At 38.4% G+C, this 72089-nt stretch overlaps 1 pseudogene across 1 annotated transcript; it reads right to left on the reverse strand.

Annotated features, from left to right (window-relative positions):
• Positions 1-5433: 5433 nt before the first annotated feature.
• Positions 5434-39348, reverse strand: LOC306652161 (SERTA domain-containing protein 3-like; annotated as a pseudogene). Its single transcript has 2 exons — positions 39250-39348; positions 5434-6566 (listed from the first exon to the last, which is right to left on the reverse strand). The product of its transcript is annotated as an SERTA domain-containing protein 3-like (transcript).
• Positions 39349-72089: the final 32741 nt, after the last annotated feature.

Genomic DNA, 72089 nt, shown 5'->3' on the forward strand with positions numbered 1-72089 from the left:
TATAACTGAGTAATAGCCAGCTGGGTATAAATACCACATTTTCTTTATCCATTCATCTGTTGAAAGGCTCCTAGGCTGGTTCCATATCTTAGTTATTATGAACTGAGCTGCTATAAACATTGATAAGGTTGAGTCACTGTGGTATGCTGATTTTAAGTCCTGTGGATATATACCAAGGAGTGAAATAACTGGGTCAAATAGTGGTTCCATTGCACATTTTCTGAGGACTCTCCATACTGTTTTCTAGAGTGGTTACTCTAATTTGCAGTCCCACCAGTGATGTATGAGAATCTTTCTCCCCACATCCTCACCAACATTTATTGTTGCTTGTATTCTTGAGTGTTGCCATTCTGACTGGAGATGAAATCTCACTGTATTCTCAGTTTGCATTTCTCCAATTGCTAAAGATGTCACACAGTTTTTTTCATTTATTTGTTGACCATTTATATTTCTATTTTTGTGAATGGTCTGTTTAGTTCCTTTGCCTATTTATTGCTTGGGCAATTGCATTTTTGGTGTTAATTTTTGAGTTCTTTATATCCTAGAAATTAATGCTATAGCTGTGGGGTAGGTGGCAAAGATTTTGTCCCATTCTGTAGGCTCTCTTGATTGTATCCTTTGCTGTAAAGAAGTTTTTAGTTTGTTATAATTCCATTTATTGATTTTTCATTGTGTTTCTTGTGCATTAGAAGTCTTCCTGTGAAAGTTGGTTTGTAAACCCACATGATTTAGTGTTGGGCCTACATTTTCTTATACTAGATTCAGGGTCACTGTTCTAATGCATAGGTCTTTTATCAACTTTGAGTTGAGTTTTGTATAGGATGAGAGATAGGGCCCCAATTTCATTCCGCTACATGTGGATTTCCAGTTCCCCAGCACCATTTGTTGAAGAGGCTATCTTTACTCCTATGTACATTTATGATGCCTTTGTCTAGTGTGAGATAACCAAATTTATGTGACTTTGTCTCTGTGTTTTCTATTCTGTTCCATTGATCTTCATGTCTACTTTTTTAAAAGCAAATAACATGCTGTTTTTGCTACTATACCTCTGCAGTATAAGTTAACTTCTGGTATTATGATGCTTTCTGCTTCACTTTTCTCACTAAGGATTGCTTTGGCTATTCTGGGCATCTTTTTTTTTTTCCAAATGAATTTCATGTCTGCTTTTTCTGTTTCTATAAAGAATATTGTTGGAGGAGAGGTGAGGCTAAGCATCATGGCAGAAGTGTGTGGCAGAGGGAAGCAGTTCACGTATGATCAGAGGCACAGAGACTCCACTCTCTACATAAAAAATGGATACCCCATAGTCATGCCCCCAGTGAACTACTTCCTCCAGGTACCACTTAGTTAAACCCATCAGGGATTAATGCATTGATTATGTTAAAGTTATAACCCAATCTTTTCTCCTCCAAACCTTCTTGCATTGTTTCCCATATGAGCGTTTTGGGGACACCATATGTAAACCATAACAATGGAATAATTTGAGGAGGATTGGTGTTAGTTCTTCTTTGAAAGTCTGGTAGAACTAGGCTGAGAATCCATCTGGTCCTGAGTTTTTCTTTGTTGGTAGTTTTCTGAAGGTGTCTTTAAACTCATTGCCTGAAATTGATCTGTTTAAATTTTCTGTGTCCCCCAGTTAAATTTGTAGGTCATATGTATCTAGAAATTTGTCTATGTCTTTAAAATGTTCTGTTTCATTGAGTATAAGTTTTCAAAATAGTTTCTGATTATCATCTGTACTTCAGTAGTCTGTCATGATATTTACTTTTTCATTGCAAATTTTAGTAATTTGAGTTTTCTCTTTCTCTTTATTAGCTTGGCTAAAGGTTTATCAATTTTATTTATTTTTCAAAGAAACACCAGTTTGATATGGTGAATTTTTTAAAAAAAATTTTGTCCATTTCAATTTTATTTATTTCAACTCTGATTTTAATTATTTCCTTTCTTCTACTGCTTTTGGTGTTGATTTGTTATTCTTTTTCTAATGCTTTGAGATGTAATGTCAGGTTATTTATTTGGTGACTTTCTTTTCTTTCAATGAATGGTCTCAATACTATGAACTTTTCTCTTAGAACCATCTTCATTGTGCCCCAGAGATTTTGTTATGTTTTATTTCATCATCAATTCTGAAGCTTAATTTTGCTGGGTATAGTTTTCTTGGTTGCCATCCATTTTCTTTCAGAGGTTGATACATATTATTACAAGACCTCCTAGTTTTAAGGGTTTGGGTTGAAAAATCAGCTGAGATCAGAATTGGTCTCCCTCCACATATGACCTGTCATTTCCCTCTAGCAGTCTTAAAAATTTTATCCTTACTTTGTATGTTGGATATTTTCATAATAAATGTGCCTTAGTGAAGGTTTGTTATAATTTTGTATATTTGGAGTCCTGTAAACCTCCTGTGTTTGATTTTTCATTTTTAATCTTTGGAAAATTTTCTAATATTATTTCATTGAAAAGATTGTGCAGGATTTCTGTCTCCTTATTGAAGTGATTTTTCACTTCTTGGATTTTCTCTCTGAATTCACTTCTTAACAATGAACTTTCTAAATTCCTTCTCTGACCTTTCTTCCACTATGATATCATTTTACTCTGTTAATGAGGTAATTTGGTTTGTTTGGGATGATTTGTTCCTTTACTTTTTCATAATCTTTTTAAGTCTATTCCTTTATCTATGTGAATCTGAGGTGGCAGAGCTTCTAACCTATGAATTTAGAGTGTCCCTGGAAATTTTCTATTTTTTTCTTGAGGTATGTATTACACACAAGAGTAGTAGTCAGTGGCTGTCCAAGTCCTCCTTCTCCTTGTGGAGCTAGTGGAGTAGCCCATTGTCAGCTTCCCTTCTTGTTAGTATGAGGTGGGGCAGGTTGGATGTTGTTGTCTTCTCTATTCACAGTAAGGGGTTGCTCTCAAGTTCTGTGAGAGGAATTCCCAGAGGTAAAGATCCTACAGACAGTGCTTGGGTCCAGCTTTGTTCAATGATGTTTGTTCTGAAGCTTTTATATCAGCACACTCTGAAATCCGGCTGCTTCTGATCTACACGAGGAGTCCAGACCCCTGGAGTCTTCCCTGGGTTCTGCTTCTGCAGCAGAGAAGTCAGTCTTTCACCCTGCTGGGCTCACGTACAAAAGGATTGAAGTGAATGTTCACTCCTCTGACCCAAACAATTCCTGGTCCTCCCCAGCTGGTTCTGTGAACCATCAGACTCAAAGGGTAAAAGGCACCCAGGATCTCTAGGGTATGATGTCCTGAATTCCCCTGGATACCACACTCTTCATGCTTAAATTTCACCTGGTTTTCTAGTCACACTTGGGTCATTTGGTGAGCCTCTGCCAGGTCACATTTTAGGAATGAGCTGGAATTACACAGGTCTGGGCACCAGGGTGTTGATGCACACTCTGGCTTCCATAGTACAGCTGGAAATAATAGTGGCTGTCTTGGCTGTGTGGGTTACCAAGAGAAGTACAGTGTTTTTCCCACACAAGAATATATTGTGGCTCACTCACTGAATCACTTTGAGAATGTCTTTGATCACTGATTTCTCCATTTCAAGACACTCCACAGTACCACCTGAAAAGTGGGTTTTCTTAGTCTCCCTGTCCAATTTGCCTGTGATGGATCTGCATGAGGAATTGCTGGCACCAGCAGGGGATTTTTCCTTTTTTTTTATTCTATCCAATTTTCTGAGTGCCTATGTGTTCTGAGAGTGTAGTATTAAATTGCAGTAAGGTTTATTTTGTTATCTACCACAATGAAAAGTTGTTTGTTTGTTTTCCTGGTCCACATCACAGAGCAATTTGGAAAGTATACTTCTCTGCTCTGCCATCTCAAATATAGTAAATTATGGTGAGGTAGTAGATATAATTATTTACACATTGGTGATTAAAACCTAAATATACAACTTAAAACTATTTTTTGCAATCAATATGTATTAATACCCTACAACATTTTTTATATTGATCTGATAACCTCTAATTATTTGCTCCAACAAAATATCTAAGGTTTGGTATATTATAAAGTAAGAGATTTATTTATCTCACATTTTGGAGGCTGAAGATACAAGATAGGACAGCTCCCTTTTTTCAGCCTTTGGGAGGGCCTTCATGCATTACAGTATGGCCGATGACATAATGTTGGAAGTATGTGGGAAAGAAAGGTAGAGAGCAAATGATGAGAAAAGAAGTTGGAAAGATTCAGGGGTGAAGCTCACTTTTTTAAATAAAAATCTTCTTACAGGAACTAACTAGTTTTCTGTGAAAACTACATAAATTCCTTCAGAAGGCAGGGCACCTACTAACATCCATGTCTTAAAAGTCCCATCACCCCTCAAAACTGCCATACTAATGGTGCAGCACATGAACTTTTGGAAACACACTAAAATTACATACCACTAAAGCAACCCAATTTTAGGAATTTATGCTCAAAATTCAAGACTGAATTTTAGATGGAGAGATACTTTTTGTCATGGCACTTTTAAGAGTAAAGCTAATTTCTGCTTAAATATACCTTGAGTGTGATTTTTTGCTTGAACACACACACACCCCTAAACTAGAAAATGTATGTTAATGATTCTTCTCCATATTATGTGATACTGTAAAAATAGTTTGATTGATAAGTCACTTAAAATAGAAGAGTTAAGAAGATTCCAATTATGCCAACACCCCACATGAACAAAGGAAAATGAAAACTTTTGTATTTCCAATTATGGGATACAAATACATATTTTCTTATGGTTTTCACAACTGTCCTAGTAAAACTTTCCTCTGAATTGAAAATGCAATATTTTGATCCACATATACAGTTTAAAGATAAAGTACATTTATTTTAAACAGGTACTAACATGGAGTGTGAAAGGAACAAGGCTTTAGCCATTTCTCCCCTGATTCTGCCCCCTCCCCACACACTACTTTTTAATCTAGATTATTTACTTTATCATTAGTCATTGGTTCAATCAGCCTGTGGGCTTCCACTACTTAAGGGTAGTTCCTCTGCTATGAGTGCTCTTTCTCTTTCTCTCACCCTTAGGGGCAGACATTCTGCTCATCATCACATTAACAATTATGTGCAAATATTTTAAAAAATTCTAATAATTACATAATATTTGTTTTTGCATTTTTATTAAGCATAAAAATCTGTCATTTCATGGATATGCTTACAGCATTTATACTTAAGAAAAATATTAATAGAATTATATTTAACTCTATTACTTTGCTAGGTTTTTGTTTTTTTATCTATTCTAGTTTTTCTCCTTTTCTGCCTGATTTTGAATTAATGAAACATTGTCCATGATTTAATTTTTCCTCCTCTAAATTTTTTCCTTTCAAAATACTTTTATTTAAAATAAAAAATTACAAAAAAAAAAAAAAAAAAAACCCACCACAAACCCTGCCTTTCTTTTAAATCCCATGGCACAGAGCAGTTTGGTTTCCACCCTATTGCATGTGGTCCAGCCTGGTTCTGAATCAGGAGGCTGCTGGGGCTGGGGTCCTGCCAAGGAAGTGGGGTTCTGCCTGGGGGAAGGAGACCAGCCCCTCCCGCTCCCTCAAGGGGCAGATCCTGGGTTTCTAGAGCCACCAGCAGTACACCGCCACTGTCGCCAGGCCCTGCTGTATCTTCCCTGAGGCCCCAGTGGTCACAAGGGGAGCGGGAACTGGAGGAAAAGGCAGAAGAAACATGTGAGCCAGAGGTCAGACTCCCAGAAACAAGAGTCTCGTTAAGGCATTTGGAACAGGTAAATTAATGAAGACCTACCTTCACAGAAGGCTGGGGTAATCAGACACACACACATGCAAGTTTGTAGAACACTGACATGGGAGGAAAGGAGCTCAGTCACTCTCTGGAGCCCCCACCAACACACACAAGAGTTGCATCCAGGGATCCAGCCCACTGAGGCTGCTGTGAGGAAGGGTTCTGCCTCCACCGTAGTTTTAGGACCCCAGAATGATTTCCATGATGTGATCTAGTCCATTCCATTCCCAGGACCCTGGGGCACACAGGTTGTGAGGAGGTTCTGTGGGGGCCAGCACAGGCTCCTTTTCCACTGTAAATGTGTCAATGTCCAGAAAGAAGTCATCTAGGCCAGAGTCCCGTAGGTACTGGGAGCTCAGAGCTTCTAAGAAGACTGGCTTAGGTTGCGGTAGCACTTCATTCTGGAGGCCCCGGGGAGCCACCAGATTCTGAGCACCTTTCATCTCATCCATGGATGTCTCGAGCTCCCTGAGGATAAAGCCAATGGTGGTGGACAGGGAGAAATCTTCTTCGCCCAGGAAGAGGGGCTCGAGGGGCAGGGCAGGTGCTGGAGCCAGGTGAATGGCAGCCTGGAGTTACTGTAAGGTGTTGTGGATGAGGACATGCCTGCAGAGACTGGGTTCCCGGGGGGCCCAGGCTGCGCTGGACTTTGTCTAGGGAGATGCGGAACAGAGCTTGCTGGCAGCTCCACAGGCTTGCTGGACTCCAGTCCCACTTCTCATCCTCTTCTCCTCTTCCAAATATGAGTGTTTCCTCTTCAGACCTCCTACTGTGATGCCCTCGGCTGCCAGGTTCGCAGCGACCACCTCCTGGAAAGCCTACCGAGTTGCCCGCTAAATTTTTATGTGATGTCCCAAGCTAACAATATAAAGTTTTAGTTTCTAATCATACACCTTCAAAATTATTATACTATTTTATGTAAAATGTAAAAACTTTAGTTTTACTTAGTTTTTACTAAAGATTAATTATCTTATAAGCAAATTAAAATGAGGAAATAGGTACTTTAAAATTTGTGTGAACCTATTCAGTTCTTTATGTAGATCTAAGTTTATATCCAATAGTTTTTCCTTCTGACTAAAGAAATTCCCTTAACATTCCATTTAGTTCAGCTCTTCAGGAATAGATATTCTGTTTTAGGGAATATTATTTCACCTTCATTTTGAAAGACAGTTATACTGAATATAGGGTTGTTGGTTTTTTTTTTTTTATTTTGCTTTTTAAAGTTTGTTTTTAATACTACAAAAATGCTACTGTGTCTTTTATTTTGCATATTTTCTAACTAGAGTTGTGCTCTGTTCTTGGTATTTCTGTGTAGAGTGTGTCTTCTTCCTCCAGCTCTCTTCAAATATTTCCCTTCATCTCTGCCTTGTTACTCATTGAATAATATGCATATGAGAATTTTCTCTCCTAGGAGAATTTTCTTCCCTTTGGGTTCTCTGAAATTCTGAGATTGGTGATTTCATTTTTCTTCCTTTTTTTTTTAATCCTCAACCATTTTGCTTCTGTACCTTCTCTCCTCTGATATTCTCAATGGAAGAACATATTTTGTATTGTCTACCACTTCTGACTTCTTTTAAGCTAATTTTTCTTTCTGTGCTTACATTTAGGTTAAGTTTCCTTGTTCTGTTTTCAAGTTCACTTACATTTTTTTCTTAACTTGAATCTAAAAATAAAGTTATAAAAAAGAATTCATCTCTAATGCTGTATTTTGTTTCTAACATTTCCATTAGATTATTTTTGGAACTTTCATTTATTGCTGAACTTTTAAATTATCATTTTTAGTGGTTTTCCAATCTTTAGCTAGATGTTTTTGATAAATTAGTCATCAATTTAAAATTGTTTTCCCTGAAAGTGATCTTTAAATCTGATAGTTCTGTTTTGTCTGTTAACAGGGGATGTTTCCTCCTTCCCTTTCCCACTCCTTCCTCTGTTCCTTTATTCCTTTCTCCCTTCTTCTGTCCCTACCTCCCTCCCTCCCTTCCTCCTTTCTTTGCCTTCCTTCCAGATGCCATGTGTATAGGAAAATGATGTCTATAGTGTTTTGCATGAGGAAATGAGCATACCTGGCTTCTGTTAAAACAGTAGTAAATGTGTGTGTGTGTGTGTGTGTGTGTGTGTGTGTGTGCATGTGTGTACTCCTGTCTATCTTTGTCTCACTAAAGGCTTCATATTTTCTAGCTATACCTTGCAATTATAGTGAGGGTTGGAGAGTTCAGAGGGGTTTTCTCAACCTGTATATTCTTTGTTTTTTGTCTTCCCAATGTGAAGGAAGGAATCTCTATTATCTTGTCCTGAATCCAATAGTAGACTGTTGTGACTTTATGACCATATTTTCCCCTTTGGAATAGACTATTTTTAGAGCAGTTTTAAATTTCAAGAAAGGTTAGAAAGCATTAAGAATTGGATACATGTCTCTCTTTCACTCTCTCTCATGCACAACACATACATAGTTTCCCCTATTATTATGATTACTGTAAAACATCTGTTGAAACTGATGAAAGAATAATGGCACTTAATGCACTCTTTTGTGGTACTTTCTTGGATTTTGACAAATGTGATAAGAAACCCATCATGATAGTGTCAAGAGGCATTACATAGCCTAGTAATCCATAGGTTCTTCCTATCTCCCTTCCTTCTGTCTCCCTTCTCAAAATTCTGGCAACCATTGATATTTTTACTGTCTGCATAGTTTTGCCTTCTTTAGAATGTCACATTATTTGTAATAATACAGTATAGAGCCTTTCCATATTTGGTTCTTTGAGAAATAGTCATTAAGGATTTCTCTTCATAACTTTTGATGGCTTGATAGTTCATGTTTTTATGACCATTAATAATCCCTTGAATGGCTATACCAGTTTGCTCATCCATTCATCTGTTGAGATCTATCTTTATTGCTCATACAGATTTCAATTCAAAAACTCCTCCATCCTGAGCCTCCAGCCATTAATGAATCACATTTTGACAGTCCTCAGGGGTACTATCCCCAGTTGGTTCCTATTCCTAATCTTCTGTCCTGGGAAACATGCCTCTCTCTATTCACCTGCCCTATTCCCCTCCGCAGCCCCCTCCCCCATTCAGGACCATGATTTGTCCTGTGACCTCTTATTTCTGATAAGAGATAAAAAGAGTTGGTGATTTTTAGTTGGCTTAGCTTTTGTTTTTAAGTCTGTTGGTGTTTTATTGGAAGATGGGAGATTTTTTGTTATCCTGGCCCATCCACAGATTTCATAATTCCCTGTAATTATGAATTCTCATCTTTAATTCTCCTTAAAGATGAGACTCATTTCTTTCTCTCTTCCAAAGGGCAAACAAACTGCCAGGTTTTTGGTCATTTGGGGAGACAGTTTCCTGCTTCAACATTTCTGATGATGCTAAACCCATAAAAGCAGTTGATCTTTTGTCACAGAATTTCTTGTTCCTTTGTATGTTTAAAGTGATTTTTCTTTCATCTCCCAGAAACTATGGATATATATTTGCATCTTTAGCATGACAAAATTTTCTGTGTCTCCTCTTAAGGCTTAAGTTGTTTGCTGTATAGAGGAGAAGAGCAGGGGAGGATGGGCTTCATGCCTTTCTGACAAGGTTGGTTAATCGTTACAGGAGACTTTCTCTGGATCACAGATCTGCTTTCTAATGTTCTCGTGAGTACCCACCAAAGGATCAGAGGAAGAGACTGAGTGAGGGTGAATTCTTTTTGTGTTCCAAGGATTTCCTATCATGTTAGCAAAGAGAAAGACAACAGCAATTTACTAAAATGTAACTGCTTTCTTTCTACCTAAACATAGGGCATCCACTCTTTTCTCCCATGCTTTGTCTCAGGTTTTCTACTCTGTAATCCTGCCTCTCCATAAACTTCAGGTCTCTCGGTTGGCCTGCAGTCTAGCTTCTCATGGTTTCAAAATATGTTGTGATTTTGCAGCATACCCAGCTTTGTGTTTTTGTTCTTGTGGTTGTTATCATCGGCATCATACAGACTTTCTTTCTACCTTCCTAGACAGAAGTAGAATCCAGGCTATATTTTAGAGTCTAATTTGAGTTTTAATTATGGGAGCCTCACCCAGTAGTGTGCTCAGTAATGTCTCTGGTTTATTTATTCTGACAATATAAAGTGAAAATGCTTTATACTTTTTACCTGTATGTAAAAAAAAAAGATATAATGTGACCTACAGAAATAACTACAGTAAGTTATGGGACTAAAAACAGAAAGAAATTCATAAATTCAGAAAGAAAGGATAATGAGGTGAAGAATATCATAAGGTCTTGTATAATTGTTATAGATGGAAGAGCAAATAATGTATCCTCAAGAGAAGAACAAATCATTTACTCAGGAAAAGAACACAGAGGTTTGGAGGGAAATTTCTCCCTTGAGTCATCATAAAAGAAGAAAATTGGAGTACAGTATACAACACCCGAAACATCATCCCAATAATAAATATAAGCTTTAGGTGTTTATAGGTTTCTTATATGTTTCTCTATGGAAATTGAGGCCATAATGCCAAAATTAGTAAAAGTAGCATACAAAGGAAACACAAAAGTACCCCTCAAATACAAATAAGTATTTCTCTTTCTTGATCTTTGAATAAGATAAAAGATATAGATAATAATGGAGTAGAGGTTGTATGGACCATATGTCCTTCAAGTAGTGCTCTAAGACTCTATAAATATTGGTTTCCAAACTGAAATATTGGTTAATGTTGGAAATAAATATGTATTATTACATATATATGTATACATATATATATGTATACACACACACACATATAGTCTCATATATATCAAAAACCCAGAAGAGAATGTAGTGTTTTATAATAACCACTAGAAGAAATATTAAAATATGCTTTGGTGAATTAAAGCACTTTAAAGAATTAGGAACTGTGAATATATGATCAATCCCATTTTGCATTATTGGGATGATGATAAAGTATATGTGTAGTGTACAGGACTCCTTGCAACACTGAAAATGAGAGTTGAAGATCTGTGAACTTTTACACTGGTATTGTGAAAACTATAGGCCACACTGTCTGAAAACTTTTTATTATCTGCAAATTTATTGATTCTTACTGGTCTTCAAATATGGGTAATTGTAACCAAGTCCCTTTTGTAATTTTAGTAATATAGCTTTGTGTGTTTTCTATGTCTTACTAATGCAACTGGGAGTTTCCATACAAGACAATGGGTGTTAGTATATTTAAAGTACACATGCACTTCCCTATTCAAGGTAAGAAAACAGAGTTTTACTTGATGTAAATGGACTGGAATAAACCCTTCTGTATAGTTACAACATCAGGCAGATTAAACACATTTGAACCATTAACTGTTAGGTAACAGTTTCCCTAGGCAAACTGTTACCTCTTTGAGTCTCAGTCTTATTATCTAGAAACACAGCATCTAAGGATTGTAAAGTTTTTTAGTTTTCTCTAATTGTTTTTCTTCATAAACTTGCACTTACAAAATAAATTTAGTAATAGCTATTATTAGATCATGAGAATGCATAAGAATTTTGATAAAATGTAATATCCTCCCTCTAAAATTGAAAATCTTAAGACCTTCAGGGGTTTGTTGAGCACATTCTGCAAATTAAAATTAAAATTATTTTTAGCTTAATGAAACAATTTATATAATATAGCAGTATTTATATAAAATGTCATTTAATTTCTACAAGGCAGGATATTTCATTACAGAGAACAACATGTAATCCATATGCTAATATGCAGGATATTAGGAAGAGAATTATCATTTGGAGACAGTTATGCAAATATCGTATAATATATCACTGCACTTTAAAATTGAACATACAAAAAAATTACACAGTAGCACTTAACCACTTTAACACACACTTTTCAGTTCTTTAGTTCAAGAAATATTTAAAAAGTGCTTAGTATGTGCTAAGAACTATCCCAGATAATGAGGATACCCAGTGACCAAAATGACAAATACACTTACCCAACATGGGTGAGGCCCTGGGCTCCATCCCCAAGTGCAGCCAAAAAAAACAAGCAAAAACAAAAATAAAAAGGCAAACGAAAACATACTCTAGGGTGTATAATGGGAGTGGGGGACTGGGAGAGGTGGAAGGGCAGACGGAAGAGAGGAACTAAATAGCTTGCCAGCAGTACAGGGACAGGGTGAGCAGCAGGACCATGGTCTGCCTTAATGATGAGGTTGTATTTGAACAGAGATCTAAAGAGAAAAGAGCTCTGTCCCTCAGAGGGAACAATACACTAACACAGAAACTTGCTTGGTAACCAGTTAGAGGAGGCTAAAAGTGAGATGTAAGAAATGAGAATCAGTCAGATGTGTGTGTGTGTGTGTGTGTGTGTGTGTGTGTGTGTGTGTGTGGGTGAGGGTGTGTTCATGTGTGAGGAAGGGTGCAAGGTTCTGTGTAGAGGGCTGTTGTCATGAGTACCTTGAAATCCTCTGAGGAGAAATGAAAAATCATCAGAAGATTGGGTGCAGGGAAGGGACACAATCATGGATATTTAACAGAATCACTATGTCTGTTATATTGAGAAAAGACTGAGGCAAGGGGTGGCAAAAGTGGGGAACCAAATTATACACATGTTGCAAATAAAAAGTTCGGAATAAGTGACCCACAATGAATCTGGTGGGAAAACATTGGTTTCTGGTTGTATTTCAAAGGTAGCATCAAATGAATTTGATAATAGAGAGATGAGAAAGACAGAAGCCAAAAGTGATCTTAGATTTCTCACCTGAGCATCTAGAAGGTTGAAGTTGCATTAGCTCAAATGAGAAAGAACATGGAAGAGGGTTTTTTTGAAATAAGGAACGCTTTGTAAATCCAATCATGGTTTTAATTTTCTATACTATGGGCAAATATTTTTGAAAGAAAAATTGAATGTTTTCATTGCCTTCTTGGTTGGGATGTTTTATGATATTTTTTTAATTGTTAGGCACTATAATGATATGTAATCAAACCATCTGAATAGTGTGAAAATTCTTCCTTAGCATGAAATTCATTCAGGTTTAGATTTTCTTGTATTTTCACTGGGACAATAATAAGCTTTCAATCAATTAAAGTGCTACTGAACTATTTCAAATTCAGTTTAAATGAAGTATTTATATTTTTAACAAAATTTATCATTAACCATTTACTAGCTGACATATGCCTTTTGATTAAAAAATCAAAAAGTAGGAGATATATAAAAGAATATTTTTCAGTTACTCCTCTGAAAGGGTATTAATATCCAAATTATATAAGGAACCCAAAAAACTTGAAAAAAAATCTCTCAAATACCCCAATCAATAAAATGGGCAAATGATCTAAACAGACATTTCTCAGAAGAAGAAATGCAAATAGTCAACAAATACATGATAAAATTTAAACATCCTTAATGATCAGGGAAATGCATATCTCAGCTACACTGAAATCTTATCTCTCTCCAATTGGAATGGCAGTCATAACGAACACAAATGTCAGTCATTGCTGGCAAGGACTTGGAGAAAATGCAAATTTATACATTGTTGGTGGGACTGCAAATTAGTATGACCACCTTGGAAAGCTGTATGGAGATTCCTCAAATGGCTAGGAACCTCCATATAACCTAACTATCCCACTGTTCAATATTTAACCTAGAAAACTAAATCAACAAACTATGGTGATACATATATATTGATGTTCATAGTAGTGCAAGTAACAACAGGCAAGTTACAGAATCAGACAAACTGCCTGTAAACAAAAGAATGAATAAAAAAAATGTGATGTATAGAGTGGGGTTTTACTCAGGTGTAAAGAAGAATTAAATTATGTCATTTGCTGGTAAATGGATGGACCTGGAGAACATCATGCTAAGTAAAATTAGCCCGACTCAGAAAGTCAAGCATCAAATGTCTTCTAAGTGGAAGCTAAAGAAAAAATTGTAATTGCATTTGGTTCAAGTTGACTATTCTAATTTTGTATCTTGTGAAGATTAGTGAGGGCTCCAGAGCCAATTTAAATATTGGTACTATATAGTAGGAATGACACCGTGAGCAAATTAGCTTAAATTCTGTGTGTATCAATTCCCTTATCTGTAAAATTTTGGAATAATATTTGTATCTATTTCAGCATTATAAAATAATGCAAATTATATAAAACATGAGAAGTCTTGTATGGTATGTGGCACATTGTAATAATATAATAAACATTATTATTATTAATAATATAAACTATTGACAATAATGTTAGGATCAAGGGCAAAGTGCTAGGGTACTTCTTTCAGAGAGAACACAAGTCAAGTATTTTGAGACTATCAACTTAAACTGATCTTTAATCAGTTTATATTTAAAGTCCATTATAAAAACCTTCAAGATGATAAGTTAAATATTCATAATTATCAATTTTTAGTTATAAGAAATTATAATCTCTAAACTTAACCATTTATCATTTTTCAAATACTGGTGTGAAGAAAAATCAAGATAGACTACAGTGATTTAAAACATGTATCTCAGTTGGGCATGGTGGCCCACAACTGTAATCTCAGTGGCTCAGGAGACCGAGGCAGGAGGATCAGGAATTCCAAGCCAGCCTCAGCAAACTCAACATGCTAAGTAATTCGGATTAACCCTCTCTCTAAATAAAATACAAAGTAAGACTGGGGATGTGATTCAGTGGTCAAGTGCTTCTGAGTTCAATCCCCAGTACCAAAAAAAAAAAAAAATCTCTATCACAGAAGACAATTTTGACTGTTCAAGAAATTCCTTTATCAGAATGTTGGCAGAATAGGAGATAAATACATTACTATGCTATTCCTGTGTATTGCCTCAAAAATAGCAATATGATAAAAATAAAATGTTAAAATGATAATCAGCCAGGTGTGGTGGTGCAGGCCTGAAATCCCAGTGGATCCAGAGACTGAGGCAGGAGGATTGGGAGTTCACAGCCAGACTCAGCAAAATTGAGACACTAAGCTACTCAGTGAGACACTGTCTCTATATAAAATACAAAATAGGTTTGGGGATGTGGCTCAGTTGTTGAGTGCCCCTGAGTTCAATCCCCAGTAAACCCCCCAAAAATAATAACCAAAGTACAATGGGAAAAAAGAAGCATTTTAGACCCTTCTTCTTTTATTAATAAGGAATATCAAAGATATATTAATTAGAAAGTCTACTGAAGAACAAATATGTATAGCACTTGTAATATTCAATCAGAAGAACTAAAATTCAGAGGTAAAATATAACATCTGGAATATTAACTTTAGTGGTAGTAGGATGTATCAAAATATATTTTATTACCAAACTTGAAAAACTCATAACTGACCTCTAAAAATAACAAAAAATAAAAAGATAAATCGATGATTGGTATATATGTCTAGGGCATGTGAAATTTATCCTTATTAATATAACCATGTTCCTAAACCAAGGAATGAAGGATTACATCCAAACAAATGGCTGTTACACAGCTTCTAACAAGCCCACATTTTCATTTCATAACATCTACAACACAGTCCTTGAACATCATACCCCTTATCCATTCTAACTGCACCTTAGAGGAGTCAGGGTACCATAGGATCTCCTCTTAGGAGCACCGCTGCATAAGTGTTCAGGTCTCTGCAGCAAGGTAACTTTCAGACTTTGGGCAAATTATTAAATTCCTCTAAGTCTGTCTCCTCACTTATAAAATAGAAATAATACCTCAGAGGCATTTTGAGAGGATGAATTAGAATAGATTGTATGACATATAAAATAAATTTAAACTGTTTTAAATTTACAGTTCTGTAGCATTAAGCACAGTCAGATTGTTGTGCATCCATTACCATGGGTGTGTTGGAAGTACTCAAGACTGAGTGCACAGGAACTGTGCAGTGAATGACTGCTAAAATAATGCTAATTAGTGTCATCTTATTCCATCTTGAATCTATGTAAATTATTTAGCCCTAAACAGAAACCAAATCATAGTTATTTCCACTGAACTACTCCTATTCTGAGAAACTCTAGTTTCAATTGTTAAGCTATAAACTCTATTTCCAGCTTTCAATTTCTTCATTTAAGTGAGTGACATAAGCATAAAAACATTAGAAGTCAACACATTGAGCTTACAAATGCCTATCACTGTTCTAAGAATGTTACAGGCATCATCCTTCTAGGAGGTATATACAGCAACATTCACATTTTATAGCTGAGTACACAGATATTAGGAAATTTACACAAAGTCAACAGTTGATAAATGGCAAGGCCCAGAACTGCATTCAAACAAGCTGAGTTCTAGATCTGTGCTCTTAAACATTCTGCCATACTGCCTACGCATATACCACCCACTCGATTATGAAAGGATGCCAGATGTTAAGGTTGACAGAGACTTTGAGTTTTTCAGAAGCTTTAATATCCATTATTTCATCATCCTAGAGATGATGAAAAGCAATTACACCCACATTACAGATGAAAAAAAATTAATTTGTTCAAGGTCAACAGAAACATATAGGAGAGACCTGGAACTTAGCTTGGCCACGTAATAGCTGTGTGATTCTCTAATATCCTTCAGTCAATTATGATAGAAAGAAACCAATAACATCTCTTGCAAGAAGCAAAAAGTATATGGAAAGCATCTAGCATAAAGTTTTGTGTATAAAGTGCTCAACAAATATTAATCCCCTTTTCTCTTATTTAAGATGGTTTTGAGGTCTAAGCTATTTTCTTAATTCTAAGCTATCATTTTTTCCACTTGCTTTCTTGTACAATTGTAAACTAGAGTTTTCAAAGGTTGCATGACATGTGAGTTTTTAACAAATTAGATGCAAAAGTAGGTTTGAGAATCCAGCTGTTTTTTTTTTTTTTAAGGAAGACATTAAAGTAATTTGCAAAAAGGTAATGCCACTCTGCTCACTAAAGAGAATATCAATAGGCAACTATTCACTAGTTTTTGTTTTAGAAAATAGTTATTTTTCATAAATATCTTAACATATAATAAATGTTATTGCTATTTTTAATGAGTTAAAAACTTTAAAATATCTCCACTTTGATTTCTGAAATAGTAAAATTTGATAGATATAATACAAATGCTCTGTGGGAGGTTGAAACAATTTATATATATATATGTATATATATAATTTAGATATAATTTATATGTAGTAATGTACATACACTTTTAAGACATACCTCAATTTTTCTTATCCCAAAAATGCAAGGTTGATTTAATTATAAAACATATTAACATGAAGAGATGGAAATAAGGCCATATACATATGTACAGACCTCTATTTGCAAAAATAAACACTAGAATAAGCAGAATTAATAAAAGTGGTTACCAATAGCAGGTGGAAAAAGCAAAGGGACAGAGGTTTCAGAGATATGTGAGCATACTACTGATTTTATGTTAACCACAACCTTAACTCAAATAATATAATTAATCACATCAACATAGTGAAAGTATAAATTAAAATGATCATCCCAACAAATGCAGAAAACTCATTTGATAATCAATGTCTAAGAAAAACTTAGCAAACTAGAACTAAAAGAGAACCTTATTGATCTGATGAAACATGTTTATTAAAAACTGTAAAATATATCACACTTATTGTGAAATTTAAATTATTCATAGATAAAGAACTAGGCCCAAATATCCAATATTACACCTATTCATCATTGTATGGAAGATCCTATCCAGAACAGTGAGGCAAGAAAAATCAAATAGCAGGTATTATGATTGGAAAGAAACAAAATTTTTCCATCTTCCCAGATAATATGATCATGTGTAGAATAATTCTACAAATAAATCATTAGAATATGTAAGAGAATTTAGCAGATAGTTTAATATAAAAACCACTATGAAAAAGTTAATCAAATTCCTATAAATAATTAGAAAGCAAAACTGAAAAACATTTTTACAATACCATAAAATTATAAAATATCTAAAAATAAACTTCATAATGTAAAGATCATTTTAGGAAAAAGATTATAAATATTATTGTGAGGCAATAAAACCTAAAGAAATGGAATAGGAATACTTCTTATTGTAATGGTATTAATTCTCCATATATTGGTTTAAAAATTCAATACAATATTCAAAATATACTCCCAAAATCCTGAAAAAGGTTTTTATAGTACTATTTACAAAATGTAAAGAATAAGGCTGACTGTGATACTCTGGTAAAAGAATAAAGTATAAGGACCTGCTCTACCAGATATTAAAAGCTATGGTTAACTGAGAAAACATCTTGTTCACAAAGGAATATACTACAAATTATAGAGAAGAATCAAGAAACATGCTCACGAACACTTGGTAGATAACATATGGCACAGAAGATCCATATATAGAGGGCATTTTTTTTTTTTTTGTAGACAATTTCCAGCTAAATTTACCTTCCTGGTCTTGAACTTATAAATCTCCTGCCTTAGCCTTTGACATCACTGGGATTACAGGTATGCACCACCAGCCCTGGCCAAAGGATGTTCTTTTCAATAAATTCTGCTACAGCAACTGCTTATCTGTATGGGAAAAATGAAATAGACTTCTACTTCCACTTAACAAAAATTGACACTAAGTGGAAAAAGATCAAAAAGCTCAAACCATAAACCATAAGCAAAAAGAATTGATAAATCTTAGCATGCTAAAATCATCATCCAAGGAACAATTTTTTATAAAAAGAGAAACACCAATGAGGAGATATTGAAAACCCATATAAAACAACATATAAATGAAAAACAAATACATGGAAAACTACTGTAAATTAATGAGAACAAAAAGATACACCATCTAATAGAAAATGTGCAAAAGACCTGACAGGGTACTTCACAAAAATAGGAAATACAAAAGATATTCAAAGTTATAAGTAAACAGAGAAATGCAAATGAAAATCACAATAAGATACCATTCATTAAATACCCATGAGATTGACAAAATTTTAAAACTATAATAGCAAGTGGTGGTGAAGATATAGAGCACTGGAAATTCATACTCTTCATGATGGTGTAAATTGGTACAACCACTTTGGAAAACAGTTGGGAACATCCAGCACTACTGAAAATAGGCATAGTCTCTGACCCAACAATTTCATTCCTAGATTCATAGAACATTTAAAAAAATACAAGTAACCATATACCAGGACACATAAATGAGAATTTTATACCTACACTATAATAGTGCAATGCTCCAGAAATATGCAGCTATGACAATAATTCAATAAGTTACTTGTGGCATATTCATTAAATGGACTTCAATACAATAATGAAAATGAACCACATTCAATGGATGAATATCACAAACATTTAAAAAAGAAGTGAAAACTCAAAAGAATGCATAATAAAAAACAATACCAATAGCGGAAGTTCACAGTAAATTTAGAAATGCATACGTACCTGGTGAAAGTATAAAGATAAGCAAGGAAACTACTCTAAAGTCAGGATGATGTGTACCTATGGGGGACAGGAGATGGTTGTAACTGGAAAAGGACATGCAGTGGCATCAATATTGCTAGTAATATTCTACTTCTTAGCTGGCTAGGTGGTTATATCACTATTTGCTCTATAGATTGTTACTGTGCATGTTTTACACACTTTCAGAATGTGTGCATTACAATAATAAGAGGAATAAGAAAGGAAACATCTTAATACAAGAGATCTTCATTATCAAAATATGTTATCCAGCTAGGTGCAATGGCACATGCCTGCAATCCTAGAGACTTGGGAGGCTGAGGCAGGAGGATCACAGTTAGAGGCCTGCCTCAGCAACTTAGCAAGACCCTCAGGCAACTTGGCAAGACTCTGTCTGAAAATAAAAAATAAAAGTCAAATTGTGGGTGTGGCTCAGTGGTGAAGCTCCCCTGGGTGCAACTTCCCAGTATCAAAACAATTTTTGTTATCCCAGTGCCAGCAACTCTAAGGCTTACGGGAGCAAAAGTCATCATGCTACGACAACGTGTACTAATGTACTGATCACTAAATGCTGATCACACAAACTTCTCAACTTGATTTAACAAGTTTCTCTTGCTTGTTGTAAGCATTCACAATACAAATACATCTGCAAATTCATTCCTTCAACATTTACTCAAGTCTACTACTTGCCAAACACTGTTCTTAGGATACCAGCAAGGTCCAAGAAGAGCAAAAGCCCAGAGAGAGAACCTGAGAACCTTCATTTCTACCCCCATTTGGCCCTTGCCCTCTACTCCCCTACCAAGATTCACACACGATGAACCAGAAAGCAGCAATCCAAAGCACACAGTCATTAGGAAAATCACTACTCTAGGGAATCTTCCTTGCAAAGGAATCACCGCTTGGATTCATTTGACAAAATCATGGTTTCCTGTTTCTAAGTAAGCAGAGATCCCTTACCAAGAACTCTCAGTCAAGGTACTAGTTTTAACAATGGTGATGCCTTGGAGACTGGCCATAGTGGTGGTCATAAACTTTCAGGGGATGCTTTGCCTGGGATGCAGAGACCAGAGGCTTGTGATTTTTCAGAAATTATACACTAGATTTTGTATGTACTGTATTTTTTCTCAGATTTAAGTTCATACCTTCATGTGATTCCTCAAAGTTGTTCAACCAAGAAAGATGAATAAAACCAGCTCCAACAAGTTAAAGAGTGTAGCTTTTGAAGGACAAATCCATGTAGTCACTAGGTCATCTCAATTGAAACCCAGCTGTCCTGACCCTGAGGCCTGAGATTTCAATGTCCAACATTTACTTTGGTTCTTGGAAGGCTTCATCTAGAGTGAAGAGCTGGTGGTCCTGTTGAATACTAACTGGGTACAGATGAGTTGCCTGTCTTACTGGCAATAGATACTCAAATCAAGCCCATGGTCTAGGGCACTTTCTCTTGCTCACTCTCTCTGCTTCCATTTCTATTTCTGGGTCAAATTTGCTTTCTGCCTTGGTTTCTCCTGCAGTCCTCAGCCTTCTCCTGGTTGTCTTCCTCTGCCTGGTTTTCTTACTCCTCCTCCATTTCCTTCTCATTGTCCTCTTCACTATCATCCTCCGACTTGCTCTCTCTACCCACCTGACTTTCTACCTCCCCCTCCTGCTCCACCTTGGCCGACCTCTTCCTTCCCGGTCCCTCCTTCTGGCTCTCAAGGTCTAAGCGTCGGTACCATGATGTGCCGGACCAGGCAGTTGGGAGGAACTTCTGCCCATGCACTTCGGCGTGGTGGCGCCAGGAGCAGAAGCCATATTCTCTGCACCTTTCTTGGCTGGGGCCTCATAGAGTTCTCGCTCCTCACATTCTGCCGTCCTGACGCAGCTCCTCAAAGGCCAGGTGAGTGCTGTGCCACTTCAAGGCCTCAGGGCCGAGGGCTCCTTGCTTCCCCTCCCCATGGCGTGGATTTCCCCGCCCCACTGGGCAGCGTGGTCCTGGAGCTCGGAGCACAGGTCCTTCCATGTGCTCTGCCTGTGTGTGTCTTGTGGAGCCTGAAGACAGGGCCTGGTGCATGCTAAGCATGTGCTGTAACTGTGAGTCGCACCCCAACCCTATGTCTAGCTTTTTCTCTCAGCATGTTTGCAAGACTCATCTGTGTTTTTTTGTGCACTAGTAGTTTACTTTTATTGCTGGTAATGATCCATTGTATATTATATCACAAAATGTCTTGTTTTTCTGTTGATGGATATTTGTATTTTGTCCAATTTTTAGCTATCAGGAATAATGCTGCTAGCAAGATTCTTGTCACTCAGGGCAGTGAACTAATTTTTCTTGAAGCACGTGGTTGTAATCTTGAGTCAGTGTATGTTATGGTTTTATAAGGAACTAAAAAATAATATTCATGAGAGTTCCAGTTTCTCTGTATCTTCAACAACAGTTGATAATGACCATTTAAATTTATGAACCATTGTGCTGAACATCCAGTCTATGGTTTTAAAAGTGCATTTTTGGTAGTGTTCTGAACACCCCTTGGAATGTATGTTGGTCATTAAAATGTCTTTTGTGAAATGCTTGTTCAAGTCTTGTGCTTATTTTAACATTGAAATGTCTTTCACTTATTGATTTGTAAGGTTTATTTGTATATTTTGTATACAGATTCTGTATTAATTGATAGTTGATGTATTTACAGTCTTAATGATGTCTTTTGATAATGAGATAGATGTTCAAGATTTAGTTAGCTCTGATTTATCAATTTTCTGTTTTGGTTTAATGCATTATGTGAAATAAGAACTCTTTACCTATCCAAGTCCCAAAGTCAGTAAAATATTGTTTTAATTTAGACGTCTGATTGTTTTAACTTTTGAATATAGGTGTAGGATAAACCTAAGATCAAATTTCTCTGTATAGCTTGGTTTAGGATAAGGTTTATTATTTTCCATGCATGTCTCATTTCCATCATTTTTAAAAAGACCATCTTCCCCTATGTAATTGCAGAGGTAATTTTAGAGGTAAATCAAGAAAACAGATTATTTTCCTTCCTTAGTGTGTTTTTGATTTCCATAAAACACCCACTCAAAGGGACAAGCACAGTAGCAACAGAATATTAGAGATTGAAAGGGGCTGGTTATTTTGAGAAAATTATTTGTGTCTTTTTCTTGAAGCAAGCTTATTCTAAAACATCAGAAAAAGACCCAACCACATTTAGACACAAGCAAGTAAGCAAGCCCAAACCTAGGGAGGTGCTGGTCACTGCATCCTATTAGGTGAAGTGAAAGCAAAAGGGAACTTTTATTTTGGGGACTCAGTCTTATAAAGTTTCTACATTTTGAATCAAACTTTTTGTATTTTTAAGTCTCACTGCTGTCACTAAATGACTGACTGGCTGCCTCTGGGTTAGTCAAGGATTTTCATGGATCTAGATTTCCTCACCTAGAGGTGAGGAAAATAAGATATTTGGACTAGATGACATTTAATTTCCTCCAACTTATAAAATTTTGTGATCTTTTCCTAGACAATGAATTCTTTGTTTTTAGTGCTTTCCTTTGGTTGAGCAAATATTTATTGAGCCCTATTTTGTTCACATACTGTGACCACAAAGACACATGTTATGTGACTTAATTTATAAGAACTGTTCAAAATAGACAAATTAAGGTAGATTAGTTGTTTCATGGGGATAAGATTAGATGACAGTGTGATGACTAATGGGCCTGCAGTTTCTTTTAGGAGTGATACAATGTTCTGAAATTTGATAGTGGTGATGGTAGAATGGCAAAGAATGAAATAGATACATAAAAACATTGCCCTTATTTTATCTCACGGTATTGGTTAGTATATAAAGACAACTGTGGGAATTTTTGGGGGGGTACATGTGATTGAACTCAGGGACAGTCAACTAGAAGTATCTCTATTGATTTGTATTGCAGATGGCTTCTCTGTTGGTGACAGGGGTATATTGAAATTGTTGAGTATTATTGAATTGGAGTCTATCTGAGACCGAATATTAAGAAGTATTTGTTTCATGTAATTAGTTGAGCTGACATTTTGGCACCAATATTTACTATTATTACAACTTCCTCTTGGATTGTTCCCTTTACCTGTATGTAGTGACATTCCTGTCTCCTCTCACTAATTTTGCCTTGAAAATCTGCTTTGTTAGACATGATAATAGCTTTCCCCCACTTGTTTTTTTTTACTTCATTTGCATGAAATATCTTTTTCTATCCTTTTACTTCCAGTGGATATCTTTGTTTATTAGATGAATTTCTTGTAGACAGTCAATTGTTCAATCTTGGTTTTGAATCTATTCTGCCAATCTAATTCTTTTAATTGGAGAGTTGAGGACATTTATATTCAGAGTTATTATGGAGAGAAGTTTAATGTTTCCTGTCACTTTGCTTTGTTTCAAGTGTTTAACTCAGTCTTAATTTTCATTTCTTACATGCATTTCTTGTGAGCTTCATCTATTTGAGGGCCCTAGGGTTCTATTTTTTAGGATTTCTCGTGTTCACACTGCTGCAGTGCCATTATAAGGAGATGATGCTTTTTGTTTATCTTTATCTTGGAAAGGTTTTAATTTCTACATTGAATCTGACTGATAGCTTTTCTAGATATAGAAATCTTGACTGGTAATTGCTTACTTCAGAGCTTGGATTGTCTCATCCTAAATCCTGGCTTTACAGTCTGAGCTAAAATACTACTACATGAGCCTTATTGATTTGCCTCTAAGTGTGATCTAATATTTTTTCCCTTGCAGCCTTTATATTCTATTCTTATTTCTAAGTTAGCCCATTTTGATGATGGTGTGTCTTCGAGAGTTCTTTTGGTTGTCTTGACTATTGGAGTTCTATATGCCTTCTGAATATGAATGTCCATCTGATTCATAAGGGTTTGAAAATTTTCTGCTGTTGTTTCACTGAAAGGTTCTTCATGCCATTAATCTGTATCTCCATGCCTTCTTTAAGCCCAGTGATTCTTAAGTTTGGTCTTTTACTTTTGTTCAAGAGTTCTTGGTTTTCTGATCAGGGTCTTTTTATATTGTATTTTTCTTTGCTGTTTACTGAGGATTCCAGTTCATATGTTCCTTTTCTTTGACGACTGAAATTCAGTTTTCTGTTTAATCTAATCTTCATTTGACACTGTCAAATGAATTATTTAATGTATTTTGCCTTACATTCTGATTGTTTTTAAAGAAAATTCTGTCTTTATTTTCTTTTCTAAATTTCACTTTATTGGTTCTCCTTAGTTATACGATGACAGTAGAAATTACATTCTGATAAAATTATGTAAACATAGGATGTATCTAATTCTAACTAGGACCCCATTTTTGTTTATGAGTACAATGGTGGGGTTCACTTATGTATTTTCAAAAGTGTACATAGGAAAATTATGTTAGATTATTCTATTCTTTTTCCTATCTATCCCCCTTCCTTTTCACTTCCCCTTTGTCTAATTTATTTATTCAAATATTTTGCATTTCCATGTGTTTTCTCTAGTTTGTTTCTTAGATCTTCCTTTAGTTCATTGATAATTTGAGCATCAATTTTCTGAATTGTTGTCCAGCATTTTCTCTGTTATATTGTGTCCTGTGTTACTAGATGAAATGGTATGGACTGTTGTAGATATTTTACTTGGATCCTCTTGCTCAGTCTACTGAGCGGCTGGGAATACAGTTGTGAGCCACTGAACTTGTACAAATTTTTAATGTAAGCCCTCAGAGATAAACTTTCCTCTTAGAACTGCCTTTACAGTGTTTGCAGAGCTCCGATATATTTGCATTCAATATTCTTTTTATTCGAAATCATTTTTTCTCTCCTAATTTTTTTATGAAACCCTTCATGTTCAAAAATCGTATTGTTCATCCCAATGTTTCATATAGTTTCTGATAATTTTGGTGTTAATTTCGAATTTCATTTTTATTGTGTATATAAGATACATGGAATAAATTTTTTTAACTTTCTTATTTTTTGCATTTGCTAATACTTGCATTGGGGCCTGAAATATGGTCTCTTTTGGAGACAGGTTTCATGAGAAGCTGAGAAGAAAGTGAATTTAGCTATTTTTAGAGGGCATATTGTATAGATACCTGTTGGGTCCATTTGATTTATAATATTTTTTAGGACTGAAGAGTCTATACTGCTGTTAGCTATGGAGTGGGAGAGATGTGTTGAAATCACAGTATTATTTGCTAGGATCTATATGAGTCATTGAGTAGTGTTTTTATGTACTTAAGTGCATGAATGTTTAGAGCATAAATATTTATTATCATTCTATCTTCTTGTTGGGTTTTTCCCTCTCCCAGAATTAAGTGACTTTTGTTTTTCTGATTAATGTTGGCTTAAAATTTGGTTTGTCAGATTTGGGCATAGTTTTTCCTGCCTCCATTTAGGAGCTCTGTTTCAAGGAATATCATTTACAATTTTTCCCTTTCACTTTCAGCATGTGGCTGTCTTTGCCTGTAATATGAGTTTCTCATACACAACATATAATTGGGTTTTGCACTTTAATACATTCTGTCAGTTTTGTGTGATTCAATTGGAAAGTTGATATATTTAACTTGTTATTCTACAAAGTTGTTGATTAATTCTTGCCATTTAATTTCTTCTTTTTCTCTTTCCACATTTTTATTGGTGTTTTATAGTCGTACATAATGACATTTATTATATACTCATACATGCACACAGTATAACAATATAATCTGTTTATTTGATTAATTTTAATGTTTAGTTTACCATGTTATTTGCTGAACAACTCAAGTGAGATTCATCCATTTGTGATCTCTAGATTTGGGTTTTAATTCTTACTGCTTTTATTATTTAAGTATTTTCTGCAGTGCCAGTTTGTGGGTCATGATTATTTTAGTTTTGATTCCCATTGGAAGATTTCTACTTCCCTTTTTGTTATGAAGGTTCAAGGTTTGCTGATATTCTAATCTTGGAAGGTAGACATTTTCTTTCAGAGCTTGGAACACATCATTCCAAGACCTCTTGGATTTTTAAGTTTGTACTGAGAAGTCAGAAGTATTTCTGATTGTGCCATTGTATTTGGATATATGTCACTTCCTTTTGATCTTTACTCTTACAGCTAAGAGTTTGCCTTGAGTCTCAGGAATAATGGTGCATAATGAGTTTGCTAACATCACATGTGATCATTTTTCTTAATAATAAATGTATTGCTGATATGTAAGGCATGTATGTTAGAGGGTATTCTACAAGTATTATATGCATTAGGTTTAAGAGTATGATATTTTCATTTGAATAAAATTTTGACATATTCTTGGCATGTACAGGGCTTCTCTTGAATGCTAAATCTGTGGCAATTTGTAAGGTGTGAACTTGCATTAAAAGCTTTGCACATTCTCTACATTTGTATGTTTTAATCTATTTTAATAACTTCAATACTTTGAAAATGTACAGCTTTTTAAAACCTTTGCCACATTTATTTTTTTTACAATTATAAGGCCTTGTTTGCAGTATGAATTCTCTGATGATCAATAAGGTGTGATCTCATAATAAATGCTTTTACATACTTGTCAGGATTCTCTCAAGTATGAATTCTCTGGTGTTGAAATGGTTGATCTTCCAATAAAAAATGTTCCCTACATCCTTAAAATTTGAAGGGCTTCTCTCCAGTATGGATTCTCTGGTGATCAGAAAGTTTTGAAATTTGAGTACAAGTTTTGCCACTTCTTTATATGTGTACAACTTTGCTCCACTATGAATTTCTGGTGTTGTGTAAGGTATATCTTTGAATAAAAAACTTTTCCACATTTTTTGCATTTGACTGTCTTCCCTTCAGTATGAGTTTCTCTGGTGTTCTGAAAGGTATGACCTTCAAATAAATGATTTGTCACATTTTCACATGGTGGGTCTTCTCATCCAGTATCTTGTGTTGAGTAAGATAAAATGTGTTATTAAAGACTCTATACATTTGTATGGCTTCTCTTCAGCATGAATTGTCTAGTGTTGTGTAAGGTGTGATATTTGAATAAAAACTTTGCCACATTCTTCACATGTGTGGGGCTTCTCTCCAGGATGAACTATCTGGTGTTGAATAAGTATCTGGTGTTGAATAAGTGACAACATGTTATTAAAAGCTTAGCCACACGTTTTAAACTTGTATGACTTCTCTCCATTATGAATTTTCTGGTGAATAATAAGGTTGAGCTATGATTAAAAACATTGCCACATTCATTATTTTTGTATGTCTTCTCTCCAGTATGAATTCTTGAGTGTTGTGTAAGGTGTGATCCTCCAATAAAAATTGCCACATTCTTCACATGTGTGGGGCTTTTCTCTAGTATGAAGTATCTGGTGGTGAATAAATGATGACATGTTATTAAAAGCTTTGCCACACTTTACATTTGTATGGCTCCTCTCCAGTAAGGATTTTCTGGTTAATAAAGGTTTCACCTAAAAGAAAAACCTTGCCACATTCTTTACATTTGCAAGATTTTCTCAGTAAAAAATCCTCTATTTATCAATAAGGTTTTGATATTTGAGTAAAGCTTTGTCACATTCTTTACATTTGTATGACTTCTCTCTAGTATGAATTCTCTGGTGAACAATAAGGTTTGAGATTTGATTAAACACTTTGCCACATTCATTAAATTTGCAGGGCTTTTATTCAGTATGAATACTGTACTGTTTACTAAGGTTGAAGACTTTGATACATTTCTTCTTCCATTTGTTTGGTCTGTCTTCATAGTGAGTCTAATGGTGTTTAGTAAGGGGGAAGTTGGATTAAAATCTTTGCCACATTTTTGACATACAAGGGGTTTATCACTGCTATGATAAAGAATTGAGAAATCTTTAAATGTTTTGATACATTCTTTAAATTTCCAGGGCTTCCCTCCAATATGAATTTTCTGGTGTTCAGTAATGATTGCCATTTTATTTAGAGCTCTTTCACATTTTTTACATTTGTAGTTATTTCTTGACTATGAACGCTTGGATGAATGGATTTTTAGCATTGATCTAACACTTTCTCACTTTTATTATCTCTGTAAATTTTTATTTTTAAATGATCACACTGATTTTCTCTAAGATTTAAAAAAGGATTAATATTTATGAGTTTTACAGTATTCATATTGTTTTATACCAAAATAAATATCCTGGTAATTACTTAGGGTAGAGTTCTTGAAAGATTTATATAAATTTATAGGTCTCTCCAACTACCAATATGTGAATTTAGTTTAGCAATATTAGGTAAGTACAAATCTTCCCATGTTCATTGAAATTATATGTTTTGTCACAAGTAGAAACTTCATTTTAGCCTTTTTCAAAAATAATAATCAGATTGATCAGAGTAAAAAATGTTCTTTACTTTTTATTCTTTTGTCTACTGAACTGTTTGAGTGAATGTTTAACTCAATGCTACATTTTAAAATATTCCAGTTACTAACCGAAGCATAGAATAGTCTACAGAGCAACTTTTCCATTTTTTAAGGCTATAATTCCAACAATGCTGTAGAATATATTTAAATGCACACATATGTCCTCAAAATGGACTGGCAAAATTTGAGCAGTTTTGTGATATGTTGTGCAATAAATAATCTCAAGACAGTATGATTTTCATTATAAATAATCATCATGCATTTATTCTGTTTATTAAGACAAATTTTCAGACCTCTGGCTTCTTCTACAGTTTTTCATTTCTTATTTAAAGGTAAATTTTCAATATCCTATTTTCCGTAGTTTCCCCTAAACAGGTTTTGGAATAAACATTTTCTTCCCTGCTGTGTTGAAAATTCTTGGGTTTGATGAGAAGATATAAATGAAAAAGTCCAGGTTTCTATACATCGCTAAAATCACCTCTCTATATAAAGTCTGCTGAACAGGATCCAGACATTTCCATTCCTCTTCAGTGGAATCAATGGCCACATCCCTGAATATCAATTGTTCCTCTAAAGGATCTAGAAGAGAACTATTCTTGGCATTTTCTCAAATCTGATGGCTTATGGTTTTCCTTGGCTTGTGGCCACAACTGCTTCTCTTCCGTGTTGATGGAGCCCATGTCCTGGCTTTCAGGATGCTTATTGTTCTCCATATGTTTTTTTCAGCACCTGTATAGCACAGAAACAGGGTCTTCTGATATAGCACAGGAGTCTAGGATGGATTCAAAGAATGGTGGGCTCCTGATGCAAACGGGCTATTTTAATTTTTTATTTGATTTTTTTGTGTCTTTCTAAGATTTCTGTTTGGTTCTTTTCCAGTAATGTCTATTTAATTTCTTATATCTTGTAGTGACTTCCTTGATTCATTCATTTATTTTTCCTGTGTTCTCTTGGAATTCGTTGAACTCTTAAATAATTATTCTTTTTGAATTATTTATCTGGTATTTCATCCACCTCAATGTTTCTGTAGTTAGTTTCTGGTGACTTTTGCACTTTAAGAAGTGTCATAATAACTTCTTTTTCATATTTCTTGTATTTCTGTGTTGGAATTTGTGCATTTGTCAGGATGTCTTTCTCTTCCACTTTTATGTGAGGGTCATTTTAAGCACAACCTTTTCTTGGTGAAGTATTTTGAAATATCAAATTGTGAATTGTTGTATATGTCTTCAATTGTTGTATGTATTTTCCCTGCTAGTTCATTGATGATGATTAGTAAATTGTGATATAGCATGTATTGTGTCAGACCTTAAGGATTCAACATTGTGTGTAGCTCTTTGGAGAATGGGGTCCTTCTCGTAGATCAGGAAGTTGTGTTGCATGCAGCAGGGTGTATATGCAGTTCATACTCTGTTGGTGTTCTTATAGACTTGACAACTCTGTGTATTCTAAAGGTGTATGGGGACAGTCTATATTGTGACCTCCCATAGGTGTGGTGCCTGGAGTCTCTGTGTTATCTCTCTCTGTTTTTGCTGCAGAACTGGATGTTCATGAGTGCTGTCTCTTGATGGGGTCAGGGGTGACTCTGCCCTATGAAACTGTACTGTCACATTGGATTCTCATCACCTCATAGGAAAAAGAAAAACAAACAACAGCAAACAATATTAAAAATTTAAATAAACACCAGGGTGCCTGCTATGACATCTGTAACATTAATAATCACACAAACAAGAATGACACATTTGAAATTCACAACAGCAAAAGAAAAAAGTCATGAACTGAATCTAGAATATAAAAATTACTACATTATCAGTACCTGCAGATGAATGGTGGGCACAGAAATTATATAATCAAAATAGTTCTAAAAGACTGTAAAAACACAGTGTGTTAAGAGAAAGAAAATGATGTAGGAGGGCAAAGGAATGTTTTTAATATCCAAAATGTAATGAGAGAAAGCAGAAGAGAGATAGCTAGTGAAGGCCATAAAAAAGAAGGAAAATATTAAATAAAAGAAATACACATTATAGGTATACTTACATATGTATTATATGTAAACATACAGACAAGAGGATTTGGTCATTAAACAAAAACGGAGAGTAGAGTAGCAAAAGAAATATGAAAAATAAAACAACACCTCCACTAGTCCTAAAAAATTGCAAAAATAACAAAAGAATACTAAAATGTTTAAAAACAAAAAGGAAACAAATATTTGCATAGGTATATATATGAACCAATCACAAAATTCTACCCGATCACAAAAAGAAATCTGTAATGAAAACTCAAAGAATTGTTAACCGTTAAGTTGAGTGAAACAGGACAAGGATGAATATTTACTGTTCATGTCTGACTTCCTTTCTTTCTGTTTCTTCTTGGACTGCAACCCATAAGAAGAGTAAGGACTAGGCATTGTTAAACCTTTCTTTTTTATATGTTTCTTACAAAAATGCTAATTGCAGTGGCCTGGAAAAAAGCTGGTTGTAATAACTCTCAACTTCCCTGTTCTCAGTTTGAGGTAGATGGAATGAGAAATGCCCTTCATTGAATATTTTTTTTTCTGGACAGACTAGTTTGAAGCACTTCCAGGCAGGGCAGATGTAGAGTTCTAAATGGAAAGTTTCAATGGCCATGGTTTGGATCTGATCAGAATGTTGGAAATTTGTTGGATCATATCTACCCCAGAGAGATACTAGATCCGCACATTCCCAGAGCCAGGCAAAGGCACACTCTTCTGGGCATCTGGAACTCTGGAGCCTCCCAGGAATTTCACTTCCAGGGAAAAGTAACCAACCACCATAGGTGCAGGGTGCATATTCTAACATATTACACCACCCATGTATATGGCCTTCAAATGTTTAGCACCTGAATGTAATCATAACCATTAGTTGAGTTTCCCATCTTTCTTCAGCTACCATACTCATCATGAATATGATTTAGTTATGCACCCTTAATATCTCTGCATTTACCTCCCTGGATAGAAACTCTGCTCCTGCTTCAATCACATACTGCCAGATGAACCCTAGGCCTCATGGTAGAAAATGGCCAGGAAAGTGTTGCAATATTTGCAATAATCTCCTAGGTTTCTGCAGCAGCAAGCTCCAGTGTGACATCCTCAGGATTTCTCTTTGCCTCATCCATTTTCTCACAAGTAGGGAAACCTGGAGAATTTTTCAAACACTGTAACACTGTGCATTCTATATAAGATCATACTGCTTTTCTGTTCCATAAGATAGATATTAACACTTATTGCATGAAAAGATAATTCATGATTGAATAAAATTGGGATAAACCACGCTGAACAAAATGAAATGTGTTGCTTGCTATTTGTTTTATCTGCAGGCCTTCTCAGAGCCTTTAGTATTGTACTTTATGCCACAAATCTTCATAAGAAGGGTGTACTAAGTAGTTTTTCCCAAATTTATTTCATCAACAAACTTTTTTGGAACATATTTGAACTTCTTCTACAACTTCCACAGAGGGTTATTTGGGAAATGGGATCCTGGAATTTGTGGTTTGAGCTGTGTCTCATTAGGGGGATAAAGCCAGTATGTGTGCATCCACATTGCATCTCTGAATCCTACTAGAACCAAGGCCACATCTGGCTATAGAAGCCATGCCCAAGAAACACAAGACTTGCTCATAGTCGATGACTTCTTACAAATCATTCTGCAGAAAGTGGCTTCTGGGAATTTCTCAGAAGTACATGGAAAAACCAACTCATCTGAATGCTGGAATCATCAGATCAATTAATTATATTCCAAAAGTTTCCAAAGATTGAAGAGGTGGGTTGAGCAGAGTGCAGCATGGCAGGACAGCAAGGAATTCAGTGACTGGCAAGTTGTCACAATGCTAAGTAAAGACATGCTTGCAATTCATCACAGTAATGACAGAACAGAACCATACAGAAGCATTAGAGTGGTCATCAGCTCTGCTCCTGGGGATCCCTGGTAAACATGGTCATCCCTCACTAACCACAAATGGAGGGGCATCTACAGGAGGCAGAGGTGGCAGTAAAGGGTGGATCCAAGAGGTCAGGATCTGTTCCTACCCTAAGAAGACTGAAAACAGAATGGGTGTGAGAGGCTCAGGCCCTGGCAAACCCTGCTGGAAGTCAAAAGCAGAGGAGCCCATTGACACCTGTTGATATTGTCCATACAGTTTGAAGGCAGACATGTGGTGAGGAAGGGTAAGGAAGACTGAGGACACAGAACGTAGCTGGGAATGAGTCAGTGCTTGGAAAGAGTTGTGAGACACTGACCACTAGGAGTGAGTGTCATTGAGAGGAGACCTGAAGGAGGGCATCAATGAGGGAGAGGACGCTTCAGGGAGGGTGTTCTTTGGATCTGCAGAGATATTCGTAGAAGGGACAAATGCCTGATGCCTGAAGTGGGAGAGATTAACAAAAGCCACTTGTTTAGATGCATGTTACAGGCAGAAGAAATGACATCAACAAAGACACAGAGGCATGCATTAACTCTGAAGTGGGTGCTTGGCAGCAGACCCACTGTGCAAGGAGCCCACTTCCTCCCTGCTCCCTCCCCTTCCTCCCTTCCTCCCTTCCTCCCTTCCCCTCTTCCTCTCTACTTCTTTCACTAAAACATTTGAGCTGTTTGCCCAAGTTGGCAAAATAAACTTCTTATGCAAGATATATTAATTAATAAAATGAGCTTTATTAATTCAGTTGTCCTTGCCCATCTAAATTCTAGCAATTTTATTTCTTTTATTCACATAAAGCTTCTGTTTTTGTGAAATTTTAGTTTTTAGATGAAATTATGGTTTAGCGCAGTCATGGACAATTGCTGAGAAGCATACTGATCATGTATTCTTTCCCCAGTTTTGATTTTTGAAAGTATTTCATTAAAATGACTTTTGTACCAGGGTTCATCCAGTGAATCACATCCTTGACAACAACACAACATGCCACCTGCTCATCATGTAGTTTTAAAAACTCTATTTACATGTTTTCAATCACTTTTTCTAGAAAACATTATTGCTTCCTCTTCACTGGGAACTAGGGGTCAGGTTCCTGTGAATATGAAGGAGCAGCTTTAGTACACAAGAGCACATAGTCCTTTTCTAACAATTCTTTAGACTTTCTGATTTAATTGAAAAAAAATGAACCCTCAGTACACAGAATTAGCATTGGTAAAAGAAAATGGTCTTTGAAGAAATTGGTGGGATTTTTGTCAGTGCTGCAGGCCCTTAGCCAGAAGCAATGCCCCCCAACAGCCCTGCACCAGCTCCCCTTGCAGACACTGTGGGGAAGAAGCCTGGGAAATACCTGGGTTGAAAACCATGTTATGAACAGAGTTTGTAATAATAAAAGTCCTGGTGGAGGCAGATGGCTTACCTGTGCTGTCTTAAAATGTACGCTGCACAAACTAAAATAAAGCCAGGGAACTTTGATATTCAATCTCCTTCTGGTTAAAAAGTCATTTGCAATAAATTCCTTCTACATATTCTCTCAGACTTTATATTCTCTTCCTAATATTTTGCGAAAAAGCCTCACCAAAGACATTTCACACTTGATGTCTTCTCTGGGGCTTGAGTATATAAGCTTTCTCTTATTATTGCATACCTGTGGAGCAATGACAATGAGAACCAGGAGACACTGAGCTTGCTGGTCTTCTCTGTGAAGATGGCATTAGAGGTATCCATGATTGTGTTGCTTTTGGAAATGAGAATGCCTAATTTGCAGGGCGTTTGCACATGGACTGCAGGGAGATATGGTAGACGTGAAGCTTGTGCCTGGTGTGTAAAGTCAGGTGGCCTCAGAGCAGTGCTGAAGCTACAGGGCAGACTCAATGAGCCTGCAGGCTGCCAGTTGATGCTTATGGTGTTTGAGGAGCATTAAACCCAGTTCTCCAGGGAGAATGGTGGACCCTGCAAGTGATCCGATGTAGTTTTCTACAACAGGCATCTATCCACACCAGACTTTGCTTGTCTCAGTGTTATCAGCCTGTAGTCCTCCAGCCAAACAGACCTTTGAATACCCAGAAAGTCTCTGCGCCCTTCTACATAAATGACTTAGAGCAATCTCAGTTTTCTAATGATGACACATATGCAGTCAAGATTCAACTTAGACTTCATGGTAGCTGTCTATAAACATTCACCAAAATATCCCTTATCACTATGATATGATACAAAATATCTCCCTTAAGTACTCCTAGGGAAACTCTCAATTGTACCATCCAACAGTGGGTTCAGCTGCCCTTTCCAGACATCACTGCATCCAGAGAAATGGAGCAAGTCTTACACTGTCCACGTTTCTCAAAACTCAAAGCATCACAGACTAAATTTCCAAACTTATGTTGCTGATAACCTCATTTCCATATTTGCATAATGCCTGGAACTGCCCCCTACTGAGTGGATCCTCTGTCTTTGCAATGAAGGGTTTAAAATATAGACTAAGTTCAAGGACAGTGTGTCCCCAGTTGAACCCTGAGCATCATTAAGATTCAACTCTTCTGTCAGATGATGCTCATGTCTACTCTGAGATGGGTGAGATTAAATAAGGAGCTACATGGAAATTACAGCAGCCTGCCTGGAAGCTGGCCATGCTGAAAAGAGATGAGATGCCTTGGGTGGACTTAGGCTCATCTCCCCAGCTCAGAGAGATGCTGGGGCCAGTTCAAGCATCATCCTTGCTGCTGGGCTGCAGGAGGCAGATATGCAAAGAACCTGGAGAGGAGAACACTGGTGTCTTTTAAAGAAGCCCCCTTATGGTGGTTATATGTATGTTTTAGGTGGAAGAAACCAACTTTTCTCTCTGAAATGAATAGCTGGCATTCTGAAGAAACTGAGACAGATTTGTATAAGAAGAAGAAAGCCTCCAGAGCACAGGGAAAAGAGAGCTCCGACCCTGTCTTCAACCTTCCCACACTGTCAAATGGTCTTGATTGGTTAGGGTGCACTATTCATGCTCTCTGTGGGCAGGACAGGTTCCAAAGTGCCTGGGGGATTCAGACAGCAGGCAGCATGGGACATCTGTGCTGGGGGTGCAGTAGGCAGATTTAGCCTCCCAAGATGTCCTCATCCCAGTTTCTGGAAATAGAATGTGCTACCTTAGCTGGCAGGAGGGGTTGGCAGATGTGGTAAAGGAGTCTAAGATGTGGAGATGGTCCAGGATTAACCAGGTGAGCAGTGACCTCAGGCAAGTCTTCAGGACTGGAGGTCTGTTCCACTATGGACAGAGGAGCTGTGTCTACAGAAGGTCATGGAGGAGGCAGAGCCAGAAAGATGGGGCCCCCAATCACTGCCTTGCAGATGGAGTGTGAGGGCAAGGGCCAATATGTGGGGTTCTCTGGAGCCTGGAAAAGGCAAGTAGCTAATTCTCCCCTGGATCCTCCATAAAGGAGGCCAGCCCTATAGATGCCTGGGATCGGCTTAACAAGATCCATGTTGAATTTTTTTTTTTTTTTTTTTTTTTTGGTGCTGGGGATTGAACTCAGGGCCTTGTGCACACAAGGCAAGCACTCTATCAACTGAGCTATATCCCCAGCCCCATGTTGAACTTTTAACAGGTAGAACATTTGTATTATGTTAATACACTAACTAAATACTAAACTTGAGGTAATTTGTTATAGTACCAACAGATAATTAATACTGGGACTCAAGCCCATTGGAGAGGCATGCTGCTTGTTGTATTTTGATTAGTTTCCTGGGAACCCTTTAAGAAAGCCAGGTGTCGCAAAATAGCAAGAATCAATTCTCTCATGGCTCTGAAGAGTAGAAGAATGAAATAAGATACTAGCAGGGCTGTGCTGTCTCCAGTGAGTCCAGACAGCATGGATGACACATGCCCCTCTCAGCCTCTGTTGTGGTCATCCTTGGCAGTCCTGGGTTTGTAGACTGGTCACCCTTATCTCTTCCTTGATTGTCACATAGATTTTTCCCCATGCATCTTTGTTCACATTATCTTCCTCCTGTGACTGTGTCTTCTGTTCTCTCCTCTCCTTGTAAGTGTAACAGGCATGCTGGACCAAGGAGCCACCTTCCTGCAACCTGACCTCATCTTAACCACCTACTTCTGTAATAAGGAATGACCCTATTTCCAAATGAGGTCACATTCCGAAGTTTCAAATAGGACAAAATATCTTGGAGGAGCTATCCAACCCTATAAGAATGGGGCAAGATGTTTTGAAGCCCACCTTTGCAGAGGTGCCCCTGAAGAAGACATTCTTGTTTTATGTGCCAATCAAAGGAAGCATTTCTAAAGAACAGCTGTGAGGAAGAATTGCAGGGCCCACAGCTGGGCAGTGTGGCTCTGTCCTCCCAAGGGGGCTCCCATACTCCTGCTTTCAGCAGAGATATGCTTATCCATAGCAGCTGTATTCAGCCATAATCATTATTTAGCTACCTTTTAGAATTTACTTAAGCAAAGAGAAGGTGGTGGTCATCCTCTGTGAAGTTGCTCTCAGACAGGTGTAACAAGGGTCAGTTAGCATTCTCTATAAAGGACCAAATAGTAAACCTGTTTTATTTTATTTTATTTTATTTTTTATTTGTTCTAATTTGTTGTACATGACAATAGAATGCATTCATACATTTTAGATCCTACATAAATGAAGTATAATTTCTTTTTTCATGATTGTACATATTGTAGGATCACATCGGTCATGCAGTCATACATGTACATGAGGTAATAATGTCTGTTTCACTTTAATAACATTCCTTCTCCCATACCCCTTCCCCTCCTTCGCTCCCTTCTACCTCATATAAAGTAACTCTATTCCACCCTAGTTCCCCCCACCTTATTGTGAATTAGCATCCCCATGTCAGAGAAAACATTTGGCCTTTGGTGTTTGGGGTTTGGTTTATTTCTCTTAGCATGATATTCTCCTACTTCATCCTTTTACCAGCAACACTTTTGTTTTTGTGGACTGTGTGATGAGGGCCACAGTCACCTGTGCATGGTCACCAGCCAAGCTCTGAGGCAAGTAGGTGGCTGAACACTGAGGCTGTCTAGATGCTTCCAAGGGGGCAGATTTAGTAAATGCTGCTCCCATCAGCCATGGCTTTAATCCTGCATGTCTCTCAGGAAAGTTAAAAGTGCCTATTACAGAAATGCTGCATTAAATGGGCAATATTAATTGAGACACACACACACACAAAAAAAAAAAAAAAAACCCATGCCTTATTTATTTCTTTGTTATGAATTCTTCTTAACTCCCTATCCCATCTATTTGGATGGGTGATTTGTTTCACTCCTACCTGCCTGGAGTCTTCCTGTATAGAGTCCCATTAGGAAGCAGAAGGGATCTTACCTGAAGCCTACACCTGTGGGAGGCAGGTTTTCAAGGGAACCTCTGACATGGCCTGGCTCCCCTGGACCTCACAGGCCTCTCTGTACAATGTCTTCTGTGCTATGAGAGGGATTCATCATGTCAGGAACAAAGCTTCATTTCTGAATACGCCCAAGTTTTCAGATACTTTTTTATCTACCATGCTCATATTTAAATTAAATATGAATTTAAATTAAATATGAATTTAGGGTTTAATATCTATCAACACAATATCTAAAGTTTAGGCTAAGCCTAATTTTTTTTTCACACTAAACAAAATAAAAAATTAATTGTGTGAAATTATGCAAATTTACAGTTGTAAAAATGAATGAAAGATCCAAGCTCTGAACAGATTATGATGATTCATTTGCAACTATAAAGTACAATGAACAAAAAATAGCTAAAGTTTGATCTACATCAACACACTCTTGTAAGTGGGAAAATGGAGGTCTAGGGAGGACCATGATCAGGTCAGGGTCCCACATCTACATAGTGACAAAATTTCCTTCTGTTCTGTTTCCAAGGGCTTTCTTTCACTCACTATGGGCCTCTGGTAGATGGAGACCAGCATGTCATGGTGTCATGGGAGGTTGAGTACAACCTGGCCAAAGGAAGTACTGAAAGTCTTTTTTATCTCTCTGACCCATCCACAAGTATCTGGTAGTGTCCAGAGCTTTCAGGACTCAACATTTGCCAGAATCTTTCCCTCCCTTGGCAGAAGTAGAGTACACATTGCAATCCCAGACTCCAGGAGGCAGGCAAGACCCTCTTATTCATTTCAGTAATGTGTACTGATTTCTATAATAATTACCCTCAGCATTATGTACCTGGAAGCTGTTCACCCTCAGTTCAGGGGCATACACCACGATTTCCAAAGCTAACAAACACTGGACAGAAGCCAGGACACCTGTCACCAGCCTGTGAGCTCTTATTCCCCTTGGGCTTTCCTTTTTCCCCAATGCTTTGTATCTGATCCTACCCAAGGACAGGAGACCTTCCTCTCACACTTCAATTTTAAATTAAATATCTCAGTTGCTTTAGGATCCAGAACTGCAAAGCCCAGGGCCTTTTCTTGGATGTGACTTCTTTTGAGCTCTGGCTGCCTGGTGGGGCAGCCCTGCACTCCTGGGCAAGGATGAGGGGAAGGAAGAAATGTGAAAAAAAAAAACTTCACCTAGTGTCCCACACAATGATTCCCCTAAATATATTCTCACCGATGTTGTTTCATATGGATTAGAAATAAGAGGAGCAGGTGGAAGGGGAAGGGGTTATTCTGTCCTCTCTGGTGGTCCAAGTGAGGCAGCCAAAGCCACTGCCTAATACAGCAGGATTTGTCTTCTCTACCTTCTTCAGTGCTTTCAGTTGGGACTCGGTGTTTTAGTAAAATGAAATTTTACAAGAACATGATTTATAAGTAATTTCTTAAATTATTTTTAAAGCAATTTTACAACTGTAGCAAAATTGAGCAGAAATTACAGAGAATTTCCATCTGTCCTTTGTTCCCACATACATTCACCTTTCTGGATTATGATCATCCCCCAATTGAAAGGCAGCATTTTTTGTTTTTTGTTTTTGTTTTGTTTTTCATTACGTGCTGGACTTACCTGGAAGCATCCACAGCTTCCAAAGTCTACAGTTGCATGAATGTTCACTCTGCATGTTGTAGGTTCTATAGGTCTTAATGTAGGCCTGGTGTCCACCATGGTAGCAACACATGGAATAATTTCAGCACCATGAAGATCCTCTGTACTCTGCCTACTTACCCCTCCTTCCCTCTAAACTGCCCAGCCACAGATCTTTGTTTTGCCCTTTCCAAGATACAATCATGCAGCCCGAGGCCCTTCAAGACTGGCTTCTCCCAGGAACATACATTCCTTTCTGTCTTTCCATGGCTTGGAGTTCATTTCTTTTTAGACCTAAATAATATTCTTTGATCTGGGGTTCCCACTGTTTATTTATTCATTTACCTACTGAAGGCTATCTTTGTTACTTACGTGTTTTGGCAATGCTGAATCAAACTGCTGAAAATGGCCCTGTGCATGTTTTTGCCTAGATGTTAGTTTTCCACTCTTCTTGGTAAATACCATGGGGCATGGCTGCTGCATCTATTTAAGAATATGTCTAGTTTTAGGAAACCTTGAGCTGCCTTTCAACATGGCTGCAACATTCTTCACTTTCACCAGCAACAAATGAGAGTTCCTGTCACTTCACATGCTCATCAGGCTCGGTTCTGTCAGTGTTCAGATTTGGGCAGAACATTGGTTTTTTCTTTGCATTTTCACTTTATGTCCCTATTGGTTTGCTCCAATGAGACAAAGAGATTTCTAGGTTTTATTGCTTTGAGTGAAATCAAGAAAGTAGAATGGACCAACAAAGTCAGGCCTGTGGGATTGTAAGTAAACAAGAAATAAGACAGGAAGATCTCCAGGGGCTGGCAAGTTCAATGTCTATTGGGGAAAGGGGTCACTTTATTTTTAAAACTCCAGGAAAAAATAAAAGTAAGAAGTAATTGAGGGTTACTTATTTAATTTAGAAGAAAATTTTGACTTACATTTATCTAACTTTTAAAAACATATCTATTTTGGAGTATGGTATCACAGGGGAAAAATAATACCTGAACAAAATAAAAATAATTGTGATAATTTTAATCATTTCTGCTTTTCTGAAAATAATTTCTATGGATGTCATGAAGATCTGTGTTTCAGTAGCTGATTTGATTTCAGTAAAACATTTCATAGGGTCCTCTGTGGTTTTACCTCCTTAATAATTTCATATATATTTTTGTTGCCCTGGGGATTGATCCAGGGCCTCATGCATGCTAGAGGAGCATGCTACCTCTGAGATACATCTTCTACCCTTTATTTTTATTTTTGTTATTAGTAAAAAAGAGAGTTGAAATACCATTTTGATGCCAGTGAATAAAGCTTATATTTACCCAGTTTTGTCTACAACCAGATCCAGGTTCTAAAATTCAACTTTGGTGCTGTCATCCAGTAATATGGGTTTTTAGGTCTGAAGTTGATGTAAATTCTATCTACTTCCACTAATCACCACTATCTCAAAGATGCTGGAAAATTAAAATGTTTTGGAGGCAAGTATTTTTTGGTGTCCTGTAATGAATGGAAATGTGATCTGTAATTTCTGGGCCTTTCTCCAGAACCTGACTTAAGCCAAAATAGACCCTTAATAAAACATGTTTAAAATTACCTCATTTTAGTTAAAAAGTGTGATCTAATGTCAATATGGTTGCACTTCCTTCAAGAAAATAATTATTTCACTGTCATTAGATGCTGTGTGCCCCTGGTTCCCTGACATGCTCTACAGTGGCCTGAAGCAGGTACACACATCTGTCTCAGGGGAGCCGGGGTCAGGCAATGGCTGAGGTCAGGAAGGAGGTAGAACAGGACCCTAGAGAAGCTGACACCTTAGAATCTGTGGACCCCCTTAGGTTGGGTATTAGATTAATCAGGGACACCATCAAGAATGTTCTGATCATAAAGAATACTTCCCACTAGGTTTTTTTAAACAACAATGGAGAAACAAATTTAATTCTTCATTATTTAGTAAAGACAAGGATTTGGGAAGCTGATTGAGTAAGAGTTGGGGGTAGAATTGTGGGGAAGGATTATTTTTGCCTGACACATATGAACTAGAATTTTCTGTGCAGATAATGTGCCAATCAGGAGTTCTGTTCAACTGCAGGTAACATAGATCTCCACAAAAATAAATGTTTATTTTTCTGTCATATATCATAGGTGTCGGTGGTAGGACTAGTGTAGCAGAGTCTTAGTGCTATCAATCCACACTTGTCCTGCTGTCTGTCTGCACTCTGCCATCCTTAGCCCCTGACTCTTATTATTAAAAAGTCTCCTTCACATCACAAGATAGCTTCTCTATATCATCATTGCTTCCACATTCCACAGAAGGACTGGAAAGTTGAGAAAGGAAGAGGAAAATTGCCACTTGAATCAGCTCCTTATTTTAGTTTTTCTTGGATTATCATCCAACATCATCACAGCCTTTATGTCCACCTCACTAAGTTACATGGTAGTGCCAATCTGAAAAAAAAAAAAAAAATTGGTATAGAAAGCTTTTGTTTAGATACATTTTCCCCACTTGGAGGGGTCCTACCCAGCAAGGACTTTTGTATAGTAGGTTGATTTACAGATGAGATATTGAAGCCCACAAGAAGCTTAGGGCTTACCAGAGAGGTTCAGAAGAGGAAAGGCTAAGACATATGCCACTGACCTCTAAGTTCACAGTTGTTCTACCTCCGCTTATCTTTTTTTTTTTTTATCAATAAGGATATATTCAGGAATTCTAGGTCCTTAGAACACAAGCTCTGCTGCTCATTCATGTGGATCTGGCACCTGTTTCCAGCATTCCACAAGGTAATGGGTAGAAGATTCTGGTTTGCAGAACAGGTCCAGCACCTGTCCACATGAAGCGGAACCAGAGGACTGATTTGTTAGAAACAAAACAAGAAATGGAGACCAATGTAAACCAACACCTGAAGTTCACAGCAAACACAATAAAAGTCCACAGACCGCGCAGAAAATTGGTCTCGTGAGTTTCCATTAACATATGTGATCCACTGAAAAGACCCTGGCAGTTCATTTGATTGAATCTCTCTAAATTGAGAACACATGATTTCCCTTTTATGTGCATGTTAACGTTTAATTTAACTGACAGAAAATACTAATATATAAATTAAAAGAAGAACTTGATTGCTTTATTTCTGTATATAGAAAATATAGATGTATGATCATGTTGACTTGATTTTCATTTTGTCGAACAGCTGAACACATTTCTGACAGGGGTCTATTTAGGCATATGGGACAGCATGTGAAATATTATCTTCCAGCCAGATGGTGAACACAGCCCCAATTCCTGAGCTCTGTTAGCACACATGACTGTCATTCACTTAGTGGGGGCAGTGCCGCAGCCCTGCAAGGGAGCGTGGCTCCAGTTGGAGTCAGGCAGAAGGGTTGCAACCATGTTTTCCTATTAGGTTTTCCTTCTTCTTGAATCTGTAATTCAAATTTGAGGCATTAGTGGAGGATGAGGAGACATCCATCATCGTAGACTGAGCACTCCCTGGGGTAAGGGATCCTCTGCTTGCAAGGCCCTATGGGCACTTATCAAGGTCATTCTTCCATGCCTTTAGCCTCTAATGTGAGTCCACATCTTAAGTAGCAAAGAATGGTACCTCTGGACTTGAGGTAGGAGAACTGTAAAACATTCAGAACCAAAACTGCCAGTCCATCAGGTGAAACACATAGGGCATAGATAGTTCATCTGAAACAACTCAATCAAAGCAGCTGGAATTCCATACCAAGTCCCACATCTGCAGGCCTTGATCTGCTCTCTGAAGGCAGTCCCTCCTCTATTTGCCACAGACATGTGGCAATGATAAAAAATGAGTTGTTTGTTACTCTTTACCAATAAAGAGACTTAGCGATGAAATGACTTATTCCTGATGCTTTGGGTAAATTTGGGGTTATCTAGAGCCCAATTTCTTCAAAGCAACACCCATGTGGCTTTTAGATGGGTGCATCTTTAATCCCTGATGTTGACCAAACAAATTAGCACCAATTTAGCAGCCTAAAATGAGGATGGAAGGACAGAAGTCAAATCAGGGGTGTTAGCAGGGCCACATCCACTGCTGCCTCCAGATACCTATTGACTTCAGCCAGCCGCACTCTGATCTCTACCTCTGTCTCCACATCTTTCCTTTGTCTCTGTCTCAAATCTCCTTCTTTCTCCTCTTCTTATTTTTTTAAGTGAGAAAGAACACCAATCATTAGATAAGGGCCCACTCTAAGGCCAGGATGACCTCATCCCAAGATTCTTAACTTAATTATACCTACAAAGACCCTATTTCCAAACAAGATTATAGTAGAAGAAGTCTAGAGCTTGACACACCTTGGGGAAACTCCTTGCTCTACCACACTGAGATATTTGGTCTCCAGTCCCCAGTTTTCCCCATGCTCCTTTGCCTGGTACCTGACCACATTCACACACCTACCCCACCCCCCCATCTGAGTTTCTAGTACTCAATTCTAACTTGTCTTACACTCCGTGATTTTCAACCAGCAAAAATGCACTGAGCAAGCTATAAAGGTAAGAAGGAGTATTCCAAGTCATCACCACACAGCTAGTAGACCACCATCTCACCTGGCCCTTACTCTGATTCACTTAGATCATCTCTACTTCCGAATTACTAGGCTGAGAGTTATTCTAGTCTCAGTATTTTTATATGTAGAAAAAAATTTTAAGTTTCCTGCTTCATAGGACTGTTACAAGGAATAAATAAGACCAAGTATCTTGAACACCATGGCAACACTGACACGTGGCCGGGGGTCAGCTGGATGTGAACTTGGCTTTGGCACCTGTGCACTCAGTTGGTGACCCACAGATCTCAGCTTGCTCCAAGACTGACTTTGCTGCAGAAAACCTTGTGGTCAGAGCTATGCTTCCTGGGCAGCCCATCTTCAACAGTTGATGTGAGAGGCAAATTCCACCCAGGCAGGGAAGATCTGCAGGCCTAGTGACTCCTCAGCACCTCCTGAATGGCTGAGCTGCCAGGACCTCCTGGCATCACTCCAGCTTCCTTCCCCCTCCATAGATGCTCCTTTCAAGGACACACCCCCAGAACTGCCTTAAATGTTAAACTGAACCTGAGTCTTCTTTCCCACTGAACCAGGTCTTCTCTGAAGATGGAAATAATCCTTCCACCCAACTTGGGTTAACCAAACCTAAGCACAAACCTCTGTGGAAAATTTCATGGAAAACTTGTGCTTAGGGCCATGGGCAGGTGCTCATAAGTGACTCTTCCAGCAGGGGATAAGGTTGCTGGAGTATGACTTTCCAGAACATCAGGAGGGTAAAGAGGGACTTGGCTGGGAAAGATTGGCCTTTGGGAATAGCCTCCATTTCAGATTTTCCTGAGACAAGAGATACATGGCTGCTTCCAATCCAAGAAAGGCAGGGGATACAATCTACAAAGACAGCTGCACAAAAGTTGAAAGGACTGTAATAACTCACATCAAAGAACAGCATAAACTAAGTTCAGAGTACATAAAAAGAAAGATGCACCTTTGCTTTGAAGAAAAGATGAATCAGAACATCAGAGGAATTATGTGCTGCCCATTAAATTATTTCCCTATGAAGATACCTAACATCTCAAAAAATCATCGTTCTCTTCATTTTAAGTCAATATAAATTTGAAGGAAGAATCAGGTCTAAGGACAAGTGTGTATGCTCACCTTTCCCCATAAAAGCTTCCAGAAATATCTACCCAAATGTAAAATGCCCTACAGGATGCTCATGTATTTGAGTGGTAACAACATGACCCATCTTGCACTCAAGTCCTTGCACTTTGTCTACAGGCCTCCATACATTCTCCAAGAAATCCAAGCATGAATCCCACCAAATGTCTTGCTCCTAAACAATCAACACCTCTCCTTCATGCCCATATTTGAAAAATGGGGATAAGTGCTGACTTCCCTTAGTGTGGGACAAGGCTGAACAGTGACCCGACACAGGGCATGAAGGACTTGGAAAACTATGAAGGTTCTAGAACTGCCAGCAGCTGCCACTATTTTTGTTGGACTTGTTTCTGTTGGGGTTGTCACTCTTCCTGTCACCAAGCCAGAATCAGACTCTGCCATTTCCTTTTGGAATTTCTTGTCTGTGGCTATACTGGCAACATTTGTTCTGTGTATTGACACCCCCTGTGTGCATAATGTAAATGGTCCTAAAACTGTCATCCTTGAGGTTGGGCATTCCTCCAGTTTTGTCCTTTTCCCTAGTCCACCCTCAGCTACTCTGAACCCTGGACACAGGCCTGCTAATAATTGCCTCAGCTTTTCCACACTCCTGCTTCTGGTAAGTTTTTCAGTTGAGGCACTGGCAGCATAGGGCCCAGATGAGATAAAAGTCTAGGGACTGTCCACCCTTCCTCCCTCTCTGCCCTCCTGTGGCTCAGCATCTTCTGGGTCCTTTAGCTCAAGCCAGAGTTTCTGTGGCTTTAGTGGCTCCTGTACACTGCTGTGACTCTGTGATTCTGGTGACTGTTCCCTACTCTTATCCTTCCTGCTGGGGTGGGCTGCAGGGTTGGCATAATGCTCCCCATTGACATTAGTGCTGGGTACAGTGCCATCTCCTGTTAACTTAACCCCACCCAGCCAATTTGTTCAAATACTGTCCTTATTAGGCTTGTTCCCACTCAGATTGTACTGTGTGCTTCCTGTGAGGACCCCGATATGTGCACACATGAGCAATAATGAGAACTGCAGCCAGCACTTGCTCAGTGACACCTGTACACCAGGTCCTGCTCTGGGTGCATTAAATGTGCTTATCCACTTTACCATCCCAGTGGCCACATGAAATAGGGACAGTCACCATTCTTCCCATTTTGTGGATGAAGAAACACAAGCATACCTGAGTCCCCTGAGTTCACACAGCTAGCACATGGCAGAGGCAGAATCTGACCCTTTCTGACTGGCCTACACCTCACATCCACTCAGTCTTCATACACTCTAGTCCAACTGTAGGGTTATAAGTTCTGTAATGAGGACAGCTGGGCCACTTTGCTTAGCAAAACATTGGCAGTGAGACTTATCACTCTCTTTTGTTTTGATTATTCACTGTCAATGGTGAGAGCACCTGTTTGACATTAGCTGACACCCTGGAGCCTGCAGAGTGAGACTTTCAAATAATATGCAGTGAAGATTCTCTATATCACAGATTACGTGTACTGGTTAATGTGTGATCTACAGAAGGGCCATGTTCTCTGTCCTGGGTATTATGGAACGGGGTTAGTTTAGATGCAAACCCCACTCATTACAAAACCTCATTTTCACAATAATAGAAACAACAAAAGGCTTCATACCTGTATTTATACCCAAGTCTTCCCATAGTTTAGAATAAAGTCAGGGAATAAGAGAAGTTGGTATACATAGCACATTTACTTTACACAATCTACCCATGACTGCCTGCAATTCTATGGGCTTGCAAGGGAAAGACACCCAAAATGGAAATATCCCCTGACACCTGTTAAGATTGTTGTTTTATAAACAGAAGTGACATACAGCATTGTGCAGTGTGGTACATGGGGAGACAGCTTTATTGGGTTGCACACACACTCACTTTTAGGCTTGATATCAGCTTGTTTATTAAGGGGTTATTCTGGGCAAGAAACCATCAAACATCATGTATCCTAACTTGTTCTATCCTATAATAGCCTGTCACACAGGTCCTATTTTGAGCCCCATTTTACAGACAAGGAAACTGAGGCACATAGTTATCATTTTTGTCACCATGTCACTGGGATCAGAACACCTGTTTGTGTGACTGACACCAAAACCATACCCATACGTCATGCTGCCCCATCACAAAGGCCTCTGATCCGTGCTTTGATGTTCTTGTTGCATTTGCCTGGCATGACAGATTCTAGGGTCAGAGACTGAAGGCTGAACCATGCTGTGAACCTCATGACCCTCAGCACTGAGGCCTAACCTGAGTCACCATCCACAGAATCTCAGCATGCAGAGAACCGAGCAGGTGCAGAATGGCCACAAAGTGTCAGGAGATGTTCAAGACGCCTGGGCCCTGAGCTCTGGAAGGTGAGTCACCCAGGCTGGCCCTGGGAGAATCATCATGCCCACCAGTGAAGTCCTTCTCTTGGAGGCCAAGTGTCCTACTGGGGACCCCAACTCAAAGTGCTGGCAGGGCACTACTGAATCTACCAGGGTCAAAGACACAGCCAATGGGAACCATAGAAATACTGCCCAGGAGCAATGCTTTTCTATTCTCCAGGGTCTGCCTCTTGGGTCTCTGAAGGTCTCAGGGACGATGATCTGATCTTAATCTGCAGATTGCTCCAGTGACTCTCATGTCTCGATTTTATGAATAAACCATGGTAACATAATCTATCCTGTTGGATACCAGATCTTACTTGTTTCTGTTTTACCATTGTTCTTTCTTGTTGAAACTGAGGATGAGGCATGTGGATGCATGCCAGTAACTACTGAGTGCTTGCTGGGTGCCCATCACCATTGGCAGCATTTTGAGTTGTTTCTTAATCATATCACAGCCACTACTGTATGTATTATAAGCCATTAAAATACAAATGCTGCCAATGTTTGAGTCTTTCACATTCTCCAAGCCCATGGTGACGTGCCATGGGGAGCTGGTGGAACCTTCAGGAAATCAGGTCATTGGTGGCATATCCTTGAAGGGATCTTGGGACCCTGGTCCTTCTTCTTTCTCTCTGCTCCCCAGCCCCAAGAAGTGAACAGTCCTCTGCCAAGCCCTACCACCATGAAGTACTTACTGTCAAAGTAAACCTTTTTCCTTATTAAATTGATTAATCTAGTTATTTTATCACAGTGACAGAATGCTAATGACAGTTTTAACATCTAGAAACATTTTTGTACTTCTCAACACAACCACTCAATATTTCACCAGAAAATCTTTCAGATTCTTTTTCTATGCATGTAGGAGAGCAGTCATGTGCTGGTAAGTTTCTTTCTATTTCCCTACCTATGTTTGTATCTATTGAAGTATTTTTTTTAAATGAAAATAAGTCAGGTGCAGCAGCACTTGCCTCTAATCCCAGCAGTTTGGGAGGTTGAGGATCACAAGTTCAAAGTCAGCCTCAGCAAATTAGTGAGGCCCTAAGCAACTTATGGAGACGTTGTCTCAAGAGAAAAAAAATGAAATAAAATAAAGGGTTGGGGATGGGACGTGGTGGTTAAGTGCCTGCGAGTTCAATCCATGGTACAAAAACAAAACAACTTGTAGAAGGTACCCCTCTCTGGAGACACAGCATGGCATTCCACACTGGGGCTTGGGTGGTCCCTGCTTCAATCAACACAGTTCAAATGGACACATCTCTGGAATCACATTACTATTTTGAAGAACAGCACAGGTGTTGAATTTCAAGTGCTTAGGGGCTGGCATGGCACATGGTAAGCACCATAGAGTGAATTTGATTTTTTATAAAAAAAAACTTTTTTTGATCTTACACTGTTAACATTGCTTTTCAGTTTTATTTATGCACCGTCTGGATTGTGTGGCAGTTTGTCGTGCAGGGTGAGTGTGTGTGTGAGTGTGTATTTGTGTACACATACGTTAGGCACCTCCAGTGACTTTTCATTACTGCTTTCTGTGGTCATTGTTCATTCGTCAACTCACATTTTTAGCCCTTCATGTACTTTTCTTTCTTCTTTTTCTTTTCCCCAAAGATGTGGGATTATTTCATTTTTGTTGTAGAACTCCCTTTGCTATTTCCTTTTGCGTGCATATTCTGAAAACAAAGTCCATTTTTTTATTTGTCTGGAAAGTCTTTATTTCAACACAATTCTCAAAGGTTATTTACTGTGAGTTATTTTCAGTTATTTTGTCTGAGAAGTAACCTGTCAGTACATGCTGTTCCCTCTAACTAGAAACATAACAATGAATAAAACAAAACAAAACAAAACAAAACAAAAAAACAGCTACTCTTTCATTCTGGATAGACACCAAGAATGCTGGCTCTGCCATGATGAGCTGCTGTCTCAACATTTTAAACCTATAACAGGAAGATACAGTGCACTTGCAGTGATTTTCTGAAGATCGGAAATATTGTTATAGTCTAATGACAACACTAAAATAATAACAATATTAGTATAAATGTTAATAAAATATTGTCAGTGGATTACTTTTGTTCAGATTAAAGACTTCTGCACCCCTCTGAACATAGGAATAAATGATAAGTGGTTGATATTTCAAATATTATCAAATTTGATATTTAATTCTTTTTTTTTTATCTTGGGTTCTACATGTTTGGCAAGCTCTTTGCCACTGATCCACACCCCAGTCCACCCCAGTCCAAAATTTGATATTTTAAAAATTGTTCCATTAAAATCTTTTTCAGAATTTAATTGTTAAACTAAACTATATATTAGTCATTTAAGCATTTTGTTAAATTCCCTCCTGAAAATCCCTTTATCTCATCTCTTTATCAGTGCCAGGTCCTCCTCTTTTCACCCTCAAGGGTGGACAGTGGGTGTGGGCTGCAGGTGGGCTCACACAGGGAGGGACAGGAAGGAAGTTCCCAGGGAAGAGGACTCTTCATTTGCTTTGTCATCAGATACATTGTTTCATCAGAAGCTCATGAATGCAGCCAAGGAGGCTCCGGCACATTCCTCTTGTTTTCCTGGGTTATTACAAAGAGAAGTTTGCCAAGGGCAGAGTTTACATGTTTTTCTGCTAACTATTAATTCCTGTCCCAGTATCCTGTAACCCCACTTCTTCCAGAATGCTGTGTGTCTTATTAGCTGTGTCCCTTTAACACAGGGTTGCTTATGTGCTTTGCCTAAGTGCTTAAGGACAATTAAGTCCTTCCCCCATGCACTGCAAAGTAACTGCCATTCTGCATTCCGGCTTTCATCTCTCTGAAGCTGTAAAGGAAGTTTAGCAGCTAAGAGCAACTGTCTCTCATGAGCTCATTGCTAAGGGATAAACAGCCATCTCTCCTTGGGACTTTGTTAGTAAGCACACACCCAATGTCTTTTGATCATTCTTTCCAATGGTTTCATTGGTTTTCTGTCTTTTTAAGAGTTCCTCTTGATTTTATTGATCTCAATTGCTCCTTTGATTTCCTTTTAACCAATTTCTTTATTTTTAATCATTTTATTTTTTTCTGCTTGAGGTCACTATTTACTTCTAACTTTTTAAAATTGTATCTTTTTTTCTATATTGTGTCTATGATAATATTTTCCTCTGCATACATCTTCCATGACCTAAATTTAACTTGTTTTCATTTGTTGTATCAGAAAAATAGAACACAAACTGGAAACTTTCAGGGCTTCCACGAATGCAGTGTGGTTCCTTCTTTAATTCATGAATTCCAGACCTATGGAGCTGCAGTTCTCAATTTAATTTTCTCTAAAAAACAGTACTTTGTTTTATATTGATTTAGCAATTTTGAATATTAAAATGATGCTGCTTTGTATTTAGAAGGAATTTATATTCTTTCATTTAAAGATACAGGGTTCTAGTAAGTCCTTTAAACTTGTTCAAACACTGTTTATTCTTATTCATTTTCTTAGTCAGATTCCAAGTGAGATCTTAAATCTCCCTACACTTATAGATGATTTGCCATTTGTAAGTAATAATTTTGACATTTGAATTACATGTTTAAGTTATGTGCTTAGGTACATGAAATTTCAGATTCATCATACATTTCTTGTAGATGGTTCCTTAAATCATTATCTAATACTTTCTTTATACCATTTTCTTTTGCCTGAAAACAATTTCCTCTCATATCTACTAAAATTTCACAAGTATTTGTTGTGGTTTGATCTGCTCATGCGCTGAAATCTTGGATACAAGTGCAGCATGTTCAGAGGTGGGGGTGTTTGGGTTGTGAGTAGCTCAGGAGAGATATGACCTCATCTGTGAATTAATTCACTGAGGGATACATAGCTGTTGGCATTATTGGGAAGTGGTGGAAACTTTAGGAGTTGGGCCCTAGTTAGAGGAAGGAGGTCATTGAAGGCATGCCCTAGAAGTGCTTTTCTTGTTTCCAGTCCTTTTTCTATCTCTCTCCTTCCTGGCTGCTATCAGCTGACAGCTTTTCCACCACCATGACCTTCTGCCATGATGTTCTGTCTCATCTTGAGCTCAGAAAAATGGAACCAGCCAACTATGGACTGAAAATTCTGAATATGTATGAACCAACATAAATCTTTCCACCTTTAGGTTGTTTTTCTCATATATTTTGTCACAGTGATTAAAAATTCTCTAACTCAGGTTGAATATAACTCAGGTTTTTGAATATAATCTCATTCTTTTAACTTCTGTATTCCATTAGTATACTCTTGACTCTTGACTGATGCTTGATATTTAAAAATTTGTATATTAAGACTCTGAGGCATAATTTCAATTTAATATTTATCTAAACACATAACCTGAGGATATATAATGACAAAACTATCAGAATTATATATTATTACTTCCTGGAATTTAGGCATCACTTGATTTAAAAAACCCCCTTATTTGCTATTAAACTACTGATTAGTGCAGTTTCATAATTTTAAAACTTGCTTCAATATGCTATCATACATGTGGGCTTTAGAAAATTTTGTTGAGGATTTGATATAAGCATTTGAATGTGAAGATGCTTTTCTGTCATCAATTTCAGTTGATACTTAGATTTGGTTCCTCAAATATTGCCTCTTCACTTTTAAAAATTTCTCCTGAAAACCTGCCTGTTTTATTCTCCATGTGTCTTAACTTCTGTTGAATATCTTTAGTGCTTTGCCTCTCTGTGTTGTGTTCTGAGCAATTTCTCAGACACATGTTCCAGTTTATTAATTATTTATTAATTCTGTCTTCCAGAAGGCTTCCTCTTCAAGGGGAAAAATACATTTTTATCTTCCTGTGTATACACATCTGTGTGCCCCTTTCTCTACATCAATACCCACACCTGCATCTATGTACATATTTATGTACACAAGCATACACATACATACTGCATACATACAAATGGAAATAAGTAAGTGCATTTAAAATAATCTGTCATTTCAAACAATATTTATAAATGTTTTACTGACCAGTGGTTAATTCTTGGACTCTGGAGTCAGATGGGCTGAGCCTTTCCAAAAATGTAATAGTATTCATACTATTCTTAAATTTTACTAAGGGCCAATTATGTGCAAGACAGATAATGTGCATGTGCACAAACTGACTTTCCACTCAAAATAACTCTGAGAGCAACATTTCCATTGTAGCTATTTACTGGGGAGAAAGCTGAAACACAAAGGGAGTGTAGCTTGACTGGCTCACCTAGGTGGTGAGTGGCACAGTTGCAGTTTAAGCCATACCCAACAGGGATTCTGGAGTGTCCAGGAGGTGTTCCCCATGAATAGGAGAAATAGGTGCACTGATGTTCAATGGCAGGTCTGCAAATGGGTTATGGGAAGGGAATGAAAAGAAAGATGGATGAGAAATCTCAGAAAGACCTTCCTGCCTTGGATCCTCTGTGGGGAAGAACAAATCATGGGCCTTTGCACAGGGCTGAGAAATACTGATACTGATGATTGTCTTGTTAGTCCAAGTTCATCTTCATTTGGACTTTGGTTCATGTGATGTTTATCTCAGAGGCACAAACCAAATGAAAGAGAAGTTTCACAGTTAAGGTAGAAAAAGAAAGAGAAGAGCAAGATAGGCCAATGAGTGATTTCTTCACTAGACCCTTGAAGATGGAAGGGCTGATGATTTGCTCTTAGAAAGCACTTTCTCTGCAGGCTTAGTTTTCAAAAGCTTTATTTCTCTGTCTGCAGCGATGCTTCACCTGCAGACTCAAGTATGCATGTCATTGCACTCATAATAAGAAATCAAAGACACAACTAAAGTAAGTAAGAAACAGGGATGAGTATTCACAGCCCCAAAAGACAGCAACAAACAAAGATCACATCTGTCAAACTCTTGCTCAAGAAGAACAAAGAGCACAAGAGTGCCAGCCACTCACGTGGCAGGTGTCGAAGGGGAGACACATCTGTTGAACACCAGTCCATTGTGCCCTTTCTAAGATTCTGGTGCTGTTGCAGGGTCTGAGGTGCAGAGGGGCACAGCCCCAGCTGCACTGGGTCACCTCAGGTGGGACTCCAGAAAGGTCCTCTGGAAAGTGGCACTTGGTGGAGTGGCTGGTGTCTGGCAGGGTATTTTCCTTCTAATTGAATTTGTCACTGTGTTAGTCTTTGCTGTGACAATGCATTGCAAGAAACTTGGTATGAAACCAACACACTTTGCTTATCCTAGGGTTCTGGATGTCAGACTTCTAAGATGGGTCTAACTAAGCAAGGTGTCCTCAGGCCTCTGTCTGCTGAGGCTGCAGGAGGAGTCATCTCCTTCAGCTTCTGGAGGTGTCAGTCTTTGTGGCTCACACTCACATTCTTCTTCCTCACCATCCATCCTCCCATGACCTTCAATGACTGTACCCATCCTGTCTGTCTCTAACAAAGACCATGGAGATGCCCCTGGTCTTGCCCAGAAAATGTAGGACAGCCTCCGGTTTCTCCATCAAGTTACCCCTGAATCAAGACTGCTAAGTCTCTTGGCCATGTAAGGTGGCATAGATTCCAAGACTCAGGATGTGGACAGGTTTGGGGACCAATTTTCTACTTGTAACATTGATCAATATTTTTATGTCAGCACACTAAACAGTTCTTTGATACTTCTGATTAAGGCATGCGCTTTAGTTAATAATAAATGCACTAATGTTGATACTAATATTGATTCATAACCTGTGAACAATGTATGAAAGTAATGTTAGACCTCACTGTCAGAGGTCACTGGTGTCCCCTACTGGTATATGTGGAAACTCTGCACCATATTTGCAGGAAACTTATAAATTTAAAACTGTTCTAATATGGTATTGAAATGAAATTTCCTGCTGCTCTTGAAAACAGAGAATCCATCCGTGGTGGAGCATTCTGGCAGGGAAGCAGCTGAGTGATGGGGTCCAGGCTGATCTCTTTATGGGTGCACACCTTTGTGTTATGCACAGTTCCCATTGTGACCTGCTTTGTTGGTTCCATGCACTTCCCTAGTGGCTTCTAGAAAATGAAGTCACAGTTCTTGAAAGACATGTGATTGCTTGGGCTGCTGTGTGGTGTCCCAAGGATTCAACCTGGGGGAGGTGGACAGGTTCTGGGAGTTCCAGCAGGGGATGCTGCCTTGTCTTGGGAGAAGCCAGAATCCCTTGGGTCTTCGTGCTTTTCAGCTTGAGTGCTGCAAAGCTCTATTAATAAAGAGTCACTATGCTCCTTTGTTTCCTTGCTTTTCTGGCCAAGTGCATCTGTTTCCAGGGGCTGCTTTGCCTCAGGAATTAATGCAAGAAGACCAGAAGAGTCACTCAGGAGTGGTGAGGGTTGGGGGCAAGCTGGTGTGAAACACATCAGTTCCTGGGGTGCTATAAGTCCTGCTGTGATCACCAGATGTCAGGTACCACACCTTGGCAGCACTCAATTATTTTCAATGCTTCAAGGCAAATTTTTTTCAGGTCAAAATATTAGTTGACTTGACATGATGCTGTTTTATGGAGTGATGCCCTTCTGTGAAGGCAAGAACTCATGGAAGGAAGCCTTTTCCTGCCTGCACTAAGCACATGCAAACACACTTATTACTAATGCCAAGGTCTCACCTTTAAAGTTGTTAAGGAGGAAGAGAAGAACAGCTTCTTGAGTAGATATTGCAGGGACAAGGGACACCAGGTAAGTAGAAACTGGTCTTTTAAAAAAAAATTCCAACTTAAGGTATAAATTATGGAACTGAAACCAAGTTACTTCATTTTTTTTTTTAATCTTAATTCCAGGCAATAGATTTTTCTTAGTTAAGTTAGTCTTCTGTCTTCCCCCTCCTCAATGAAAATTAAGCTATAAGGCCAGAGGGTCCTAGGATCTACCTCCATGATATGAGACCTCATAGGCTATATATGAAAATCCTACCTGGAAATGTCAAGTACCACTGGCCACACAACTTCCATGTGCTAGGCGCTTGGCAGCCACTTGACAGTAGGTTATTGCTTCTTAACTATCATAGTCATACACTATTCTTACAATACCTGGACATTATTAAAGGTCTGTACCATCTGCTAATATGTAAGGGAAGTCCAGGGGGACCCTTAAGCACCTGTACTCCACAACTCTTTGAACAGCTATGGTGTTTAGCAGCCTCCTCTGGTGTCTGAACATCAAGCACTCAAGCTGAAAAGCACGAAGACCCAAGGGATTCTGGCTTCTCCCAAGACAAGACAGCATCCCCTGCTGGAACTCCCAGAACCTGTCCACCTCCCCCAGGTTGAGTCCTTGGGAACACCACACATAGTAAGGTGTTCTTACTATGAACATCTTAATGTTGTAGTAAAGATGCAGATAAATGTGAGAACTGAAGTCTGCAGAGCTGTTTGTCCCATGCCTGTTTCTCATGCATAAACTTCTGGCATCTTCACATCTGCATGATCTCATTTCATACTTTGGTATTTCTGGTCCACTGTGGATTTGAAAAATAAATAACCGACCTTAGAATATTTATGTGCACAATAATTTTTTTTCCAGTGTGAGCTCTAGAGTTTACACTGTTTCTATTAAAAAAGTTTCCAAAAATGTTCTGAGTAACTAAGGTTCTGCATGTTTTCTACACTCATAAGAAGCATTTAGAACACCCCCTCAAATTTGAGTATCTTAAACAGAACATTGGCATAGTCCCTGGTCTCTGGGAGATGGGAAGCCCCCATGCTGTTATCTTATCTTGGCAGCCAACTTCATCTCCCCTAGGACTTAATCAAAATGCTGTCCACGAATGGCTAATGATCTCCATTTCAGCCAGGAAGTTTAAGCTAGATCCTTCCTGGTCCTACATATTCACTCCTGACACCCAGTGATTCACCTAACCACCTCACCACAAGCATGATCATTGCCAAGTTACAGAGATCTGATTGTGGAGTTGTGGAGATCTGATTGAATCCATTGACTCAATTTTAGTGTGACTGAGTTATTGACTGAGTTAAGTTATATGAAATAACTTATCTGTCTGTAGCCAGAGAGAGGCCAGTAACAGAACTAAAGAGAAATTATGTATGGGTAACACTTGGTGTGAGCAGCAGCATGTCTAATGCAGAGAGCAGCTGCATGGTGAGGTGGTTTCACAGGGTACTAAGGTTGGTGGGAGCTGCCTGCACAGTTCACCTTGCCTGCTGTCCTCAAGCCAGTGGACTCTCTCTATCAGGGCAACAGGTAGGTGCAAAACAAGTAAAAAATATATTACATATTTTTTCCACAAGCAAAACATTTTGGAATTCTATGATAGGAGTATGCTTTATGCTATTGAGTATAAAACACCTACCTCATTCTTTAGGCCAACCATCCATATGCTAAACATAGCTAAAGAACAACCAGATCAGAGAAAAATGAGCTCTGATCAAATACCATGCTACCCACTTACATGAGGAACCCAGTCAAATTTGCAGACACAGAAAGTGGTCTGGTGTTTCAGTAGGGTTGGAGAATTAGTTTGACAAGATATTTCTGGAGATTAGTTGTTTGACAGTGCATTTGAGACTCCTGAAACTGTATGCTTACATGTAGTCAAGATAGTAAATTTAATTTTAGGCCTTACTAACCAAATTTTAAATGTTAAAAATCCACACAACATACTGTCTTAAAACAAACAAAACTAACTCAATAAGAACAAGAAACTGATTCCATTTACAGGACTGAACCACTGGAAGTTTTTAATACAATTATTTTCTACAGGAAATTGGTGGACTTTGCAACCTTGGGGAGTACTGGGCAACAGAGGGAGAAAGGCTTCAGGAACCCCTGAAAATTGTGCCTGCAACATCCACGTAGCTGGCTCTCAGGAGGAAGTCAGGATGTTGATGCTTCTGCACCTGCCACAGGAGATCAAAACTGTCCCTGCTTTTCCACATTTCATATCTTGGCAAGTGACTCTCTTAGGAAGACCCTGACTGGAACTCTACTAGCAGGGAGGCCAAGACCATACTGAATAAAGTTTAAGAAGCACAAAGGTATTGTTAATGGAGAAAATAGAAAAGTGGGGAAGGAAACGAAATAAGAGGAGATCGAACATCTCACTGAAGATATTACACTCTGAAAGTCATCCGCACACAATGCATGACCAAAGTCAAGTTATAGAAAATAGAACAGGCTAGGTAAACAAGAGGCATCTGTTTTAATGTGCATCAGAACAATCACAGGAAATGGTGATTTTTTTTTTTTGAGATAGCATTGATGATGCCTTGTCACATTTGATAGTGACTGGGATAAAGGCATTTTCCCTATACATCACAGATTTAAATTCCAGGGCACAAGCAGGAAACAAGTATGTCTCCCCCAATTAAAGAAGAAGAAGGAGAAGAGAAAGATGGAGTAATCACCACTATATTTCCATTAATAATAATTTTTCATCTTCATCTTTAGGTCTTGATTTTGGAATCATAGCTGCAGCTGGAACGGTGCCAACACAGGGCTAGCAATCCCCAGCACTAGACTCAGAACCTGCTGGGTGCTCCATTCAGTCCTCTGTGAATCTGGAGGTTCCCAGACTGGCTGGTGAGAACCCAGGCTCAGGCAGGCTTCTGGTACACAGCTGACCTCCCGTCAGTCTGCTCCATACCCACAAGCTCCTCAGAAAATCCCTGGGTTCTCCCTGCTCTGCATTCTTCTTCCAGGTTTTGACATGTAGATCCTAGATGTGGAAGTTCAGCTCTGTCCCTCCACTTGGGGACCTGCTGGAACCTTCTTCTTCCCTGCACCACAACTACAGTGTCCTCCCCCAGCTCAAGCTGAAGGGCTTGGAGTTCATCCAGTGTGCATCCCACGGCTCAGGGGTCACTGTCCTTGGTTGTTTGATGTTCAGTGCTTTCAAATCCATGTTTCCTACTTCCCTCCATTATTTGTTTGTAGCTGGTGGACAGGTAAAACCAGCCCCTGTTACTCCTATTGGTTGGACTTGAAAGTGCTCTCTACTCTTCAAGGTAAAATTTATTGAATGATTTCTTAAATAAAATTCATCTTATACTTGAAAAACACATCTATATCTGTAGGTGCATAACTCTATTTTATTTTCACAAAATCAATACATATGCATAACAACAAAATTGAGAAATAGGAACCTGGCACCCTAGGATGTCTTTTTTCAACCTTGCAAGTAAGAACTTCCCCAGCATCAGTCAATCTACTGAATTTCAGTGGCCATTATACTTTTCTGTGTATGAAATACTTGTTTCAAATTTTTTTCAGCTTTCTATTGAATATCCTCTCCTTCTGTACATTTCTACTGGTTCTGCAGTTTGCTTTTTCTTATTGGTGTTTTTAAAAGTGGCTATACTGTGGTGTTGTCCACAAATAAAAATCACACATATTGAAGGTATACAAATGTGAGTTTTTTTTTTTTTTTACAGACTGCATTTTGATTCACTGTACACAAATGGGGTAAAAATTTTTATTTCTATTATATGTAATGTAGATTCACACAATTTGTGTAATCCTACAAGTATATAGGGTAATGATTTGTCTTATTCCACCATCTCTTATACCACTGCCCCCCTCCCTCCTCTCATTTCCCTCTACATAATCCAAAGTTTCTCCATTCTTCTTTTAACCCCCACCCCTCACCCCCATTATGCATCATCATCCACTTATCAGGGAAAACATTCAGTCTTTGTTTTTTGGGGATTGGCTTATTTCACTTAGCATGATATTCTCCAATTCCATCCATTTACCTGAAAATGCTATAATATTATTATTTTTATGACTGAGTAATATTCCATTGTGTATATATACCACAGTTTCTTTATCCATTGATCTTCTGAAGGGCATCTAGGTTGTTTCCACAATCTAGCTATTGTGAATTGGGTTGCTGTAAACATTGATGTGACTGTGTCATTGTATTATGCTGAGTTTAAGTCCTCTGGTTATAAACTGAGGAGTGGAATAACAGGATCAAAAGGTGGGCCCATTCCAAGTTTTCTGAGGAATCTCCATACTGCTTTCCAGAGTGGCTACACCAATTTGCAACACCACCAGCAATATATGAGTGTGCCTTTTTCCTCACATCCACACCAACATCTATTATTGCTTGTGTTCTTGATAATAGCCATTCTAATTTGAGTAAAATAAAATCTTAAGGTGGTGTTAATTCACATTTCTCTAATTACTAGAGATGTTGAACACTTTTTTATATATTTGTTAATCACCTGTATATTTTCTTCTGTAAAATATCCAGTTTCTTAACCCATTTGTTGATTGAGTTATTTGTATTTTTGGTGTAAAGTTTGTAAGTTCTTTATAAATTTGGGGGATTAATGCTCTATCTGATGTGCATGTGGAAAAGAATTTCTCCCTCTCTGTAGGTTTTCTTTTCAAATGTGAGGTTTTGATGCTCACAGACATTGTGAATAGAACACCATCATCAATCTAATTGCTGCATTTTTTAGTAAATAAAATTCTTTAATTTATTGAGCAATTCTGTCTTTTCCTATAAAATCATGTTTCCTGTGAACTAATTAAGGAACTTGCTTTGTCTAAGGATGTACAGAAATTCACCTCTGTTTCCTTCTAGAGTCATTATTATCACTTGTTTCTGGACTTACAGACAATTCAGAGTTTTGTGAATAAATCTTAGATAAATCTTAGCCTTCTTCTTTTCCACCCCTGTGAATACTCACTGGAGCCACACCACACACTGAGAGAGTGATTCTACCCTGCATGCACTAGAGTGGCACTCCTTTCACACATCAAGGCAGCCATGAACTGTCATTTCATCTCCCCAGAGCAGTGAGGCTGCTGATTGTTTTGTTGAGCTCCTCAGTCTTTTAGTGAGCTTTCCTGGCAGGTTCTGTTTCCTTCCTATGCAGAAAAGGCATTATCAAATGCCTCCAAGTTCTAAGTTCTTTTTGTCCTTTCTCTTCTCTCCTGGCTCTGGGCCTTTAAAGTTCTAGCTACTCTGAGGGTCAGGAGCTGAAGCTTGAGCCTCTGGAGGCTGCTGAGAATACTGCCTGGCCTCAGGGTCTGCTGGAATGCCTGCTGAAGTCCACAGAGGTGAGGGTCTGGCTCAGAGTGTTCACACACAGCGAATGTGTTGTGCCAAGCTGCATCAGTGAGATCCCCTTCACCAAGGCCTCTGGATCTCCTGCCCTGCCTGCCTTGGTAGCTCTCCAAACTTTCAAAAAAGCCAGTTTTAAACTATTTTAGCCAGATGTTTTCAGTTGCCCTTCTTGGGAAAGTTAGTAAGTTACAATTTTGAAAATTCCACACAGGAGTGAATTTACTGTCCGTTTTCAGGTATGTAATCTCTTGTGGATTATTTATTTGTTTTCTCATGAACTTCTGCTATTTTAGTCTTAGCTAGATATAATTAGGAATCCAAGTGTCCCAATGTAGACGAAGGTCTACACAACTCCTCTCAGACATCAGAGTTGGAAAGGAAAACATAAGTTACCTGTACCCGAGTGTGGCACTGAAGTGGGTGGCAGCATTCAGACCAACATCCTGCCCTCTAACATTCACCTGGAGGCACAGGCAGTGAGAGCCAACCCTTGAACTTATTTTCTTCCCAAAGAAGATCTTCACCATTATCTGAAAATGTCCCTCTGATCAGCATAGATGATAAACTTGAAACCAGCAGCTGTTCTCGGGTGGGCAGGGGGATCTTTACAGTGATTGCTCAAAAAATTCCAGGAGACAATATTTGGGGGATCTGAGGCATCAGTTTGGGAAATGGCCTCACAGCTCTCAGAATTTTATTTCTGTCATTTCAAAATGGTGCATGGGCAACTGTGTGGCCATCAAAGTACCTGACACTGTGTGGACCACATGCATCCACAGGCTCCTTCTCTGCAGATCTGACGTGTGATGGCCTCTGAGCAGGACAGGGAAGATGCAGCCTGTTCTCTGTGAATCCCTGCTCTGCCCTCAGGAGTTGACAAGCTGAGTCCTCAGAATATGCAGATCTAGTGCACATGGACCTGGGTCAGGGTTTCTGTGGTGCCCTTGTTTCAGTTTTTAGTTGTGCAGTGAATTTAGGTGCAGGGTGACAGCACCCTTTGATCTATGCCCTTCATGGAGAGCAGAAGACAGACATAAAGAAACTAATTACAAATCAACCTTGTTGTTATCTGTCTCAGTCTTTTTTTCTCCATGAATGATACAGAATTAGTTTTTGTGTCTGTATGTAACATTTTCTATTTCATGATCTCCAATGATGTTTTTCCCTGACAATATAAATCAGGTTCCTCACTGAGGTCTAAGCAAGTCAGCAAGGTTCCTCCTTCCTTGTCTTCTCTTCATCCCATTTACAGCCTTTTGCTTGCTTTCCTGGCCCAGTCCCATAGGAGCTGCCTGGTGCCTCCATCCACTGCAACAATGACTTCTGACCCTGAGCTTCCTTGATTGCTATAACACTCTTGCCTGGACTCTATGCATGATGTATTCCTCCTTTAAATTCCATATCCTTTAAATCTCAGCATTCAGAACATCCCCAGGGATGTCTTCTCTGAGGATCCCGTAGAGAAATGTTCCCTGTCCCTCCCCTCTCCTGCCTTCCCTGTTTAGCTCTCTGTGCACACATCACTCCTGGTAGTCATCTAGTCTGTGATGTGTTTGTCATCCACCTTTTTCATTGCAAAGCCAGCATCAGGGAACAATAGCCAGGTGAGTGTTGGTCCCACAGTCACCCAGGGTTGGCTGAAGAATCTGAGCATTGGTACAGTAAAATTTTATTAAATAATTGACTGCATTAACTGAAATTAGCTTTAATAACTGTGTAATAAACTCTTGGATATAAGTCCTGGTGATTTTCTACCTATTATAAGAATAACCAGCTTTCCTTGCTAAGTATGAGCTGAGTTTCGTGCAAGTTATGTTCAGATTTTGTAGCTCATACAGAATCATAGGGAGATCATCACAGGTTAGCAGTGAACATTGAGAAAGATTGTCTCAGGGCCTCTGGAGGGGTGTTGACCCCCCCAGGACCTGGGAACAGACTGGACCTGGGATCTAAAAACTTGAGGCACCTCAAAGGACTTGCATAGAAAGCCCCAGGGAAATACATGGGTGTGCCACTTTCCTCAGGAAGAAGATTCTTTCTCAGCAAGTGTGGGGGGTCTCAGAGGAGAGCTCTGCAGGGTGACCACATGAATTCTCACTAACTAGCAAAATCTGAAGTAGATGCACCGTGAGCAAACTGATATGAGTGTCATGCCTGTCTCTGTGCAGACATCCTTGTATTAGAAATGTTTGCTTCTTATGAACCCAATTAACACAGGTTTGTGTAAACAAACATTTTTTAAAACAGGCATGTGTCAAGTGTTATAACTGAAAAATTCAGGAGGACATTGACTTGAAAGTGACTTCATCCACATTCCACATAATCTTGTGAAGATCTTGTCCTCCACATGGTGTCCACTTCACAAACATTCAAAAGCCCCTTATAGGAGACATACTTGGTAGCAGGGTCATGGGCTGAGCATGAAAAGCTTACCCTGGTGAACTCAAGCACTCAATTTAAAAAAAAAAAGGCAAGAATTCCATCCTAGGTAAACAATGGACTGCACTTCTTTCCTCGGTGGAAGAATTCTTAGCAATATTCCCTCTATATTGAGTATCCTTCATTTGCAAGCTATAAACTCCCAGCAATAAGTTTAATTAGAAAGGGAACTCTATGTTTCTCCAGTACTTGAATTGTTCCACAGCATCTGAGGCCTAGGGCTGAAATGGCATGAGTCCTTACCTCTCAACAGATCACAATGGCAAAAGGAAGTGAACAATTTCTCTGACTTTAGCCACAGACTGCTCTCTCTGAACCCAGAAAAGTATTAGCTGCATCAAAACACATGGGTGGAGAGTGGGAAGGAGGAATCCCCCAAAGAGAATTTTCAGTGCTACTAGCCAAAGGAACCACCATGTTTCCAGAGCACAGAAACAGATGCAGTTAACTATGACTTTGAAATTACCTACATCTTTGAAATTTGGACCATAGTCTCAGAAGTGAACAGTGGATTCAATGTGTGAATGCATTGTTTAGATTTCTGATGCAATTGATAATTGTCTTCCATTTATTTGTACCCTCATCCCTGTGTGACTTTTTAGTGGTATAATATGTTAAAAGTCCTTATGCCAAATTGATCTCTGATAGAGACTTTCCCCAGAGGTGATACTTGATACCGATACTTTTCAAGTTTCAATTACAGCTAAAATGAGACCCTGGTAATAACATTGAGAGAGAGAGAGAGAGAGAGAGAGAGAGAGAGAGAGAGAGAGAGAGAGAGAGAGAGAGAGAGACAAAGAAAGAAAGAAATACTCAAGATGGATCATCTTGGGAAAAGACTGAACTCTGGCCTTGTGTTGATGATGCCTTGCTGGTTCCATTCTGGCATGATAAGAGCTTTCATAACTTTCTGAGAAAATGGCCACACTTCCCTTTTCCTTAGTAGGAAGATCAACATCAGGTGTTAAAGGAATACCTTCTAAAACATAATCCTAAAGTGAAATAGGGGTGAATTAAAACCAGACAGGGACCAAAAAATCCAAGGTGATAGCTTCAATGTTGAATTTACCACCAGAAGAAATGACACACTACATATGCTATCAGATTAGTAAACTCTCTGGATCTTTCTGAGTTTCTCAATAACCATTCCAATCCACCTGTACCACCTGTATCTCTGATGGTGATGACTGTGATTTCTCAGAAGAGTTTTGCAGCTGGGGCTCTCATTAGAGTGTTCTTTCTGAACACGGGTGAAATAGAAGAGAAAGCAAGTTGTGCCTTGCAGAGATTGCAGTTTTGAGTATCAACATTGAAGCAGGTGAATCAAGAATCCCCTGCTCCAGAGAGGCCTCTCCTGGTACTGACTCCAAATTTGATGGATGAGGAAGTCAGCACCTACGAAGCCTTGCTTATTACTGTCAACACTGCAGATTTATTGACTATCTGTTGTTTTCCCTTGAAAGTTCTGCACAGACACTGGATTTGCCTGAGTGTCTCACCTTGTCTCCATGGCAATGGTACCTGGAAATCAAAGCAGAGACAGGGGTTCCAGAGACCATTTGTTTATGATGCTATTTTTTTTCATCTACATCAGGGCTTTGCAGTTCTGGATTAATAAGCATTAACAAACCACACAGTCCTCTGTTGTGGAGATTGTCTTGCATATTGTACAGTGTTTAGCAACACTTCTGGTGTCTACCTGCTAGATACCAATAGCATCCTCTAATTGTGACAGCCCACATAACCTCAATTACAGTTGCCAATTGGATTCTGTGGTAAGGACTTACTCCCAGTTAAAAAACTCTGAGCTAGGTCATTGGGATGTAGGAACAAATTGGCTGGAGTCTCATATGTTCTTCTCTTTTCTTTTTCCACCGGGTTTTCTCTGGTGGTCACAGAAGCTAGTGAATCTCTCCTTAACACTTAGGAGGACCTAAAAAGAATGCAGAACTCTTTCTTCAATATGTTATTAATTGAAATAGCCTTTATCCATTTTATAAAGTAAAATGGATAATGTATAAAGTAAAATTTTTTTATAAAGGAAATATGTGCTCCTTCTTAGTGATTTTTTAAAAATACTGAAATGTGCATTGTAGAAAATGGAAGCCACTCTTCCTGCCCCACTAATTCCTCTCACAAGGTAAATATCTCAAGGACCCCTCAGCCAATTCTTCTGACTTCTTGTACCATTTGAAGCTGCAAATGATCATGAAGGTTTAGAATGGGTTTTATTTGGATTTTGTGGAATGAGTCAATGAAATGGCATGGTCTCTGTACTGTACCTTCTGCCAGGAATGTTCTTCCTCTAACTCTCTGCTGGCTTGCTCACTTACAGTGCTCTATTCCAGCAAATTACCTCTTCATCAAAGTTTTTGCAGATCAGCTGCTTAGCTCTTTGCCATCTTCTCTTGCTCTGCTTTCCTTCAACTCAAACCACCTGAAATGTTGATATGCATCTATTTATTCTTTTTGTCATCTATTATTAGTGCCTTTCATTCACAGAAAAGTGCCCTCTGTTGTTTTTTTCCCTTCTGTGTACTTAGGATCTGGAACCCAGGCCTTCAGCACACTTTGCTTTAATAAAAGAATAAATGTCACATATTTGGTGAGATGTGAGCCTCTACTGTCTCATCCTGTGTTCATGGAAGACATCCCTACTCATACATAAAACTCTCCTATTTAGATCACACATGACCTCAGGACCCCAGGATGCTGCCAAGGTTTGCAGCTGTTGCTCAGTATAAGCATGGCCCTGTCATCCTTTCTCCCAGGCCTCCATTTTAGGAACAAATTAGCATTATGCTAATAAGGTTATTAGGGCAAACCCCATGCACCTCTTTTTTTCTGAATGATACAGTAAGAAATTGCCAAGGGAGTCAGGGAAAGTTTTTACAAATAAGCTGTCTGCTGGTATTTGAGTGTTCACTCTGCAGGCTCTGGACCATTAACCTTCAGGAAACTACCTTTCTGTGCTTATGTTTCCTCATTGCAAAATGATGATAATCATAATGCCAGTTCCAGGGGGACAGGATTATCAGTGATTGTTTAGGACAGGGTCTTAGGTAGTGTCACATGTGTTAATACTAACATTATCCTTTCAATAATTATAAGCTGAGTACTTTGGGTCAGTTTTTCTCTGAAACTAATACCACAAAATCACCACTGCATAACTGTTCTCTCCATGAATTGTACCAGCAATTTCAAGGTATAAGTCCTAAGGAAAAGAAATTTCTTCCTTTTCTTCTTTTATTCTTTTTTGGGGGTAAATAACAGAAAGGAGTATATTTTATATCATGACGTAACACATGATTACACACATTCAAACTCAAACAAAAGTCTCAGAAATTTGTACATATCTTACGACTTTTGCAATGGACTTTGGTATTTCTTTTTGTATTCTCTATTCTGTTCTATTTTTTTTTTAATATATGGTGCCAATTCATTAAACTTATTTTATGTTTCTCATATATTGTGACCAGCAGTTTGAAACCCAAGGTTCTGAAAAGCAGACAGCTCTGGGGAAGGTGGACTTCACACAGTATTGCTAAAAGCAGACACCACTGAGTGTTTGGTATGGGGATGTCTTTTTAAAGCCATCACCTGTGTTCCTTTTAATAAACAATGGTGATTGCCATGTCCTGTCTCATGGCTGAACTAAGCCAATGATCAAAAAAAAATGCATGAGATTTGTAGTAAGGCCACTTTGTGAAGAAATTCCTGAAATGATCTACATTGTAAACCAACATTGAAAAGGACTTAAGATAACATTCTAGCCCAAAGACTTTGAGTTCTGCTGAATCAGAGATCCTAGACTCCCACAGGAACTCTTTCCACCTGGAGACTCAACAGTGGTTTTATCAATTTAGTGAATGAGAGTTACATACCTGGAGATTGGAGCTACTTAGTTCCCTAAAGCAACAGGCTGGAAAAGGGTTTTCCATCTGGCTGAGGTGATTGATCCAAATTACCAAAGGAAATTGGACTGTTGCTATGCAAAAGTAGCAGAGAAAACAACATCGAGACTCCATTGATTGGTACCTCTGATCATTTCCTTGCTCAAATAGTAAACTTTAGTTGAAAAATCAAAACTACAACATTGGAGAGGGTTTGGGGAGCTTTTGGTTGAAGGATGCAAATATGAGGCAGAAGGAATCCACTCAAGGAATCTATTGTATAACTGAAGAATATGTAAACAAAGCTAAAAGGATTTTTTAGTACAAAGAGGGAGTCCCAAAGACAGAGCAGACCTTGGAGAGGACCAGCTCTGTGACTGAAACTCAGACTCATTGCAGAGGAGTGGATCTGGCCCTCCAGGTGAAGTTCACTGAGGCATACAGCTGGGCCTGGCAAATAAAATCACCACCCACCAAGGGGATGTGCCACACTGTCTCCATGCACCATGGCGAGGAATCTCTACCTCTCTTCTGAAGGAAGTTACCTGGGGGCCATGTCCCTTCAGGCAGAGGAAGGGATGTGTTGGGACCAGGAAGAGAAGCACATGTCTCTTGCAATGTACTTGCAGCAGGCAGGGAGTTATGTTGATAGGACTCAGGCCAGTTGTTATGAAGGTAGGCTGATGGGATAAAATCTAGGTGTAAGAAGGATCAGTGTGTCGGGAGAATTGAGAGAAGGGGAACTTGATGGACATATGAAGGGAGTTCCTGGGGGTGTCTGGGCTCAGAGAAGGTCTAAAAGAAGAGGGGCTGTACCTGACTTCACAGCTGGAGAGGAGCCTCTGGCAGTTACTGTTAATGTATGCGGTAAATGATCAGAAACCTCTTAAACCATCTGAAGCAAGATGTTTTGCTCAATCATGGCAAACCTATACACTAAAACATTTTGGGGCATTAGTAATAGGCATACAAAAAGCTTGGAATGTTATAGAAAAAGTTCATTTTGAATCTGGTGTGAAGGGAGCAGGGTACCAAAGAGCTTTTCAATATGAACACAGCGCAATGAAGTCAGGGAAATCAGGGTGAGGGGTGAATGCTTCCACAGACAATAGATTTCATTAAGTACTTTTCCAACTTCTTTTATCTTTAATTTTTATGTTAAGAATTATTTTATAAAAATAAGAAAGTTTTCTTCTTTTGCAAAGGACCTCTTCAATTTTACTGCTATTCCACTGTAAATTTGGAAAAATGAAGCTCCCATGGATAAGAGACTCTCCTGCATTAATGGGAACAAGGAGGATTCTTTACTGAAATGACTCCATCTGAGCTCTTCCTGCCAACTCCCAGGCCAAGATCAGGCAGCCAGTTGAGATCAGGGAGTAAGTACCATGAAGTGTTTCATGGGAGAATCAGTGACACAATGCCCATGTGAATTTCCAGACCCTAAAACTAAGGTGTCCATAATTATACCTCTGTTACACCTACAAATTTATCTAAGGGGGAAGTACATCAGAAGAATAGCCAGGGAAAGCATTTGTGGTGGACAGTGGCAGAAGTGTTATCAACAAAATAAAGGCATTTGGGGAGAGTTAACTCTGCTCTACTCCCCACTGGCCACTTTCCCTCTGAATCCTTTGGGCAGGGCCTTTGTTCTAATGAGCAAAATGATGAGAAAAAGCTAATGGGCCTGACGCCATAACATCAGGAAACTGAACAAAGGAACTTTTTCACCATATATTCTCCTATATGAGTCAGTTTCTACTGGTCCTCAAGTCATCAGGAGCTCTGCAGTTTTCACTTGTGAGGAATACAACTTGAAACCAACACCATGCATCTACCCCTTCCAGGTGACCGCAGGGGATACAGGCATGGTTCCAATCCATGAAACCCAGGGCCTAGGGGACTGTGATCTATGGTGCTCTGCAGAAGCCCACTTCCTGAGCAATAAACAGAATTTGATTTTCTGTCAATGGTAGTTGTGCTCACAAGCCAGTCTCAGTTAAATGGAGGATGCTTTCCTGAAATAAATTTGGGGTTTGGTTGCTGCTGTGGGGCAATGAGACCAGCTGCCATTTACATGGGCTCTCACTAGGTTTGGCTCATGATGGGACTTACTGTACTGATGAGATCTCACAATGGCCTTGTGTGTGTGAGTGTATGTATATGTGTGTGTGGGGTAGTCATCTCTTTTGTACAGGCAAAATGCTGGAGCTTCAAAAGGTAGCTGCTGAGACTGGATGAGACAATTGAAACCAGCCAACAACCACAGCTTGTCCAATTCAAGTCCTATGCTCCTCACTCCATTTCTGATATTCTTCTTAACCTCCCTCAATTTGATTTGCTACACCAAAATCCCATTTCACATTTACAGGTAAAATAAAAGCAATATTCTAGATTTACTAATTTTGAAAGATTTTCATGACATCAACCCAGAACATAATTATTGGGACAGACCATATTCTCTTGGCACAAAGACTATGTATGATCTGAGAGTCATCCTGCCCAATGCTGTCTGAAGATACACTACAGTTGGCATGCAGAAGGTTTAAAACTATTTTAATTAGCATTCAATAAGTAAACATAAAACCAGAAGCTTTTACATAAAAGCTTACCATTATGTATTTGTAAAGCATTGAATAATATGGGGTATGTATCCCCAGTTGGCAAAAAGTGTCTGAGCCCTTTTAACTCACAGCCCATCAAAGCCCTCTCCAGGTACTTTCAGTCTCCTGAAGACTCGGTTTAACAGATAGACCTGGCTGCAGAAGTTCATTTTCTCAACCTGCACTGCAGGGGCATGAAGCTGCCCAAGACCAGAGGTCCAGATGAGGGGTTCTTATTCCCTGGGTGCCTGCTCATGGTGTAAGGAATGCTAAAGAGTATTGTGTACACACCATGGAGCAGAGGACACTACCATAGATCACCCCCTATCCAAATTCTTTGTAAACCATTTTATCATAATCCACATTTCCTCATAATAATATTAACCATTTATTTAACAGCTATGTGCCAATATTATTTCATAGAGTCCCCACAAAACCTCAGGAACTGATCTCTATTGTGATTTCTTTAAGTATGAGAAATAATGGTGGTATTTTCCCATCACATAAGTATCAAGTTAACTGATACATTTTTTCCTCTAGTATTTTCTTAAAATTTATATAGAAGAACTCAGTATTGTATTGTATTCCTCACATTAACTTAGCAATATTTTATTGTTCTTGCTAGATTCTTGAGCTACTTGAACAGGTATCAGAAGCTATTGCTTCAAAAAAAGGAAATGAGATAAAATTTCAGTCTGAGTTTGAAAAATAAACATGAATAAATAGGGATGGTGCCTTTGATGAGAGGAAAGCAAATTCATTCTGGTCTTAAGAAGTCATTATTTGCTTCTATTTGAAAATGGCCTCTCAGATGTCTGATTGAAACAAATGGACCTCCTCTCAGGTGTCTGCTAGAGATAGTGTGGGCTAAGGTGTAGATACTAGATTATTCCCAGAATATCAAACACACCTGTGCCCACAAGGTAGGGAGCAGGTGTGTTGGCAGAATGGGGAGGATTCTCTAAAAAGGAATAAAGATGTGCATGTGGAATTAAGAGCCCCCATGCTGCCCCCATGCAGCATGCCCTGAGCACACTCTTTCCCCTTCATCATGCAAATTTCCTCTTCATCCAAACTGAGAGGTCTCCTGACCCTCAGGAGCTGCTGAAACAGATAGACCATGTCGGGAACCATGGCTTTGAACAAACACAAGGAGCAAGTTCTCCTTAAATGCATCCACATGGAGCCTGGGATGTGTTTGCAGGCTTCTTGCTCCTTATTCTTGTCACTGTAATTACTGTCTTACTTCATTCATTTATAATAAGCTGCTCCTCTAACAGTTGTGACTCAAATGCAGTATTTATCCTTAGCTGCTCTGCAGTACCTGTTTCTCTTTTGATGTGCTGTCAACATCTATTTTAGACATTGCTGTGCTCTGGTACCCTGCCATCTGCATTTTACCAAACTTTGTTTCTCAGCATGAACCTAAATTAACAGAGCGTTTCTCTGGGCAGAGTACTATCAATGGTACAATGGGAATGTCTATCAGGGAAATAGATGAACTTTGATAATGAAGGGGATGAACTGGAGCCATAATAAGCAACTATATCATAAATGAGCATAAATTATATTGTTAGTGCTATTTAAAATTTTACATGGTACAGAGCCTTGCAATTAAGCATATTCAATTATTGCAGTCAGAGGATTTTTCAATAAAGATTCTCACTGTGGCCCAACAGTCCATTTGAAGCTTCTGTGGTTCAATGAAATTCAAAACCAGCCATAAAAGAATCCATCACTGTAGACCCAGAAGAAACCTCTGGGCCAAGTGCCTAAAGTTTAGCAGCTTTTTGAAAGAAATATTTGAGGATTTAGAGTAAATCACAATGACTATGACCTCTCTTTATGGTTGTAAAAATATTGAATTGGATTCCAAATATCATTGTGGTTTGGTCAACTTCTTTTTTAATGGTGCTGGGGATGGAAACCTGGACTTCACACATGCCAGGTGAGCCTCTACCATTGAGTCACATCCCTAGTCTTGGTCAACTTAGTTCTAATAAGAAAAGAAAAAAAATGTATACAGAAATTTGGAAGAAAAAATAATCCCCAAATTTTGCAAGTGTTGAAAATCTCTTTTAAGCTTTAAAAGCATACAATCCATAAATATTTCCTGATTTATATTAAAGATAAAAGGACTCTTGTAAAACATGGTATAAAATATATTCTTAAATGTAATTGAAAATGTGTTCTGAAGATCATCAAATGTCCAATGTTCAAATTTCCTTTCCTGTCAGAGTCTTCTTTTTTAAACTCTATAAACTATAATTTATACATGTTGTCCCTTTTTCTTCTGTGGATGAGCAGGGCTGCTTGCCAATTCACTTTCTTTCCACCAAACTAATCAAATCCATTGATTACATTTATCTTCAGTGGAGTCTCTGCTGCTCATTCCATCATGACCAAGCTTGGTTTTCATTAGGAGTTAAAGTAAATAACCCAATCACAGAGACAAAGCCAGGCTTAGCTTGGATTCAAAATTGAATTATGTTACCAGTGTAGTGGAAAGTTGCATCATTGGACTCTTAGCTTGCAGCAAAAATAGAAATGTTTTGAAATTAAACTGGATCATCTGAGCATATTGTGTTTTGCATTTGGATCAATTAGCACAACGTTTAATTGCTTATTAGGAAGTAAAGAAATGGTTTCTTTCAAGTTATCTTACCATGGTCAACCAGCAGAATATTCCAAAAGGGCAACTGCACTTGAAGAGTGATTGCTGAAAATGGTTCAGTAATGGATTTCAGTGAATCATGGGGGAATAAATTCTATGCATGTTCCCACTTAACCTCATAAGTGCTTTCCAACAGCAGAAAAAAATGTTTTCAATTTAAACTTTCATTTGAAACCAGGAGTTCATTCCGGGCAGACAACTGCTGTTAAAGA

This window comes from Sciurus vulgaris (genome assembly GCF_902686455.1).
Source record: "Sciurus vulgaris genome assembly, contig: HiC_scaffold_137_arrow_ctg1, whole genome shotgun sequence".
Classification (NCBI taxonomy): domain Eukaryota; kingdom Metazoa; phylum Chordata; class Mammalia; order Rodentia; family Sciuridae; genus Sciurus; species Sciurus vulgaris.